Genomic DNA, 72089 nt, shown 5'->3' with positions numbered 1-72089 from the left:
ATTGAATTATTCATCAAATTATTCAGCTCAATTCCCTTTTGAAAATATATTTTGGAAAATTCAGGAGCAACAACACAGCATACAAGGAAAGTGAGACCGAGAATCCAAGTCATCCTTGGACTGATGCTCCCTTATCCTGCTCTATAAGAGAACAGAGAGTTCAAGACCAGGTTTCACTGAAGGGTCCAAGAAAGCTTTCCTTGACTTCAACATATGAAACTCTGCCTTTATTGAGGACAGATTTGATTTACTGATATCCCTCAAGAACTACAAAGCAATGAACAAATTTGTTTTTAAACAAGATGTTCACAGTTCTTCACAAGGATTGACTCAGTGACCAATGCAGCTACCATTGTTTTTACTTATTCCAGGAGCAGCTTCCACAGCTAGAAAAACAAGAAAAAAAAAAAAAAAAAAAATCTTTGAGTCTCTGCTTTTATTCTCACAGAAGGGCAGCAAAAGCAAGTATGCAATTGCTTTCCAACTAAATGCTAATAGGTCAAAGGTAAAACAGCAAAAATAGTTCTCTGGAAAATTGGTTTGAATGCCTATAGTGATTTTTGCTCCCAGGAATAATTTTGTCGCCATGCCATGCTTCATTAGGTTGTGTGGAGGCTTCCTGTCAGCGACAGTAATACCGACATAGAGATGGCTCCAGGAGGGAAGCTAAAGGTCTGAACATACAGAGCACTAACAATTCGGGGCGGAGAGGGGGGGGGGAAGGAAAACAGATAGTTTCTTCACCCAAGAGGTGGTTATACTGCAGGACTCCATCATAGGATGTTACAACTATAAAGAGTTGGTTTCAAAAGGGCACTGGACAAATTCGTACAAAACAATTAAACCTGAAGATTATTAAAGATAGATTTTGGTACAAACAGAAATAAAACCCCTCCAGAAGTCCCTGAAATTTACTGGATGCTGGTAAAGTACTTAAGGACATTATCAAGGTTACCCTGCCCTTCCCCTGCTCCCTGGCTTTCTGGGGCTGCCTGCTCTTCCTGGGCCAAACAGACTTTAGGCCTCAGGGAGCGCAGCCTTCCTCACGATCCCATGCTCTTCCTCCCTGGACTGGTCCTCCAGCCAGATGGCAATGCACTGGGAAGGCTGCTCTGATACAGCAACAGCATGATGGGAATAAAACAAGTCACTAAGGGAGCCATAAAATCACATTTTAGTTATTACACCATAACTTCTCCTAGCAGACCAGTCCTACAACAGATCAAACTTCACTGACATAAAGCTTTGTTTCCCAGAAAACCCCAAATGACAACTCTCACAACATATTTTTCCAAGTCATACTGCCAGGAGCCCCTAGATAAATAACGTCCCAAGTCATTTGCGGCACAGTCATCTTCCCACAGCTATTTGTCCCAAGAATGGACTTGAAATATCCACAGAGCTATTCAGTGCTTTGGCAGCACGTTACAAATATTTATTGATTTAGCCTTCCAACAGACTCAAGTGTTCAGCCTGTTATCTAGCATGAAGGTACATATCCCCCTCTTAAGTCCTGCCAGAAAAGTAAAGGATTTCTGCCAAACTAGTTTATTGCTATTCTCTTTCCCCCATGGCTATCAATACCACAGAGACCTGTACATCAGCCTTCTGCATAGGGACTGATTTTACCCTCCCGTCTGCTACAAATGTGGTGAGCGTGGCTGGTGCCTTCCTGATGGACCTGCTTTTCCCCCAGGGTAGCACTAAGAACAGAGCACCCTCTTCACTCTAATCCAACTAAGTATTTATAACCAATATTCTTCCTGCAGACTGCATACATACATATTTTTATGTGACAGAAGCAACCATTACAGGGAGAGGTACAATTCAGCAATGCCACCAGATGATTTCCCAGATAATTCATCTTATTAACTCCAGCTTTGTTTGTGCCACGCATCCCAATAACAGGAGACCATGAGAGCTAGCTTCATAAACACCCTCTGTAGTTGATAAAAACCAGACTTAAGAAGAGATCTCAATGGCGGTACCTCTTTCTCTATTTAAAAACAGGTCCAAGATGAACAGATAGCAGGAAAATTTCCTTTGAAATTATTACATATTCACTGTTTTGGTTTCACAAGCTCACTGTTATTGCACCCTGGCAGACATTCTCTGCACAGTGCATGCTTATAAAGCTATCATCTAAATCTGATGGTTCACATTCCCTGGCGTTTTGTCCATGTATGTTTAACATAATGCTTATCAGCTGTAAGTGCCATAGGGAGAGGATTTTTAAATTATTCCAAACAGCCCGTAACTAAATTGGCCAAATAAATTGCTATCATTTTAGGTTCAATTCATGACACACATCATTTTGGTGCTGTTATGCACAAAAAGGCCCTGAAGATGCTTTGTTTGCTGTCCACTCATTAAGCAAAAGAATCATGAGCCAATTGTTACTGTATTTATTTCACCTTACAAAGGATTACCAACCACTGATGCACTATTGAACAGAGAACTGAAATCTCTTTAAAGCTCAATTTCCCTGTCTTTTTTTAAATTTCAGTTTTATTAATATGCCTTCTTTTTGTCTTTGAAATAATTGGTGATTGCTCAATCACAAACATACCTTTCATGGTTTAAAAAGCCCACAAGTCTCGTTATGCTAACTCTCTCGTCCCGCATCTATGAAGAGCGGCCCAGCAGGTATTCGTTAAACCTCTCCTTTGAAGTACTATTGTTTTGATGTCATGGACATTTCTTCTAACCTGACCTTATGAAAGAGGTGATACACTTTTCACACTCTAATTTACACATAATTTAGAGACGAGGTAAAGCAAGGAAATGAGAAATTATGCTTCTATAAATTTGAAAAAACATGGGTTTAGATTGTTGTCCCACCTGTGACACCAGTTCCCTGCTGCTTCTGCTTGCTCACAGTGCTCTGGGGACCCTGGAGCTCAGCCTCCATGCAGAGAAAACCCAATGTCTGCACACGCTCTAAGGGAACCTTATTTTATCTACACAGAGACACTGGCCCAGAGCAACAGGCAGGCACAGACAGCGCACAACTAACCCGTGTGCTGCTGCCTGGCCCTGGAAATCTACTTTGCTTTAATTGGGAGAAAATACTTCTCCACTCCCCTCCATCGCTCCTTTGCCACAGCCTCCCTCTAAACAAGCAGCTAACAAGCAGCTAGAGGGACTAACGACATCTTCCAGACTCACAGGGTTGGGTGCAGAAGCAAACATCAATAGTTGATGAGGCATGAGATTCTGTCTGTATTTGAAAATGAGTAACAAAGTGATAGTGTTTCAGCAAACCTCTGCCACCCAGCAATTATTTCCAAAATATCCTTGAGATCTAAATGCTTTAGGCTGACTATCAGTTACTAATTTTTACTTTAACTAATTCTATAGGAAAAAAGCCTTAAGAGGAACATAAAATTTGCTGCAAGAAAATTATAGTCTCTTACATTAGAATGGATTGCTCTTCTTACAACTAGTTTATATACTTTCTTCTCTTGCTTCAGTCAGCCTTCAGAGAACAAAGTTTAAGCTTTAGAGTACTCATTTGCAATAACAAGTGATCTAAAAAAAGAAAAAATGCATAAATGCACTTGTTTCAAAAGCACTGGAAACCCAACAAATAACAAATAGCTTGAAATAAATATTGCTCTGTAACACTGGACTCCTCGTGATATAGAGGATAAGGAAAAACAATTCTGTGCAGAGCTATAGGGAACTTTGGTATTTTTTATGATAAGCATCTAGGTTTCAATGGGCAAATGAGTCAACTGAAGAACCAGAACCTTCCTTTCCAGAACAGAAAACTAGGGATTGGTATTGGAGACTAAATAAAAATTATATTGCTCAGACACCATGTAGAGTCATTCATTTCACCTTTGTTGTTAGTGACTTTCTATATCACTGAAGAGACATTCAGAGAGAATATGGCTTCAGCCTTAAAAAAAACCAAACCAAACCACACAGTGCCCCAGCAACAAGCAGATTATACAGCTCATTGTACAGGTGCAAATGAAGCCACCACTAAAGATATGTGCAGAGGATTCAATTCTCCTTTTGACCTTAGCTCTTACACGTCAATTGCCTGCCTTGTTTCAAATAGTTGTTCCTCAGCCAGTGAAAAACACCTGCTGTTTCCGTAGATGTTTATCTTTCTGACACCAAAAAGGAGCTCTGCTCCAACAGCTCTTTCAGAGAATATAAGGATTTAGGATGCTGCAGACACCCATTTTCTTGGGCAGCCAGAGCTTATTCCCTTTCCAGAGCCAAGTGCAGATATACCCCCAGAAGGACAGGATAAACCAGGCCCAGCAAAGCCTGCAGAACACTGGCAAAACCCTTATTTCCCTGTCTGTGCAATTCAGGTCATCATAAAATACCATAGAAATTCTGGAATCAAAAATGCAAAAGGCTCCAGGGAGACCTTATTGTCCATGGACATTTTGTGGACCTTTGTGGACGTTTTACAGACATTTTGCAAGGGTGTTCCATAGACTCAGGGAATAATATCTGTGTATTATATCAAAGGATGGGAAGGGGGGTTGTGGTTAATGAGGATGTATTGGACAGTGTGGGAGCTGAGCATGACATTTCCCAGAGAAGCTGTGGATGCCCCATCCCTGGAAGTGTTCCAGGTCAGGTTGGACAGGGCTTTGAGCAACCTGATCTAGTAACAGATGTCCCTGCCACCCATGGCAGGGGGGTTGGACTGGATGATCTTTAGAGGTCCTTTCCAAACCATTCTATGATTCCCTCTGTTGGCTTTGCTCAGCTCATGAAGATTCACAGCAAAACTCAGGAGCTGAGCATCCAAGTCCATCTGTTAGGACTCGAACCACATTCAGTCAAAGACCACAGAACAAGGGAGAAGCTGCTGTTTTGTAACCTAAAAGGGGAAACAACTTGCACGTTTGCAAGAAAGCACATTAAGGATTTCTGCTTACAGATTATTGTAATCTTGTAACCACAATGGCTGCAGAGCTGACATCTCTTCCCACAAAGAGCCAGACAGCTACTCACAGGGAAAAGAGTGCAATAACCAAAAATTATCAGAACAGGTATTTTTCCCTCCTGATACTGAGATCTGTCCTCCTGCCAAACTAATTCACCAAATTGACATTTGTCACTGTCCATAACTTCTGGTAATTCATCCTATGCTGTATTTTATATACCTAAAGAAGGAGGCTGAGTAGTAAATGACTGTCTTGAATGTGATCACATTTCTTTTACGCCTGCTTCCCAGAACAAGAAAACAACCCACTGCACATACTCAGGTGATAATTATAAATAATAGTACTCAACATTTAAACCACCAAGGCTCTGCAGCTAATACAGCACATATGGGATGATGGGCGTTATTTCAGGCAGACAAGCAAGATGCTGTTAGTGTGCACAATGCCCAGCAAAAAGGGCAACAGCTCCCATCGGGGCAGGGAGAAACTACTGTAATATAATTTGCAAAAGAAGATTTCATTTCACATCTGAACTCAGAACAGATATAAAAATAGGCTATTGTGTCTGGGATTGACATTTTAGATACCTCTTAGGTCAAGAAAAGTTTCCTGATCCTCTTCATTTACTCTTGCTCCCCAAGAGTCAAATCCTTCTCCCCATCCCGCAGCCTCCACTTTTTCTCCTAATTACAAAGCTGTTTTCCTCCAGTCAAGATATGTAAGTAAGTGATAGATTGTGACTTATGTAATTACAGCTCAATCTAGTTCAAACTGATGGCATCAGTTAATCACATAACTGCTGCCAACAACAACAGAGAGGAACAAAACACAGTTCTAAACAGAAAATTAAGTCAAATAAATTAAAGAACAAATAAACCTGATGGAATCACAACCTACTCGTAGGCATTTTATGAGCAAACTTCATCTCAATAAATCCAATAAATTCTGTAGTTATCCACTCAATACTGCTTCTATCCAAGTGGATGAAATTTTACAGGGAATTTTAGAGAGAAACAATAAACCGCTACATTAAAAATCAAGGCAATATTGTATCAGCTCTTCTGTGTGCATGAGAGCTATCTCTTACCCAGGTGTTAAGTGGATTAACTTATATTGCCCTATAAGGTGAAATCAAGTTTGCCTGGCTGGATTTATTTTCCATTCTATTTATGGAGAGTTTCCATTAACTCTGAAAAGCATTTAAGCTATTTAGGAAGTTAAATCTAAATGGAAAAATCTGCAAGCCTCAAAATAATGGTTTGACTACTCATACTGGTTGCAAATACTCATGTTCAAATACCTCATCTGCCTAATTTGAAATATCAATTTGAAACCAGGTACCTCTCTCCAGGTGGGTGTTGTGACCACCAGCCTAGCATTCTTGGGAAGTTCCTCTGCTTTGCTGGAGCAGCTCCATTTAGTATAGCTGATTCACTGAGACAGACATAACCTCTGTCTTCTGTGTCTATAACAAGTGCTCAGACTACTTTGTCCCATTCTCTGCCCCAATATTTAACTTTCTATCTAAGTTAGAGAGTAATGCATCAAGAGACAATCTGTTTCCAGCATCAGCTCCACTGTCTGCTTGGAGCTGGATACAAACTAGAACTGTCCAAAGATACTGACTATGATTTCAGACTGGGAACCCTCCAGCCCCCAGTTCAGTCTCTTGGAGATCCTCACGTTTGCATCATTAGTTCAACAGCTATTAATTATCTCCTCTTAAGATGAGCATACAGGAGAGTTGGTATCATGCTCAGAGTACTTACCAATACCATAATACCTAAGCAATTTAGTTACAGTAAACAAATCACTAACAGCTCATCACCTAAACAAGTCTTGTAAAAATACAAAAAAAAAAAAAAAATTCATGCTACATTAACAATCAGCCTGTTAAAGTTTTGAAATATTTCAGAGCAATTCAGCTCAGGAAGAAGACTGCAAATCCTCTTAATTAGAGCTTGTTATGTAGCTACACGCATGCAAAAACAGTCCTGCATTTCAGGAAAACACGTTGGAAGACTTTTAAGTCTTGCAAGCAGAAGCAGGAGTTAACCTCTTAGCTCCAGAACTAGAGAAAGCAGAAAAGCTTCCTCCTCTCTGCTAACAAAATTAGGAATACATTAAAAAAAAAAAAAAAATCTACCCTTACATTCAATAATCTTCCAAAGCCTTACAAGCTTCTATAGGCTTATACTAGTTATCCTCATCAGGAACACAGATGGTGCTCATTCACTCCAGTCAAGAATTAGGTTATGTTGGCCTGTGCTTTGAGAAACTGGTCAGCAAGGGCCAAACAGAACGAATGACCGAAATGGGGGAGGATGGGTAGAACCCAAATATTGTTGCACAGATTTCATACTGACATGAAATGGGTCAACATAGGAAAGGCGTAACACTGCTATCGAGGACCATCTGATTAATAAGCAAGGCAGCACAGAATTATCTCTGATTGAACACCTACTTAATGGTATGTATCTTCCCCTAGTATCTTCATCTTGCCACGCACTAAATAAATTATGAGGCCACTGCAAAGGCACTGATGAAACAGTGTGGTTTGTTTTTTTTTTCACTGATGAAACAGTGAAACCTGTGTGATGCTAACAGAAATCTTACATCAGAAAGAAACTATTCAAAGAAGAAAAACAGCTTTGGGGAAAAAGATTTTGAGACAACGGAAGTGACTTTCCCTATTACCGTCAGGAGAACATTACCATGGGAATGGAGTAATGCAATAGTAAATAACACCTGAGTGACTTAAGATGGTTAAGGGGGAAGTGAAGATTGACATATTTGACCACATAGTTCATCGGGCGCAAGAGAAAAAACACATTTAGGTAACAAGACACAAGCGTTGTGATATTGTCATATCACAGGGCGGTTCATTCTGTGTGAAAAACAAGTCAAACCAGCAGACTCAGTCACAAGATAATTATGAAGTACCACATTTACAAAAGCTGTTTTGCTCCCCTACAAAAGCAAACAAAGATAGTTGTGTGCATAAACAGTTTAATTAAGGCATTTTTAAATTTAGATATAATACTGCAGTCTTCCCCAGAAAGCCACGAGTCTGACCCAGCAAAAACAATAGAAACACAGCATATCAGTCTGGTAATTAAGGCTCCAGCTAGACACCAGCTCATCAGTTCTGCCTGTGGTCCTCACGCTTAAGATTTTTCTGTGTGTGAGGAGGTATCAGCTCCATTGCAGATAACACATATACAGCCCGTGTCTCATAAACCATTTCCCTCTAACACAGATGTGAGGTTCGTGTCAGGACTTTCTAACACCTCTAATACATTCAGCCTGTGGTGTTCTTAAGTTTTGCATTCTGACTCAAGGAAGAAAGCAGACTTTGCAATAGTATTAGGACCCACTAGAGACAGAGGTAACAGTGTTTCTAAGTGATTTCTCTGTAAATGACTTTGGGAGGTGTCTGGGCAAAAGTTACTGCCACCAAAGGTTAAGCAGCTGTAGGAAAATATCAGCACAAGAATAAGTTATAACATCCTTACCATAGCTTCAGTGAATCCAGAAGCAAGAAGGTTTAAAGCCATCAGAGGAGTGGGTTTCTGGTCCAGTGTCCCAACAGGGAGACCAGGAGCAAGAAACACAACTGATACTAAGACAAAGGCAATTAATATTGCAGCCTCTGAGAATGGGGGCCCAGAACCAACAAGCCAGGCCTTTGCTGATCTTTCCTGAAGCTTTCATCATGAAACAATGCTTTGCTTCCACAAATTCAAGGATTCACAGCCCTTCAGGGATACCAGTTAGCCTTAGGAAAAATTCATGGGGAAATGGGGGAGTGGCTTTGCTTCAGACCCCTCCCCGCTCCCAGCACAAACCTCCATCCCCTGCTGCAGCATCACCTTGTGCACGGGCACTTGCGCTAGTCTGAATCCCCCGGTTCAGGAGAGGCCTCTGCAAAGACCTGCCCAGGGAAAACAGATCGCTGAATTAGCCTTTAAAAGGGGTGAAATCAAGAATAACTTTTGTACTGAAGGCAATCCACCAGTGAAGCTAAACACAGCAGGTCCCTCACTGGTGCCCAGCTCACGCTGCTGTACTGGTCTAGGGAGCGTGGGGTTACCGAGCAATGCCCTGCATTGCTCATGGCCTCTGCTAAAATACCAGGCCCTTCTCATGAAAACCTTCTTGTTTAATACAACGCAGTTATCTCTTGATGCCATACCTCAGAAGCGAGGCTACACGGTAAGTTAGCTGTGGAGTCTGCTCTGTCCGCATGGCGTATAACCAACTATTTTCATAACAAATTGCATTAGAACACAGATCGCTTTTGTTTAGCCTCTTTGGCTTATTGCAAATCCTGTGCTGCAACAGTGGTGATTAAATAGCATTCCCAAGCACTGGTTTATTAAGCAATGTCACTAAGTTATTTATGCTAGTCAGGAGCTCCTGATAATATTGCAACCTTTATTTTTAACTTCTTTACTGCAAAGTTGTGCTGAGAAAAGCACCATCTGTCTTCTGCTTTGGTCACCCCCTTAGTATTTATCAGACACTCATTTTCATTCTGTGATTTCAAAAATGCTAAGAGAAGGGCATGCATTTTTGCCAAAGCAATGTTTACTATAAAAAAATTCCCAAACATTTGAAGAAGCTTTATGAAGACCCCAGTGTAAAGGCCTTTCATGGCAATTATTGTATTCAAAATACTATAGCCAAAAGATACTTTAAATGGACAGGTGAGTTGCTACCTGGTCTGGCAGCAGAGTTTCTAAAAGCTCAGAAAAGTCAATGAAAACATTAAAGGTTTAACCTTTGGCTATTAGTGGGGAACCCCTCTGAAAGTAAAACAGAAATTATTAATATGTACTGCTTCAGGTATATAAGGCATCAGTTTAACTAGTCAAAGACCGGTACCAGGAATTCAACCAGGACATTGGGGCTTAGGAAAGCTGGACTTAATGAAACGGGAATCCAGGCAGAAGTTAGAGGCAGCTGCACATTTCCCCCCAGTACCACCTCCCAGTGCCCAAACCTCAGCATCGCGTGGAGCCGGGTTCTTCCCAAGGCCCCTTCAGCCGCATGTCTCCCTGCCGCAGCTCCCCGGCCTGGCTACGGAAACACAGCAGCACCCTTTAGCTGTGCAGATTCTTCGCTGCCAGGTATCTTTACCTACAAAGCCCAACGAGCTCCTCCCGCCCCCAAAGAGGTGAATGATGTCCTTTCAGGCATGGCGCACACGCCAGCCTACAGGTAGAAAGCCAGGAGACTATTATCAGTCTCTTGAGTCAGTCTCAGAAGTGTCATTTGATCAGGCTGGCTCTATTTCACTCACTCCCCGGGCACTTCAGGTAGGAAATAGCTTGCCTGCCACTTCATAAAATGACAAGTTTTATCTGCAATTTTTAACAGCTTCACATAATAGAAAAAATATAATCGAGATGATTAAAAAAAGTAGCTTTAAAGGAAGTACAAACAACTCTCACCCCTGAAAAAGCTGCATGGAGCTCTTTAGCCATAACTATACCAGGAGGAAATATTACCTCTCCTGGCTTGCCTGCTGTTTATGCCTCAGGGAGAGCAGATTTTCCTGTGGTCACGATGGAAGAGAGAAAAATGAAGCTGTATGTCTGCTTACAGAAGGAAACAAGTTGGCAGCAATTAAATATATTCAGCACAAGCCATGTAACCCCTTCTGCTGCTTTGCTGGCCTCTCAGAAAGCCAAAAGGTTAAGTGGGAACAGCAACAAATTTTTCACTGCCCTAGGAGTCAGCATTTGTATCAAGACACAGCATGGAAGTAGGATTAGCCCCATTCAGGAGAATAAGGAAACAACTGCTACATGTGCACTACGCTCAGCATATATTCTCAAGGGGTTTTGTTTGTTGGTTTCTCTTAAGGTAAGCAAGCAAGGTGGTAGCTGTCTGTCTACAGAGAGGGGGAAAAAAGCCATCAATATCAATTCTTTTCCAACTCTTGCAAGGCCATACAAGCTGTTGCCAGCTGAAGTGCAGCTTGAGAAATCATCCTTCATTTACTGATCTCTTTTGGAATGCATTTACCTGACAAACGTCCCCCATTCAATTACCTCTGTGGAATCCAGACTGGGCACAAGGCAGAAGCAAACAGCTAGAGATGGTGCACCACAGGTGTTTCAAATGAAGTACAGCTCGAGGGAGACACTGAGCAGAGGGAGGAGTCGATGGCACAGAGCAGTCTGTTTTGACGAAGACTAAGATTTAACTGGCTTTTGCATAAGTCATTAGCATCACCTACATGAGCTGCAATGAAGTTCATTTCAGAGTGTTTCGACCAAAGTGGTTTACACTTCATTGTTACTGCTTTATGGTAAAAAGGGAACTGATAAGGAAAAAAGTTACCTTGGTATTTTTTTTTTATTACTTTATTTCAGAATTTTATTTTAAATTGAGAATACATTACCTAATTCTGTCAGGCTATGGAGTCCAAGGCACACAAATTAATTTTCAAGTATCATGCTGCTGATACTGCAGAGCCTGGATTTGTGAGATATGAGCAGAGTGAATACAAAATACTTCTATTACAAGCACTACGTGAAAAAGGTCTTCAAGAAGATGCTCTTCAGAATCATCAGTTTCCAACATTTGTTTCTCAAGCCATCTTGGGGCAGGAGGTGGAGAGGAATATATTAAAAATTCATTGATTTCAAGTCTTATATTTATTGTGTCTGTTGATCTAGGATTACTCCATACTATGAACTGGCTTTTTTTAACCCAAATTGTGATTTGCCATATCTGCCTACAACAAAAATTTAAACTACGCTAGCATGAAGCTATAGTCTCACAGCCAGTGAGAGATGTGTTTGCCTCCCTATTGCTGTAGAAAAAAACCTCCATCTCTTCAAAATACAAACTTAGAAACCTACATTTGCATAAATAACATAAAAATTTGCAAATGACTTTACAAAACAAGGAAGGAATAGTCCCTAATCCTCCAAAAAAAAAAAAAAAAAAAAAAGGAGAGAAGGGAGATAGTGAAGGCAACTGAGGCAGCACTGAAAAAGACCCAGTGAAGATGACTATAGAGAGAAGTTCTGCTTAATAGTTTTGAACAAGCACTCAAAAGAGTTTTTCCCTGCATAAAGCATTGAGTAGCTGGAGATTAAAGTTGGATCTGGAAATGGAGTTCATATGCAATTTTGAGGAAATGGAGAACAGTTAATTCAGTATCTACAGGTTAAATAAAAGCACCTGAGAAAAATGGTCTTTAATCACGTGACTAAAGAGGCATCAGGTGAAGGAGAAGAAAAAAAAACAAAACAAAAACAAAAACAAACCAAACCAAAACAAAAAAAAACAGAAACCAGCCTTGCAACACTTCAGAACAAGGAAGAAAAAAGCTGAAAGAACAGAAGGGGGGGGAAAGCACCAAAAAAAGATTATGTAAAAGAAAGGAAAACCAGAGAAGACCAGAGGTTCATCCCAAGATGCAAGAGATGCAACTCTACATGACTGAGGACTTTTTTCTTTTTTTCTCATGCAATGAACCAGCTAATAGGAAATTCAGACTGTCTGTTGAGAGCAGGGACACAGGATGGAGAACAGAGGATGAAAAAGATCTCCATGGTTCAATGGAATAATCCACTTCTTATCCTCCACACTGAGTTGCATCACAAGATTCTCATCAAAATTATATATTACTCTACTGGTTAGGACACAAAGACAAAAAAAGGAAGATTCCAGCAATGTTCAACAGAATCCTTTTCATCTCCAGAAAGGGCAAAGAGGCATGACAGGACAAACAGGCTGTTGTAAAAAAGTTACAGTGCCTAGTCCCTGCAGGACAGTCAAAACCATGAAGAATAGGCTCAGTTTAGCCCCAGGCTAAAGGCTATTCAGGTGGACTAATAAAATTAAGGTAAGGAAATGGAAACCAAAAGAATGGTAAGGAAATTCTGTCAATAGTATTTGACAGAATTTGAACTGGAATGTATAAGGAAAACAGGTAAAATGCAACAAGACAGAAGAAGCATAAACAGCCCTTTCTTTCTAGAGAAAGAGAACTCATTTTTTCTAAAATGTTTCCCTTATTCTAGGTTTGATCCATCATCTGCTTGACATAGTACCATGATGTATTTAGTTAAATTGGGAAGTACTACTAATTCTAAAAAGGATTAGAATATAATACCAAAAGAACTAGATGGCACTAAGAACTGGACTACTAAGAGAGGAGTGACATTCAGAAATACAGCAGAAGGTATGATTTCACACTAAGAATTTCTCCTATGAGGACTTCACCAGTTGATGACATCTGAGATGGATTTCAGAATCTCACCAGTGGTCTCACGCCCATACATTTGGATAGGCGAGGACCAGCTCAGTTCAAGTGTGCTAGCTGGGGAAGCCAGACAAAGTGATTCTTTGTAAATGCTTTGAGATTAAAATATCCTGTAATCTCCTAGACCAAAAAAAAAAAAAAAAAAAAAAGTGTTTCAACACTGAAAAATCTTGAAATAAAAAAAAAAAAAAAAAACCAAAACATTGCTAAAGGTTATTTTTCTACGCAGTATTTTATGTGAAAATTATTTCATCTTTTTAATTGATGACCCAAGTATCTTGCCCTGTGTTTGCATGCATCCACAACCAAACTATGAGCTGTGATCCCACACTGGCAGACTCATAATCCAAAGCTGTATTTTAGCCACGTGAACCTGACAGAATCAGCTTGTTTTGCACACTTCCTTTTCATGGAAGTTATCTAGAGAACGATGACCTTGAAGCCTGCAATTTATCATGTTTTCTTGCTACAAAATAATCTGATGCTGTAGCAGTTTTGTGATTTCCAAATCAGTACATTTTAACTGTCATTGCCACAATCAGCTACCCAATTTCTTTGCCCATTTTTTTTGGCAGAGCTGGATGTGTGCAGCCTTTTTAAAATAGTTTATGACGACAATGAAAAAGTTATTTAAATTTTCAGCTTGACAGTTTTGTCTCTACACAGAATCCAGACAAGGCAAACTAACTGAAGTGCCTTGAAAAAATTATATCATGAATACGCACACAATGGCACCAAAGGTGACTCATGAAAAACTTAATTGTTCCCTTCTGCAGATTTAGTTTTCACGCAGAGGGACAAATTGTGCACTTCTGGGAAAATCTGTGAGATTATCAGGTTAAAAAAAAGAAAATTATTGTCCCACTGCCCACTTTTATATGAAGAGGGATTTTTTTCCTTTTTAAGTCTTCCCCCCAAGAAAAACTACGTTCCCATAGCACAGAAATGTTCTTGGATAGAACCAAGTAACAGAAACAAGACACTCTGCATAACAGTCAGCCATTATTCCATTTCTGGTTTTTATTAGGCTCCCTACTGTACAGCAACTTACCTTACAAGCAGCAGTAAGGCCAAGGGGCAGGTCATGAAAAAATTTCTTAAACAAAGGATATTAACAGTTTGTAGCACATCATTTGTGTTCAGCAGTGTCTGATGCATCTCAGAACCGGCTGTACTGATGAAATATGCATACCGCAAGGTAAGAAGAGTTCCCAGGTAACTCCCTAAATGCTGCACCTAACATTTGCAAGCGAGGCTGCTGCTTTCTGTGGTATTTGAATGATGATACCCTTGGCCATTTGAAAATTTCAGCAGCAGTTGAGATTTTTTGAATAATCATTTTGGAGTCTAAAAGAAAGGGAATGTAATCAAGTTAATAACATACCTGATCATCGTGAGAGCACTAGCTCTGTTCTCAACTCTGACACAGCACGTGGTCCTAAAAAGGCAACTCACAACTACTCTGCAGAAGCTGCCAAAGGGAAAAGCAAAAGCTTTTGGATAGAGATGGATGCCTTCTGACCCCTTGTCATTTACTGGGCTAAAACTAGCATGTCATATTCACGAAAAAAAAAAATATTGACCCAGCAGGTCTGGGTATTAGAAGTTATTGACAATCTTCATTTGTTCATGCAGGTGCACAAAGACATTTTTGCAATTGTGATGAGATGCTGAAGAGGTTCGATACAGCATGGTACACCCAGGGCCCAGGCAGCTCGTCTCCTGCTCAGCCCTGGTTTCTTTCTAGCAGAGTAGCTCCCTGGCCAAGACCAAGATCTGGCCTCCTCTTCATCCAGCTTAAGATCTCATCCAGGCCTTAAAATCTCAAATGGCTTGTGGGAATAATAAACATGCACTAAGCATATGATTAAAGCGTTTTCCTGCCTTAGTTCCAGATGTCAGTACTGTTCATCATGTTTCTCCTCCATCTCTCCTGCGTTGAATTGCGACAGGTTTACATTCTTTTCACAGTTGCTGCATCTTGCAAACTTACTCAAATTTATTTCCCGTTTAGATTTCAGACCAAGACCAAAGTTTAAAGGAAATCTTTTAAGCAGATGTATCATGAAAAGCAAAAGAAACCTTAAATGCAAAACTTGAAAGTCAGCTTATAAAGATTTCAAAGACTCAGTTACTTTCATTATAGGAAAATTAAACTCCATTTATTCTTGGATGCAACATAAGAGCGAAAACAAAAATTAGGAAAATGGAGAAAAATTTCATAAAGAGAAGACTGATTACCCTAATTTGGAAGAAGGTAACTGTATCTCCACACTTTAGAGGAAAGTTAGTCATCTGGTCCGTGGTGCTAATCTCCAGTCATCTCTAAATCTTCATGTCACCAGAGGGAAGGAAGGAAGCGAGCCACTGGCACACACTTCTCTTCCTAACACCAAGCTCTGCCCACGCTGTCATCACACAGCCCTGAAGCGTTCAATCTGCCACCATGGCATCTGCCTACCTGCCCCATGCCAGATTTTGAGAGAATAAGGCTGAGCAAGTTACGTGAGCTAATGCAAAGAGATGAACAGTAAAAACAGTGCTCAGTAGCAAAAGCTAAAGCTAATTATAACTTGTCGGACAAAACCCAGATGCAGTAGAAAGTTTTATGAATTAGTTGAAATTCAACAAAAGCTTTTGACCAAATTTCCCGATTTCAAAGGTTAAAAACTCCAGAACAGTTCTGCCCTATTTTCTCTCTTGGGGCCCTGGATCCAAGGCCTTCCAGCACCTACAGGTACAGGCCTGCCAGATGGAGAACCTACACTGGAAACCAGTCTGCAGCTCCCTGCTATGCCAAGATTCCCCAGAACCTCTAGGACACAGCGAGCACCCCGACTCCTGCAGAAATCTCATCTCTGGCAACTTCACAGTACAAATGACTGGCTGCGCAGAAAGGTCCTCCATAACACACCCCCACACCCAAGTTCCCAAGCTTCTTACTGTACAATTGTTGGCATGAACTCCCTGAGACCACAACCCTTGAGCCACCCGAATGTTACCATCAGGGGCTGGAAATCGCATGGCTGTCAGGTTTCACAGGCACAACGGTATCAATACTGCACACTGATACAAGTGAAACGTCATAATCATTTCTTTAAATACCTTCTGTCTCCAACAGATATCTAACTAAATGGAGGAGAATGCCAGATATCATGTAGCTTGGAAACAGACCACATAATGAAGAATTAAACTACGCACAGAGTAATACTAACAAAGCAAGAGAGAATTTATTTGTATAATACATGAACACAATATTTAGATGTTTCTGGACAACCGCTGTAAGCAATTTTGTTTCATGTTATGAATAGCTTGGTTATTTCTAGCACCCAAAAAGCAGGAGGGGTTGCCATTGGTAGCATTCATTGTCTTTACTCATACAACTCAACCCCGAATCCCCTTACTGAGCAGCGCTTCAGTGTTCCCTTCAGTCAAGGAAACAACACAAACTTCTGCTTTTGAAGATGGGGGTATATTCCTTCCCCGTTAATGCTCTGTCATCGTTCTTGTGCCCTACATTACAGCTGTAACCACAGGACCAACTTTTTACAGCATCTTCAAGATAAGTCTTAGGCTATGCTTACTTCAGCAAGAAGTGTGACACGAGAATTTGACTTGTGGAGCAAGACATTTGGTGTTAAGAATCCAGCTTTTACTCTGCATGCATTCCAAAGGGCAGTCCTTCAAACAAAACTTACCTGGTTGGGTGGACTGAACGCTTGCCAAGTAGCCAAGACACCCAGGATGTACGTCCTGCAGTTTAGCTTTATCAGAGAAGAACCCCATTCATGCACTGATATCATCAAACTGAAGCGTGAAAAGCAGGGAAGACTCAGAGACTTATTTCAAGAGCATTCAACTGAACCAAGATAAAAATGGCAGTGTAGGTGCACCCTTATTCTCCCACCAGCTTCCCACACCACCACCTCATCACTGTGGGAACATGCAGTGCTGAGATAAGATCCATTCAGATAACCCCCACTGCAACTAAAGTCAGTTTAATTCTTTTCAGGCTTCAGCATCTATCCTTATGATACTAACCTCAATATTGGCCTGGTTTTGGCTGGGATAGAGTTAATTTTCTTCCTAGTAGTTGGTATAGTGCTGTGCTTTGGATTTAGTATGAGAATAACGTTGATAACACACTGATGTTTTAGTTGTTGCTGAGTAGTGCTTACACCAGTCAAGGACTTTTCAGCTTCCCATGCTCTGCCCAGTGCACAAGAAGCTGGGAGGGGGCACCGCCAGGACAGCTGACCCAGACTGGCCAAGGGGCTATGCCATACCGTATGTCATCATGCCCAGTATATAAACTGGGAGGAGTTGGCTGGGGGGCAGTGATGGCTGCGGGTGGTGAGCAATTGCATTGTGCATCACTTGTTTTGTATATTTTTATCATTATTTTCTCTTCATCTGCTGTCCCATTAAACTGTCTTTATCTCAAACCATGAATTTTACTTTTCCCCCCCCCCCGATTCTCTCTACCATCCCACTGAGGGGGGGAGTGAGCAAAGAGCTGTGTGGTGTTTAGTTGTCTGCCGGGTTAAACCGCAATAGATATCAAAGCCTATGCCTCCTATATGCAGAAGCAAGCAATAGTCATTAATCTACACAGTCCAATTTTAATTTAGCAGGCCAAGAAATCAAACTATCATCCCCTAAATGTCTTCCCTCTCCATTGCAACAGTGGTCAAATTTTAGTTCTATATGATGAAAATCCAGAATAGGTAAGAAAAGTTTTCCCAATTTGCTTTTTTACTTGATGACAGAGTACTCTAAGCTTCCTGAGAGATTTGCACCACACAAGACTACCGATGAGATTAAGTGATGTTCTCTCATCTTTTTTTCTTTCTAAAAAATGAATCACAAGAAAATTAACTGCTTAGTGTTGCAAGTGCCCAGAGCCAAGCTCCTATATATGCAACAAGACTGTTTTCACATGCCAATCCAATATCATCTTCGATTTATTGATGCTTACGTCTTTTTTACTATCAGGAGCTACAAAACACAGAAAAGATTGATAGCCAAATTACTTGGCTTAATATAAAGGAAATACAATAGATTTTAGAATTACACCAGAACCCTAACATTTACAAGTATTTTCAATAACAAAAACACTCCATGAAATTCCAAGTTCATCAGTTCATTTGTTATTAAAAAAAAAAAAACAACCTGATCTCTGATCTACAGCCTTAACACTGGTGTTATACAGCTTGACTAATCTTAAGTGTATCAGTTTTCACTACAAGAGTGTTCATTTTCTTTTCCTCTTCTCATGTCCAGATTTTTTTAATGTAGCCTCTAACAAGAGAGAAGTACCCCACCCCAAAAAAACCCATACATTTGCTTTTAACAAGTTTAAAACTTTAAAAACTTTGAAGTTTTTAAAACTTTAGACTTTGTTTAAAACAAGTTTAAACACTGTTTTGAGACTTGGTACTTATTTTAGTACATTTCTCAGGCTATTGCATTTCCTACTGAACACCAAGTCAAAGCTTTATTAATTTGTCTGGAGACATATAGGGACTACTTGCTTTTCTTGCAAAGTGACAACACTGATAACCCACTAAAAGAAGAGAACAATGTTTCTAGGCTAATTATAACATGGAATGAATATACTTTAATAACATTCTTTATTTTGAGAATAAATACATAAAACAAACGCAATATATTAGCCACATTTCCTCATATACATTCAGAATATAACATGAAGCTAATAGGCATAATCATCAGAACTAGTTGAACAAACAAATTTTTACTAAGCAAACAACACTAGAGGAAAGCTGGAAAGTTTATGCGCTAGTAGCAGGCAAAGAACATGTGATTTCAGTGTTTCCTTGATATTAAAGACAAACATACTGTAGTTATGAGCATGAACTGACAGAAGTGTTTAGCTCCGTGCGGTGGCCGTTTGAGGTTGTTCTGACTGCAACTGCTTTCCAAGGTATTCCCTGAAATACAACAAAAAATTAGACTGAGAAACATTCTGGAGAGTAGGGATTAGGATAGTGGTGGGAAGTATGAAGTAGAGAAAGAAGAAAAAGCTTTAAGTTTAGAATTATTCCTTCAAATAATGTCTACTGTCAATAGTCAACTGGAGCTACTATGAGACTACCTAAGCTTTAGGTATCCATCATCTATCCCTCTGAAAATAAGGTACGAACCAAACATCAACAAAATTGTCTGGAAAAAGAAAAAGCCCAGTAGTACTATTTAGAAGTCCTGGCAACTGCTACAGAACACCCACAAAGCCCACAGATTTTGCTTGTTGAACATACATATTAGAAGCTGTGGCAAAGTATTTAAAAGGATCTCATCCCATAACCAAGCTGCATGAGCACAAGTAATACCAATGGCCGTACTGGCGATTTAACCCATAGGCTAGCAAAATAGACACTGACTGAAGAACTATATGTTCAAGTTAGAAGAAAGAAAAGACATTCAAGCTGTATACCAACACTTTCTTTGAAGTGTTTTCCTCACCTGTACTTTGAAGTGCATTAAGTCACTTATTTTATACCTGTCCTCTCAACACTGGAAAACACACCCCTCAAATTCTTAGCATTTGCCTAGAGCAACAATATCTAAATTCTATGGAAAAATACTGCACAATTCTTCTGAATGTTCCCATCTTTCACTGTCTCCTGTGAAAGCAGCTCAACACTTCACAGAACCACAAAGAAGCTGAAAGAGGTCTTTAGTAGTATCTGGGTTGTTGCTTGTTACAGAAAATAAACTTCAATAATTGGAGCACTGCATCAGCTGAAAGAGAGGTTTCAGGACCTGTGAAACATAGGCGTTCTTTTTCCATTGCTGATCGTACACTTAGCACCACAGTTTTTCTCACTACACAGGTATTTCAACCTACACAGGTTAAACATTAGAAGCAGCTCAGAGAAATGATGTTCAGAATAAAGCCTTTTAAAAAAAAAACTAACTCCAGAATATGCACTTTTGCTTTATTTAAAAAAAAGAAAAAAGATCAGTTCTCATTGCACATTTCAAAAGCTAGTTTCCAGTTTAGTGTCCTGATGAACAGCAATTCCTTATGCATTACAATTCCTATCATACAATGAAGTTTAGCATCACAACTGTACCACCCAACAGCATTTTTCTCAGTTTCAGCGTTAAGTATCTAGAAAAGCAAAATTCCTATAAAGTATAAACGTTAACTTCAAACTCCACTAGCAAAGAAAATAACACATAATTTGTACGCTGAGCCATACGTTATGATTTAGCACCTTCCTTCACAGCTTTATCAGGTGTTGCTGCAGGATCACAGTATTTTAATGCTTGGGCTGCGCTCAATAGATACGACTCTTGATCATAATAGGTAGGTTACCACCCTCAAAGTAGAGAGTCCTGATGGCAAAGGAGGAAATGAGCTGCTCTCTTGTGGTTTTGCAGGACTCAAAATTGTACCACCAAAACAAACAGAATTTGACAGCCATCCAAAAACACAGCCAGCAACTACGGAAGGGCTTCCAAACTCACCAAACCTCCTTCTGCTCCCCCAGTGGTTTGTTTTTTTTTTTTTTTGTTTTGTTTTTTTTTGTTTTTTTTCCCTCCTTTGTTTTATGCCTACATGCATGTACTGAATCTAATATTTCTTCTCTGACATCCAGCCTCAAAAGCAACTGACACTTGCTACATAAGTGGCTCTGCTCACAGCATCACAAGCCTGAAAAATTATTTATTCTTAAAGCACACATGAACCATTTTGAATGTGAAATTCCTGTGCAATTACTTAGAAGTAGGAAAATCAATCAAGCTAACAATCCGTAACAGTACAACTATTGCATGGCTTACACTGGTTCAGATGCACTGTTAAGGCTTGCTAAAATCCAACCATAGTGCAGTGTATTCAGCAAAAATCTCTGAGAAGACAGAGCAGTAGAATATTTTGTAGGTACTTATGCCTTAACAGACACATTCAACTTCTAAGGCCATACAGTAGATAGTACAGTACCTTCCCTACAAAACCTTTTATTTCAGTCATTCAGTTGCAGGGGTGAGGTTTAAGTGCAGGGACAAGGAAAAGCTCTTATCCCGTTTCCCCATACAGAATGAGTATCTGCACTTACTGCTCTACATTGCCAGGCTCCAAACCCAGGTGAAAACCCCATACTGTTCCTACTCCATCACTTCTTTAGCCACCAACAAGGAGAGCAGATTGATAAGTTATTCTGCCAGGCCTTTGGTCACTTCTCCCTCCCATCTTCCACTAAAACTCAAACTACCGAGATTAGCTAGAGTATGCCCTTGTTCTCCCTCTGTTAAAATACATACTAAAAGGACAAGAAGATTCAACTATATTTTCTACATATTTGTATTTCATCACATCAGGAGGCTAAGTACCACTGTAAGCTTCAGTCTCATACATAAATTGGACATAGGTGTCCATCACTATGCTATTACAAATCAAGTGTTTAAGATTTTTTTTTATGTATCTTGCACTCATACTTAGTTAAATCTCAAGAGAAAAACTGGGATTTTAGAATTACTGTTTACCCTGCAAAATTAAAATTACCTTTAAGAATGCAAGCATTCAACACATTGCACTATAAGAGCATGTACGATGAAAGAAGAATAGATCTAGTCACCAAGATAACAAATCACTTCACAAAATATTCAAAATAGCATCTGACAGATTAGAGATGCAGGCTACAATGGAAAGTAATGAGACTTGATTTTTAAAATTACAAGCTATAAACCCATGAATTGGGCCACTTCTCCCTGTTTTAAACTTATTTTGTTAGTCCTTCCTTCATAACCACAGAAAAAGACCACGTTTACATCGTGGCTGGTATTTTGCAAGCACACCAAGTTTCTAAGACGGTTAAACTCAGAAGCAAAAGTATACAACATACGAGTGTGGCCACTACTGGCACAGATTGATGCATGCCTGATCAGCTCATATTATCGACTAAGACAAAAAATAACCTGCTAACATTTCACACAGCTGACCTTTGGGGCCTACATACCCATTGTCTTTCAATACGCAATCTTACAAGCAATATCGTTTTTCCCTTTTAACCAGGCCAAGCAGATCTGCAGGGTGTCACTCAATATGTGTTCTACAAGATGTACAAAATTCAAGTACAAAGTTGTGAAAAAAGAGCAAAATACTGTCCTGGCCAATAACAAATTCAGTCACCCATTCCTTCCACTAGAAAGCTGCCTTTTACCTTGTGTAGGCATTGTATTATTGTATATAATAATTCAAAAGCCAGTTAGAAGTAATAAACATTTTCTCAATACAAATACACCAGCTGTCCAGCCATTACATAAGGCTTGTTCTTCTTTTAAATCATTTAAGGGGATGAAGGGAAATTAAATTCTATGTACCAGTAGTCCAGTAATATTAAGCACGTTTATATCATAGAATCATAGAATCGTTAAGGTTGGAAAAGACCCTTAAGATCATCGAGTCCAACCGTTAACCTAGCACTGCCAAGTCCATCACTATACCATGTCCTCAAGCACCACATCTATCCGTTCTTTAAATACCTCCAGGGATGGAGACTCAACCTCTTCCCTGGGCAGCCTGTTCCAATGCTTGACCACCCTTTCGGTGAAGAAGTTGTTCCTAATATCTAACCTAAACTTCCCCTGGTGCAGCTTGAGGCCATTTCCTCTCATCCTATCACTTGTTACTAGGGAGAAGAGACCGACCCCCACCTCGCTACAACCTCCTTTCAGGTAGTTGTAGAGAGCAATAAGGTCGCCCCTCAGCCTCCTCTTCTCCAGACTAAACAACCCCAGCTCCCTCAGCCACCCCTTGTAAGACTTGTGCTCTAGACCCTTCACCAACTTCGTTGCCCTTCTCTGGACACGCTTCAGCACCTCAATGTCCTTCTTGTAGGGAGGGGCCCAAAACTGAACACAGTACTCGAGGTGCGGCCTCACCAGTGCCGAGTACAGGGGCACTATCACCTCCCTGGTCCTGCTGGCCACAGTATTCCTGATACAAGCCAGGATGCCATTGGCCCTCTTGGCCACCTGAGCACACTGCTGGCTCATGTTCAGGCGGCTGTCAACCAACACCCCCAGGTCCTTTTCCGCCAGACAGCTCTCCAGCCACTCCTCCCCAAGCCTGTAGCGTTGCATGGGGTTGTTGTGACCCAAGTGCAGGACTCGGCACTGAGCCTTGTTGAATCTCATGCAGTTGGCCCTGGATCAACGATCCAGCCTGTCCAGGTCCCTCTGCAGGGCCTTCCTACCCTCCAGCAGATTGACACTTCCACCCAACCTGGTGTCATCTGCAAACTTACTGAGGGTGCACTCAATCCCCTCATCCAGATCATCAATGAAGATATTGAACAGGACCAGCCCCAGTACTGAGCCCTGAGGAACACCACTCGTGATCGACCGCCAACTGGATATATATAATGGTTTATTCCTTAACTGCTTTCTAGAAAGGGAAGAAAAGTTACCATATGCTTAATAGTGCTCCCTCAAGTCAATAAGCACCTGGAAAAGTCTGTGCTCTCCCACATAGACAGACTAACAATTCAGCACACCATTCTGGTATACTCCCCATGCTGGGATTGTAGAAGTGAACTCCGTGGATATTTTTAAGGTACCTTGCAACAGTTCCTAGTAGCACTAACTTGGATTCAGCACTAGAAAACCATGCAACACAGAACAAGCAGGCAATTCGTCCTCCAGCGTTAATAATCAAGATGTAAAGTACCTTGGAAGTTCAAATTTGCAAGTTCAGCTCTTTGGAAAAAAAAAGTTCCACTTTGACTGTTTTCCTTCCACTGGAATAGAAAGGCCTTTATAAAGGTCAGTTTTAGCCCCCTTCTGACTCCCTTCTACATAAAGCCATCCTTATTACAAAGCAGACAAAGCTGGTCCAGATGAGCTTCCATTTGCAGTTAACTGCATTCAAATGCGAAACAACTGATTCGGTATAAATTTAGAAGAGCACAAAACATTATCTCTGCACTGCAGAATATCATCAAAACATGCAAGTGTGGTACATCCCTTTGTAGTTACTCTCTAAAGTCATCCATTTCTCAACTAAAGGTCAGATCAACGAAACCTGCAATGCCCCATTCTCTCACTTCCTTGGTCGTTCAGAGGTCTGACGGTGAGACATAAGTCATTTCCATCTGCAAATTAATCTTTTCATTCATATTAGAATAACTAAGTGAGATTCCTTCCACCCTAGCAATTTCCTCTTTTACAGGCCTAATCTTTAAACACACGTTTTCTGAGGTATCCAAAGTGCTTTTTCCAACAAAAGGAAACTTAGAGGTGAATACATGAATTTGTTGCATCTCAAATCCTTATTCCAATTTGTTGCTTCATTCAGTTTAATTTAATTGGGTTTGTTGGCATATGAGAGACACTGACACCCTCAAGCTAATATATACTTAAGTGTTATTGTAATTGCAACAAATGCTTAAAGGTCATTTAGGTAAAGGCACAAGGAACTGATCCAACACACAAGCCAGCAAATTCAGCAAGTCTGGAATAAGGAGGTAATTGCAAACTGGCACAAGACCCTACTTGAAAATTTTATACTGATTTTCAGATTGAGCAAAGGACCATTGTCAACAACAATCTATGACAGACGGGAAGTTTTAAGGCACATACAATAGATTTCCAGAGGTCATGTGCTAAAAGGAACAAGCCTTGCAGTTTAAGAACTACTACGCTTACTGTTATACTCCAAATTCCAGTGCAGTTAGATTTACCTGTCCTTTAAGGAAAACTGAAAATTCTGCTTTTTGGCAGACAAGGGAAGAAAAGAAGGATGACATTTTTGTATTCTCTCTTTTCTAACAACATTTATCTTAGATCTTGCTTAAATCCGATTTATTAAAGAACTATGCTATCCAAAAAATACTTGACAGTCTTGAACATCTGTAATTTCTAGCTTGTTTTAGCAGACTGAGGTTCTTAAGAGGTAGAATGCTTCCCTTTGACAAAGAAAGATATAAAAATATTGATTTTATTTTTCTCTATCTAATCATAAACCGAGAGTCCCATGCTTTTGAAAGTGAAAATGAAAAGCTAGTTCTAAAGAAATTCTTCCCCTTATGAAGGAGTACAGAAGTGTAATAAAGCTACAATAAAAAGTCTGCCATACAACTCAAAAGACATTGCCAACATACACCGTCACAAACAAATCATAAAGATACAACAAATAGTTAAACAAGTTCAAAGGACAGGCAGCAGATGGAATAGTTTGAACAGACAGAACAGATTTGCCATCTTTACGTTGCATTTCTACTACGGGTCTAATAATCTGGATTTGTTGAGAGAGACAAACCAGTTTTAGCCATTTATCGTGGCTTCACAAATAGGTATTCAAGTTACACAACTAATGTATTCCCAGCTCTAAGCAGGCTAAACTGTCCCTTGAAAGCATTGGTCTTGCTAAGTGTTTCACTGCTGCCAAAACAGCTCCACAGATGTGACAATCCCTGGAACCTTCTGAGCAGCAGACATGAAGTGGCAACACCAGGACAAGGTTGCAACCATCTCTCAAGTCCCCATCTAATCCAGTGGGGGACAAAGTGGCACAGCCACCCTTGAACCCATTCCAGCTGTGTATGCCTGCCTTTTTCTCATGGGGCACTCATCCAGGCATTCTGGCAAGACAGGTTTTTTTGTTCATTTAACTCTCAAGTGAATTGTTTTCTGCTAATAAGCTCCCTTGAACCTGGTTACTGCGGTGTCACGTTAACACCAGTAGTGTCCGGGAGAAAGGCAGGTGGAGCTGGAGAGGGGCCATCACAGATGCATTTGCCTTGGCACGGAGCCACAGCCATGGAAGTCAGTAAAGAAAATAAAGAAACCAGGCTCAAATCAAACCTGGAGCTATGTTAATATTTGATTCCTGAAATATAATATTAACATGTCATACTGCTGGATCAGAAATTATACCACTGCATATTTTCATATATTATTTTAAATATCAAATATATACTAGATATATATTTTTTTTAAATATAAAATATATATTTTATACATTACATGCACTGCTCTTCAGAGAAGTAAATAGAAATAGTACAGCTATGAAAGTAGTAAACTAAAAACCAAAAAGAGACATCTTCCTAGAGAGCTGGGCTGGGAATACTGCCTAAGCTGGAGTGCTACCACACAGGAAAACTGCAGTCCCCTTCTGTCACTTGTTTGCTGAATACAATTTTCCTCCTTGACTCAGTGAGTTAATGCAATACGAAGTATTTCAAGAAGAAAAAAAAAAGAGGTGTTAAAGATTATAAAATATTTGTCTCTTATACCTTCAGCACTACTTATGGTCTGCATTGGTAAGCCAGCACAAACAAACAACAAAAACAAAGAAGAAACAAATGAACACAACAGAATCAAAGCTACTTTGACCAAACAGTTTGGGCCTCCGCCACATCATCAAATTGAAGTTTTTATAAATTATTTTCAGTGGAACCATGGTGATTTTCGTCATGTATCTCCTTGACCTATACATGTGGCCTTGGATGTCAAGAGAGAGGAAATATTGCAAAAATCTCTGCAATCCTCAATATTTAGTCTAACAGATTCCACTTAATGCAAACAGGTAGAACAAAAGCAAACTGTTAAGATTATCAGCACCTAGGACATTTTTTCACCTTAATAATTCACAGTAAAGAGACATTCAGCATCCTGATGTGCACACTAAAACTAAACAGCCTAAATGGCTGAGCAGAGGGATTATAAATATTATGTGAAAGTTTTTTGGTTGTTTTTTTGTTTTTCAAATGGAGCCTGTCTTCAGCTGAATGCAATAATAATCTGTAGATTGTCTATTAATATCTCCAGATTACTGAAAACATTATTCATAGCATAGTTTATAGACCTCCTTATGATGTGAAATGCAAAATTAATGTGTGTCTTCAGACTGAGACACTGCAAGAACCTCCTTTTCACTCAGCAGTTACACTTTAGAGAGGATTTGTCCATTTTTTGGAAGAGTAATTCTAGACTTCCAGTTTACAGCTTTACATACAAGCTATAAAGAAAGAGCAGATCAATGAGCTCCTATTACAAGGCTATTACTCAAACATTTTATTAGATTTTAAAAGAAAAACTTATGAAATTCAATTCAATATATGCCTTTCTATTAGGGAGACAAGGTGTAAGTCATTTTTCACTTATAAGATGCACTATGAGCTAACACACAGAGCCATTCTGTGAATTAAAAAGAATGACCTTGACTAAACCATGCAACTTGGTTTGAAAGTGGTTTTATACTTAATCAGAAGATTTAGTTGCCATAATGAACAGTAAGAAAATGCTTTCAACACTTAAGAGCTTTTTTTTTTTTTTTTTTTACTTCAATTATTCAACTCTTGTTATCTCAACCCACAAGTTTTCTCCCTTTTGCCCTTCCGATTCTCTCCCCCATCCCACTGGGGTGGGGGAGTGAGTGAGCAGCTGTGTGGTGCTTAGCTGCTAGCTGGAGTTTAAACCATGACAACATGTAAGTACTGCCAGTTTAGAACTTAATGATTTGATTCTTTTAAAGTCTGCATCATTAAAAACATTGCTCCAACCAGCATTAGGTTTCCCAAAACCAGTTCCTAATACTAAAACGGTCAAGTTGGGCATTGCCTCTGAACACCAGCAACAACAAGGAATAAGGAGATGATGTTTCTCATACATAGTTAAAGCACAAATTAAACAGGACACACAAAAAAATCTGAATCATCATTGCCATGCCGAACTCCCCCATCTGCCAATAACGGGTTTTTACCATGGGGTGCCGCGACTAATAAATACGGTTAGTTCAAGTGAGATTAAAACACAGGATAAATTACCATTTAGAGACATTAAGTCACGCTAAAAAGATACCTTCACTCTCTGCTTTATCAAGTGCATCATCATTTAACATGCAAATGTAACTGGAGTATTTCAGCTGAACTTACCTCATCTGAAAAGAGGACAGCGGTTACTGCTTTTGCCAACCTAGTTTCACCATTACACAGAATGCCTGACAGTCTGACTTCCCCCCAATTTATCCCTGACTTAAAAACCCCTAAGGAAAAGCCAGTTGAGCAGCCTGTAATGAACTATTCAAATTACTTAGGAGTTAATTGTCTCCAAGTTGAGTTATTAGCAGTCTAACGATACAGCTGTGTTTTAAGCAGAATGCCACTTCAGCTGCCCCATGACACTTCCTTGGTTCAGGTACCAGAAGTTTTCCTTACTCTGCTGCTTCAGGCACAGCACTTACACCAAGCCTCAACCTGGCAGAGCAAGCCCTTATTTTCTCATCCTTCTCTCGGTTAGCCTCCAGATCTAGGAAGAGCCTGACTACCTCTGTCATGCACATTTCACAGATAGTAATGCAGAGTTGTTCCATGTCAACTAAATTCAAGGAAAAAACCAATTGCTTTTAGTGAAATAACTGGAATTCCAAAACACATGGAAGCAAGGGGAAAATTTATTATTGTTTCTCCAGCTCTGAAGAGCAAGGTATGCAAAACCTTTAAGTTGCCAAGTAATCCATCTTATGACAAAGCAAATTTAAATAAGTAGACACTTGAACTGCACTGTACAGTAGCCAGGGGACTCGACTCTCTCTTCTCCCCACACAAGCTATGAAAGAGAAGAGCTCTTGACACATATCAAAAACCAGATCTATACAAAGACAGATCTAGCTTCCCACATACAAACAACGTGTCGTTTCCTTAGCTCAAGCTATCCTATGTCCATTCCAGGGAGAACACTACTTTGGCAAATACGAGCCAAGGACAATATGTTCCAGAGGCTTATTCCAATAAGAATTAAACAAGAACTTATTCCCTACAATGATGACAATATGAATCTAAAAATGGCACTAACTTAAACAGATCCTTTTTATTGACACCTTTGAAGATCCGAAACTAGATGTAATTGCAATCTTTCTCTCAGTCTCAAGCCTAAACATTCACAAACTGTGAAAAGCAGGCACAGAAATGTTCATGCCATTAAAAAAAAAAAAAAAAAAGACAAATCTGGAAGACCAGATATGATATTTTTAAAATTAGTATGCTTAAGTTGAAAAGAAGAAAAAGATAGGTTAGGCGTTCAGGCATTGTGCTGGAGAAAGACCAGTGTTATATTTTTATTACCAGATTTTCAAGACATCAGAACACACATGAAATAAGACCTGTCCCCCCCCTGCAGAAGGTAAATTCAGTAACTAAGCCTTCTACACCGTAATCTCCATTTAGCTATAGCTGGTTTATAATACTCTGAATGCTTCAAATATATCAGAACAGCATAGTGTGAAAAGAAGCATATGACCAAACTGAGAAGCAGGGTGGAGCACAATATACAATACTGCCCCAAAATTAGGTTGCACATGACCACACATTTAGTCTCCATCTCCACACACTCAGAAATTCAATGTTATTTACCAAAGTACTCCTTACAGGTGGAGAATGTTAACTCTGCATTTGTCACAGTAAGTTATTTAAATGTGTGTTTCTCTGCTATAGGAGGTTCCCACAGTATGAGAGAGGGAGGAAGCAGGATAAAATTAATATTATAACACACATGAGAGTTAAAACCCATATTCTTCAGAAGAAAAGCGGGAAAACTAGCTTTGTTTTACAGAATATACACTGTAGGGAGAGGTGACAGGAGCTTTTTGTCAGCCTTGCTAGCCTGTCTTCTACAGCAAGTACATGACTTAACCTGTCAGAATGTGCTTGATAAACCTTGTTCCCCTACCACTTTCACACTGTTAGCATCATCACTACTCATCCTTTTAAAAAGATCGCATTGTGTCAGAAGCAAAAAAACTGACAGAAGTTATAGATACTTCCAAGCACCAAGCTTTTCAGAAACAAAAGGTTGTTTAAGTTCAAAATTAAATTAGTTGTTTGTATCTCAACATCTATGTTCCAACGTACTCGGATGTACTGTTGCATTTCATCTTTCTCTAAGGCAACGCCAAATTGGAAATATGAGCTTTGGTGAAATCATCATTAATGATCAGATTAAGAATTCCTAATTAGTATTTTTAACTCTCCATGCTTCATGCTTAGCATGCCTAATTAGTTTGGCAAGTTATACAAAGTGGTTACATGAACACTGAAGTTTTTCAGAACTTCAGCCCTTCGATGCTTCACTATAAAGGTCCTGTACTCTGTTGGAAAGGCAGCATCCCACCAGCAAGTTCTGTGGCAGAACATGCCAGGACTTCAGGGTTTTTGGAGCTTTATTAGAGAACTAGTCAAAGAACTAGTCAACAAACAATGAAAGAAAAACCTCACTTCAAATGATGTTCTCAGCAGTTGATGAAAGAGATACCAGTGAGTTATCTCCAACTTCATCTAACCAACCAGCCCATAAGCTTCTGCTACTCCAGGAGCTCAAGAAAAATTGCACTTGCACCCCTTAAAATGGCAACAGAAAAATAACAGTGTAGAGTGGGGAAAAGGACTAGAGTAAAGAACAACAATGCAAAAGAATGGTCAGGCATACGCTTTGCAAAGCGACTGCCAATTAAGTACTTGAAGCATCAACTCTTACAACTACCTCAAGCTACCGATTCCTTCAGCTGAGATTAAGTAAACTTGCTAAAAAACCTACACACATCCTTAACGTTTCGAAGACTATAGCTTTGCAAGCCTAAATTACAGCTCATATTAAATATTAAGCAGTTCAAGTAAGTTAAAATATATTGTTCAAGTGAATTACTTATGTGACATTCAGTCACGCAAGGTCAAGATACTCAATTCAACTGCAACAAAAATATACAGAAAAACTATCTAAGATCTTACACATCAGCATCCTATTGCTCTATCATTTAAGAACTGCAGTCTTACCACATTAAAATGTTATTCCCCCCTTAAAAGAATCTACTGTCTTGAATCCTCTCTCCACGGACTAATATTTCTTACTGTTAGTAGTATGTTAAATAATCTTCACATACCAGTTGTGAACCATCAGCTTCTGCACAGCCAGTAGCGCATTGTAACGAACTTGTTGGTCTTCATGATGCATGTGGTTCATTACCAGCTGTTTACCACCAAGCTGTTCAATCACTCTGAAAGAGAGGAGGGGAGCAGTTTTTTTGACATTATTTCAGCTTCTAGGTAGCTATCCTATCCAACCACTTCATGTTCAAGGCATTAAGAGGTTAAGTATAAGTCACAAAATATTTATTTTATTAAAAGGATTTGTTTCCTAACATATACATCTTATTTGACATGTTACAAACGCAGATCTCTCATACTACCTACTGAATTTTTTTTAAGAATTCACAACATCAGAAAGCGTTTGTACTGGACTCCTCTGTTTGCTACCCACTACCTACTTCCATAAATTTTGAAATAAACAACTATCAAGGAAGGAGCCCTTTTCAGAGAGGGTTATTTACTTTACCCAGCTTGCTAAAGAACTCAATATTGGCTTGAGAGGGTTGGCAGGGTACAGCACTATTGATTATTATTTAGGAGGAGGTAGTGCCCTCCCCTCCATAAATTGATGATAACCAGGTCACTCCGTTTTTCATAAGCATAAAGCCCCAATCCAGTCCAGCACTGCCTAACCCAGAAAAAAATGCTTGTAATCACACCAACACCTATTGAAACCAGCCACTTGGTACTCCTCATACTGCTTTTTGCCATTCAAACTGTTCTAGAGCCACAGCTATTCTTGCACAAGACACAGAACTAGCTGCGAAGTCACTATTTCCAGAAAAACAGTATGCTTGAGCTGCATCTTTCACTACAAAATTCACCATAGTAGTCAGCCATTGCTTTTTAATAGCTATACCAAATCCCACACGAAATACTGATGAAACCTAGTATCACATGTCATGAATATATCATTTCTTAAAAAAAAACCTGAAAGGCAACACACTTAAAACCTGAAAAAAGTATCACCATCCAGATGACTCTCTACATGCAGCATTTTGGTCTGTCATAACAAAGAAAGTTTGAAGAGAATTTGCAAGGAATATATAAACTGATTACTCACTGACTTGCATATGTTTTTTTTACATCAGTTCTCTCACAGGTCACTGAGTAGTTAAACACAATATCCTGCGAAAAGGCCATCATTTGCATTACTCTTAACCTGACACTATCCTGCCATTCTAAGCTTGCATTAGCCGTCTGCTTTTATTACTGTTCTTTTCATGGCCAAATTAATGCATTACTGATGCACAACACAACATGTTTTTGTAAACTGCAGAACAGTATAAAGACATAGCGTGGAGATGAAAAAGAGAATTTCCCATTTTGCTTATATTATATAACTCAGTCAAAACCATCCTGGATACCACAAGGATTATTATTTCTCCATAGTATTAAAGCATATAAGGATGCTTCATACAACAGGAATGCATTCAGAAATTGTTTTAAGCTAGAAAATCCTCGCCAAGAATTCAAGAAGTTATTAGCAATGTAACAGATTCAAAAAAACCTTTATGTCTCCCTTAAGCTGCCTCACATTTTTAATCATGAGTTACATATAAAACCACTGCACACAAAGACAAGACTATGAAACACAAACAGGAATTTTTTTCCTCATTACAGGACTGACTTAAACACTGAATTTTCAGGAATTGAAAGGAGGTAAGAAAAGCATTAAAGTCAAAACCTTCCTTATGCTAGGAGCATGTAAGAAACAAAAATAAAAAGTTTAAATCCTATAATCACAGATGGAAGTAGAGTATTTCAGATGACAGTACATCACTGAAATTATGGCTGAGAATATGAAGAGTCAAAGAACAGCATTACCGTTCTAGCATACCACTGCCTTCTGGTACAAATCACTTCCCAGCTATGTGTTTTAGACCAAGAGGTAAGCAAATGTGAAGAAGGTTCACAGTGAATCCCATTCCTTCAAGTTCCAAACCTGCTCAAAACACTACTTTTATTTCTTTTCCCTCTCCTCAACTTCTGCTGACTTTACAGCAGTAATAGAGCCCAATGGAGCACTTATGGTACGTGTATGTCTTCTGCAGGGACCGTTCCCCATAACAACAGTGCACTAAGCCAAAACGGTAGCAATTCCAACAAGTTTGCATGCTGAAGAGTCAGATTTTAACATGACCCATTTAAAGGAAGAAAGAGGAAACACAAGAGGAAGACAAATGAGAATGGTTTAGACTGTTATAGCAGAAAATATTAATATGAAGTACACACAACATATCTAAAAGCAGACCAAGGTGAAAAAGGGAATGCAATTAAGCTGTTTCTGAATCATGGGAATGGCTGTAGGTGTCAATCTCTTGTGCATGCAAAACATAAAACCCATGTTCACGGTATTCAGGTGAGTGAAAGTGTTGATCTCACATAGCCGTAACCCTTGGGCCACATGGAAGTTGTACTGGAAGCTGATGTTTAGCCTGCATTTATTTTCAGTGACTGAAAACAGCAATGCCGTACTTTATTTCTGCTGTTACATTGTCAGAAAATGCACGTCGGTGAGCCTCATTAGAAACCCACTGTGCTATTGCCTTGAGAACTTGGTCCACAATGTGCAATTTTAAAGGTAAGTTAAAATTATTTAAGCTGACAACGTTAGACAACAGCCAAGCAAAAGTGTAGCATTTAGTTTAACAAACATCATCTTTTGTCAAAGAGAAAGGTTAGCCAGCACTGTTATTCCAGGGTCTCTGCTGTGCGTGGCAGGTAAACTCAAGAAGTTTTAGGTTCTAATTCGCCTCTGCTGAAGGATGATCCAGTTAAGAGTTGAGGACAAACACTTAAAGGAAACAAAAGTATTTAAGACATTTGAACTCTCTTATTCTTCTAAACCAATGAATAGCATCCGTTCCCAAAGTGAGTCATGCAATCAGAGTGTGAAATGCCAACCAGGCGTAGGAGCAGTAAACGATTATATATCAAAAAACATCATGGTAAGAAATGGACTATTACGTGGGAACTGACACACAGTCCTTAAGTATTTTAAGCTTTTAGACCTAAAATTGCTGAAGTCATACTTAGTAAGAATACACCGGATTACAAAGGAAATTCTTTAAAAGAGACTGAGGCATTTTAGTTTGCCCATCAGAACAGAAAGCTAAATAAGCCAAGTCCCTAAGCCAAAAGCAGATAAAGTATGAGAAGTTGATATGAGAATGTGGGTTAGAATAGTATCTAGGACACTTCTTATTTGCCGATGATGGTCATCATCAACCTCCTTTTGAAGGTTAACACATTTCTGAATAGGTTTAACAGCCTGGAAGCTGAGCTGGGGTCCCACATTTTCCCAGCTACAGACAAAGAGATACAGGTCCTGCTTATCCACTCCTCCAACTTCATAGCTTTGGTCCAGCAACTGCATGGCCATACTAGCCCAAGCATTATGCCACATTTGGGTAGATGTGTGCAAGCTGTTTAAAGATTATGGAATATGCCTATTAAAAGGGTTTCAGACAAAGGGCAGCTCAAAGCAGGAGCAACCAGTATTAGTCCTTCAGCTTTGCCACTTGCAGGCAGCAGTGTGAGTTTCCACCTTATTGGAGATTATCTTGCCTCCCCTCTGATACCAGTTATCATAAATCTCTTTTGGAGGACACAGGAGCTAATTAGCAAATACACAGCACTGCTCAGTACAAGTGGTACAAACTGAACACCTCTGACTTTTCTTAGTGGACCAAGAAAACAGCTAATTTGTACCAATGATCTAAAAATATCTTCAGTTCAAGTTGCTTACAAGACTACAAAGGCTGTGAGTCTTTCTAGAGAGAACAAATCTTTCTAGCACATACATGGCATGAAGTTTTCTATCTGTTGTCCGTGAATCTACTACTGTCAAGACAGCAGTCTGCACAAGAAGTGTTCATGAAATTCCCAACAAGCCTAGAAGACCATTCTCATCTTCCCCATTAAACCCTATGCAGAAACAGATCACTTCTTTGCTACAAAAATTAAGTCACATGTCCCTTTGGGTGACTGATGAGCATGATTCCTGCAAAAATCAAAGGCCCCTTTCTACTTCAGTGGTCTCTTTACCTTAGAGATGCAATTATTCAGCAAACATCTTTGCTCACAGGTTTTTGAAACAAAACAAAGCAAGAAAATACAGCAATAACTGTCTGTATATTTTGACAGGAATTCAGGTTTACAATAAACATTAACACTTTCACCAAAACGTGTATGTGTGTAGCTAAAAGAAAACATGCTAAAATAGAAGTGATAACTGAATCTGTGCTGACATCACTGAAATGACAACAGCAATTGTTTGTGAGAAAAATCTTGTCTCGGTAGTCTTAAGTCACAAAATAGACTTAATCATTGTTGAAATAGACCATCCACTAAGACTGTAAGTCCAACAGTCATAATAGAGGGTAAAAATGACATGTTGATTAAATTCTTGGTAGCTCTTCTAATCTCTTCTGGCACATGTCTTCTGCTTCAGTCTAAAAACTTATTCAAGACTTCTTTAGACATAGGTTCCCTTCACTGTTAAGAGACACTGAAATATATTAAGTCAAAGATCTAGTTTGTATTTTCTCATCTGATCTAGTTGCGTTTTCTCACCATCCCAGTGAATTAAACTTAAGCATAACCTGCAGTCCCTAGGTAGCATATTTTAATACAAATAAGCAAAAAAGCCACAGGCAAAGTATATACTCTAGCTACTCTCCTGAGTAAGAACATTGGCATTTTTCTTACCGTTTCCCACGGGGATAGTGTCGTACATATTCTCCCACATCATGAGCAGCTACAGCCAGCACTTGTGGATCATCAGAAACCTCCAGAAGTTTTGTCAGGATTCTAGGAAAGGATTTGAAACAATCAAGTCCCAGGTTTGGGGTTTTGTTTTGGGTTTTCTTTGTTGTTGTTTTTTTAAATCACTGGTAACTTAAAATAACAAAGCTTGTACCCATAAAAATGCTTTACAAGTCACCCAAACAGCAAAGCTAGAATAGAACTTTTCCCAAACATGCAGTTGCACTTAAAACAATGGAGATTCTGCCCTAATTAACAGAATTATTGAAATCATTCACTAGAGTGAGTTTAGTGAGCCACATCTACAAATACCTGTAACCAAGGTGTACAAAATATCTCCTTTTTTTATACATTGGCTTCAAGACCAACAGTTTTGAGTTCAAGATAAGCCATACTAACCAAACGTATAAATATTTATAGACTGAGACAGGGTGGGACACAAGCACAAAGCCTACACAAGGCCAACAGATGCTGCTGCTTCTGTTATACAATAGACCCCAGTCATGCTTGCATGCTGTTCCCAGCTCCTGCACTCGGGATTCTGCACTATGGATTCAGAAAGTGATAAGGCCACATTGCTCGTGACACAGCAAGGGGGGTATGACAAGCCTGCTATCCATCAGCCTTTCCCCAACTCCATTCCTCCCCTCACAACAGTGGCCTTGCTCAATGCAGGATATAAGGACAAAAAGGGCAGAATTTTATGCAGAACACTGTCATACAGTCACTTAAAAATTAAAAGGCATCCTAGCGGTTGAGAACAAAGCAGCACACAGAGTTCTTTGTTCTATGCAACTGTGAACTTCTCTCAGTTCAATACCATCAACTTTATCTCAAAAACATCACTTGTTCAGTTAACTGTTGTGGTCTAAAAAGCAGTTCTGTCCTAACTCAAAGACTGAGATGATGAAAGTTATACCTTGTAATTGACTCCGATTTCATATATTAGTTATTCTGTTAGCATGAACAGAAATACAGAGCTGTAAGAACTAGAAAACAGTTTCTGCACTCTTAATATTGTCTGCATTTTTTAATTAACTAGTTTAATCAGTTTTAGTGGAAAACAGTTACTGTTCTCTAGCCAGTAATGAGGAGGGGGAAAAAAATGACACAGATATGAAGGTTCGGCACTAATAATAAGTTTAAAAGGTTAAACATACAGATCACTGGAAAATTAGAGATTCACCTGCGCTTAGTGAGATGACAAACATGTTTCAGGCCAGAAAGTGAGAGATGAAGCACTTCTCATTTTAAAAGAACTCCTAATTTGGACAAGAAGTAGGAGCAGAAACTTGAACCGTAACACTAATCAGAAGACACTAAAGATCCATACTATATTGTTGAACAAAATACAAGTCCAGCATCACTTGCTTAAGAAGTCAATAATGGTGGAAGGCAGAAAAAAGTAAGTTTAACAGTAAGCTTAAGTATATTAGAGTTACAAAACAAGTAAACTGGCAGATAATGGAAAATAAAATGATGTGGCTTGAAGCAAAGAAAGGATTGTCTGTCAAATGCCTTACAACACAAAAGAAGTTCTGAGGTGCAAGAATCTCCCCACCACATTGGGGGGTGGGGTGTTGGTTTTTTGTGGGGTTCTTTGGTTTGTTTTTTGGGGGGGGCGTGGGTTAAAGGAACTATTGTAGATCACTGTCTCTGTGTCAGCACAAGCACAATAAATTTATCTAGCAGTCCCAGAATCAGGAGAGATGAATATAGCAAGAAATTGCAATTGCTACAGCAAATACTAAGCCTCAACATCAGCTTCATGTTGCAGTTGGCAGCATCTAAAATTTTTAAGTCTATAAGTCTACATATTTAGCAATATGCGCTCAGGGAGGAATTTATCAGACTTGTTCTGAAGAGGATTCAGGGCAGACTAAAATGCACGTAAAGCTCAGGATCAGCTTGCTCTTGCCATGCCTTCTAACATCTCACATGCTCCACTCAACCTCCTTATTTCTGTTAGGTCTGGCACTTATTAGCAAATACTGAACAGGAAAAACACAACATATTATCAGTTAATGACAATGCAGTTAAACAGCTAAGAGCTCCTGCAAGCTCATTAAGGCCTAGACATCTTCCGAGTACATACTTTCAGAAGCCAGCAAGTAAGTCCTTGGCTCCAAAAGGAAAAATGAGCTTCAGCTTCACTTCATCTAACAATCTACGTACACCAAACACAGTCCCAAGACAAAACAGACAGATTGCAACGTAATGCAGCAAGTCAGATTTTCCATGGCACAACTTTCAACCCCCAAGTATTCAAGACAGGAGTTCATTACTCAGATCAACAACAACGCAAAACTAAGACCAAGGTATGGTAAAAACATTTTTAATTAGATCAATTAGTGCAGCTGTTTTTTCAAGTGAAAGCATGAAAAGAGTCAACAGCACAAATTTGCATGCAAGTTAAGCTACAGATATTCCCTCTGTCATCATCATCAATATATTTTGACAAGTAAAGGCAAATAAACAATTCTGCTTTTGAACAAAACATGAGTAAGCACCATAAATTCTAAAAATAGCTTTAATTCTAGACATTACTTTGTGTTGAAATGCAAAACCTGTATTAGATACAGGTTCAGTTAAACACAGAAAATATTAAAGAATTATGTGATTCAAGACTTGAAAACTTACTTGAGTAGTTCATAATTCTTCTCATTTAGTCTTACAGCATTCTCCCGCCAAAACTTCTCAGACTTGTGTACAGGACTCCACTCCAGTCTTCCTGACTTGAGCTCAGAACTGTACTCATCGAAGGAGCTGCAACACAAAAGACCTAAATGACATATTGGCTAGGCTTCTACGAACAGAGTTTGAACCTCATGCCTAAGCCTGTCCCTAGCAAGACAAAGCTGGAGCACAACTTGCTATGACACATTTGCAAGTCAGAAGAGAATGAGAACTATTCCCTGTCTCAGAGTTCAACACTTTAAAAATAAGGAAAGGCATGAAAGGCAAGAGAAAAATTTGTTTTCAAACATATCCCTCCATCCACCCCAAAACAAAAGAGGAAAAACCCAAGCCATGCAACCACAGCATCTGGGAAGTTAATTGGCTCTTTTGCCTGTTTTCTAGGTTTTAACTTCCCCAACCAAGGATCCCAGTCCTTGCCTTCCATGAGGTTAAACCTTTGATGTGAACTACAACGTGCAGTTCCATTTATGCACAAGAGTAAGAACTAGGTAAACACTAGCAAAAACTTGAGTTAATCTGGACAGCAGAATGTATTCAAATCAGGTAGTCTTCAGCTTAGACTGGAACTTCTGTAAGATCCCTCTGAGGTCCTTTAACAAAGATCACGTATCCAAAAGTGAAGTTTTCTATTCAGCCTATAAATACTCACTTAGAATAGGAAACTTTTATATACAACCAGCATCTCTCTACGCACTACTTTATCAACTAGTATTTAAGTATCATAATTCTGTATATTATTTAGCCTTAAAAAGAAAAAGAGTTTTACCAATGTTTGCATAATTGCATTTTTTTAAAGTTCACACTGCAAAACATACCTAAGGTCCTGCACGCTCTCACCAAGCTTGTCCAGTAGAAATTTGATATCTTCACTTATGTCTTCATCATCATATTTCTGCTGATCCAAATTCTCTAGCTGCTTTAAAACTTTACACTGAATCATGGCAAGAGCATATTCTTGGCGAGTTTCCCTCTCAGTAGACTTCTCTAACAAATTCTAGGGAGGTAAAAATTTATTTGTTTGTTTTGAGAACAGACTACTTTGAAACAAAGTGGTATTTTTAAGAAATTCTTATTGGCACTTTTTGATTTATTAAGTGACAGAATCGACCACTTCCCAAAATAATTTCTCCAAAGAAGTACGGTATGAGTCTACCACACAGTGGCTGCTTTACGCCTACGTTTAGTAGCATAAATTGCCTAGGACTAACCTTACTACACAGGAAGAGTATTCATACCTGTCACCACAGCAGACAAAGAGGAACTTAAAAAAAAAAAAAGAAGGCTCTGTCTTGCAAGGTAGATGTAATGCAACCGTATGTGCTGAAAAGCACCACCACCACTGCATTCAAGTTTAGGTCACTTAGACCTTTTTCTTCCTAGGTGGTATGCTACCTTCAGTACTAGAAAGTATTAATTCACATGCTTTGATCACTTTCCACATCAAATCAGGCTGACTACAAAGACTATTCAAAGAAAAAGGACAGGCTTATATCCCAAATCCCAGAGTCTCTGCTATAAACAGCTATTTTTATCTGGGATTATCATTTTAGCTTTCTGTGCAGGACAGCTTTAAAAAAAAAAATAAAAAAAAAACAACCTGAAGTCATCTTTCCAACTCAAGAGTTACCACCTGGATTAGATCAGCTTTTTTTGAATTTGGGAATATTCTAACTAGACATTTTTATTCAAACAGAAGCTTGTTGGCAAGAATGGAATTGCAAGCACAGAATGTAATAGCCAAGTTCCAATGTCATTTATTCATTACATTTCTACTCAATTTAATCAGCTTCAAATTATGTTTTTCAATCAGAGCTAGCCACCTGCACTTTTTGATAAAGCTGAAAACATGAATTCCATATAAAAGACAAAGTCCTTAACAAACAGAACATGTGTTCATATAAATAAGCCTTAACATCTACCAGAAATAAGCACTGAAACCATACAGAACGAATTTGACTGCATCACTCTCATTCATGTCACAGAACCATTACACTTAAGGTTTCTAAGATATCAGACATCATATTAGTTAGTAAGGCCAAACACTGCAAATAAATGTTAAAACTTGTATACTGAAAATAAAGTCATATTACTGCTTTTAATGGCCACATACAATTAGCTTTAGTGTCCAAAAAAAAAAACACCCCTGTTTCTATTTCAGTAAAAGAACTGTGAAGTAAAGGGTAATTTACAGAAAGTAATGCTAAATTACTTAGAGTGAAAAGTGCTAATGAGAGCAAGAGAACAAATAATGAATCTTAAAAGACAAAATTCAACAAGTTCAAGGAACAGGTAGATAAAGTTTCCAAAGAACTCCTAGTTAAGAGAATTATAGGCAGATGTGGAAGCTACTCCAAATATTATTAGCTGTCTCATACCATAGTGAGATATTCAAGCTTTTTATAGTGGAATTGAAAGGATATGTTAGGAAAGTACAAACAGGAACAAATTACTAAATAGAATGGATCAGTAAACTACTCCGTGATAAAAAAAAAACCCTTAAGGTACAAAAATTAGTTACAGGTAGGAAACAGACATAAAAGTATGAAAAATGAGGAGAAAAAAAAAAACCAAACATTTTAATAGGTAAAGAGAGAAAGTAATTGATTCAAAGTAGACAGAAGTACCCAATACCTGTTGCTTTACATAAAAAAGTTACGTTACAATTACTTACTTTAGGCAATTAACTTGCCAAAGAGGTGACACAGGTCAAATTAGGAGAAACCAAGCAGTAGAGAAGACGTATGCAAGTTGTCAAGACTCATGGCATACCTTCAGTAATGCACAATGAGCTAAAGAAGGGTAATCACTAGTGCCTGTGTTAACATGGTTTTTTTTACTCAACCTTATTTTAAGATGACATTGAAGAGCAGACATCTACTACTTGTAATAGCATGTCTATTACCTGTAGCAAAACTCAGCTCACAAAAAAAAAAAAAAAGAATTAAGCTTTCAATCCAATTTACTGATATGGTCCAGCAGAAACAGTTGTGCATCAGCAACATTCGAGACCTACTCGTTTGAGAGAGAAGCGCAGCACAATTGCAGTCAACAGACACTTACCCGAAATGCTGCAAGGATGATTCTAGTTACTTTCTCTTTGACAGATTCCTGCAGAATATCTGACAGCACTGGAACGATATTATACCGACGGAGATATTCACACATTTGAGGGCTAAATGCCAGCAGCCACACACAGAAAATCATCTGATACTGGAGCTGGAAGCCACATTTGTTGCTCAAGACCCCCATGATACTGAAAAATTAACATAGTACATATTTAATTTTTAAATAATGACTGCATAGATTGCATTGCTCCACCCTGAAACATTAAAAGAAATGGTTAACAGGAACTTATTGGAAAGAGCTGCTGAGGATGAGCATACAACACACGCTTCACAGTATCCTACACCAGTATTTATCATTGTACAAGCAGCTTGTTCAGAAAGCCATCTTTTAAAGATATAGTTATTTCCTCCTTAGCCTTACAGCCATAAAGCACCTGTTCCCATGCGAACTGATGTGGTACTGTATCCATCTTCAGTTTCACCAAGACTCTTTTTCTACTGGCATGTTTAGAGCATAATTTGTCATTCTAGGAGAAACAGAGAAACGCATAGCTACTCTTTGGAGTTAAGAAAGAGAAGGAGTAAACAGACAGAACAATATCTACATAAATTGAACTTGTTTCCTTAACTCTATTTCTCCACAGGAGTGTCTGAAACTAGCTGAAGTAGTCATTATTTAACAAGTGAGTTCAGAGAAAACAGCTTATAGATACAACACACCACAGACATACAAAGCACTGCTAGAGAATAATATCACAAGATCTCCAAGAAGAAATCATGCAGCACCTTTGTTCAGCTGAAGTTTTGAAAATTTAATATGCAATTTACAGGTCCATTCCAAAAAAGCTAACCCAATTTAAAAAAAAAAAAAAAAACACCAACTAGTTTCAACATCATTGCTATCAAAATTAAGACAAATTTAAACTTGTTGAAACACAGGCTTATTGTAATGCTTTAACAGTTTATTAAAAAGCTTCCTTGGAGCAAAAGTTTGTTTCAATAGCATCACCTTGACACACGTAAACATCTTTTGAACTTTCACTTCACCGGCAACTTTGACTTTTCTCCATTTCAGAGTACCAGGGTACTTTTTCTTAAAGTGCAAATTGTATAGCCACAATCCCCAATAGAGGCACGCACAGCAGAAGAATTATTTACAGACAAGCATTTTTTAAATAAGATGAGTGACAACATCCTAGCCTCATGCAGAGCTATTTATGAAGAGAATCTGGATAAAAGAATGACCTACTTGAAGCCATATGTGGAAAAAAAAATTTGAGCTTAGCTCTAGAGCATGTTTCTCCTTTCCCTAATATTTTTCAGACTGAACAACTCCAAACTGAAAGACAAGGAAGATTAGCAGAAACTCATTTTGTTAGTCCTTGTTCTATTAAATTAAAAAAAAAAAAAAAAAAAAGAGCATCTTCAGCTGAAGACAAATGGCTGTATTCCCCTTCAGATATTTATTTAAGCAGTTTTTCATGAAGAGTAAAGTAGCATTAACAGCTCAACATTGGTACCTATATCTGCAAGTTTCATTTGTCTATTTGACTCTATTAATGTTTGAAAACAAATAGGGTTTGTACTCAAACAGAGCAGCTGTCTTTTGCAAGAGAGTTCTACTCCGAAAGAGGTCACTGGGGAACATGCTATTGTAAGTGCAAGTATATGCATATAAATTGAAATAAATGCTTACCAATTTACTCCATCTGCTTCTACCCACGCAAAGCGATATTCATTGACCCTAAGCATCAGCTGCAGACATCCAGCAACACATTGTACATACTGGGAACTCTGGTGAAAAGAAGAAAACATCATTTCTTACAAGAAGAGTTCGGTAGTAAGTGCTGAAGTTCAGTTTTCCAAACTAGGCTTTACTGGCATACTTCAACACACATTTCTTCAGTGACAATTCCAAATCAAACAGGCTCACTCTTACAATGCTTTACATTCCCCTATTTAAAAAAAACAAACTCACAAGAAAAGGTGGGAAGCAAAATATAAATGAAGAGTTTTGAATAGGAAAGAAGTGTTATGCAAGTGATACCATTTTACATCACCATAACAGATTTTTATATCCCATTTGAACATGCCTTCTTTCAGTATCAGAATGAAGGCTGTCTTCTGTTTGATTATACTGCCAGAGCCCTTTCATCCACAGAATCAACTGTTATTGCATTGAGCAAACTTTGGGAAATAAATCAGCAAACTGGTTACCAAGCTTGAAGAAGTTTGCTAGAGGTCATTGTAGAAAAAGGAATCTTGAACTCAAGTTCTTCCCACTCCCATTCTCCACCTCAAAACAGCAGTGGTGTCATTACAATTGTGTATTTTCCTACGCGTGTGCCACACAGGAAGTACAATGCTTATCATAATGAGATGTATATTTATACAAAAAAATACCATTATAAAAACAAGTATGCAAAATCATCCTCAAAGTTTAGCTTTGCATTTTAATTTTTTCTTCTTTTCATTAAAAGCTTAACACAATATACTGTGCTAAGAAAAGAATAATAAGACTAAAATTTTCCCATCAGGAAAACGCTGAGAGATGCATCACTGAATTCTATTTTCATTCAGACTCTTATATGAATGGTCAAAACCAGAATCATTAAACAGCTTTTCACCTCTAAAAGCCTGTATTTTCTATGCAGTAACACATAAGATGGGCTACAGTTCAAAAATGGGTTTTGGTCAGCCCATTGTCCCTCCCACTACAGCAACAGAAAGATCCCAAGGTACAACAAAAGTGGCATTTTTTTCTCTCTTCTTGCTCAACTTCTGGCATTATCTTCACTAATACTCACATATGCTACTAATAAAATGTTGGGGTTTTTTTTTCCTATAAGCCTTTTTCTTCACTAAGTGTCTTGAAAGTTTTATGGTAAATCACGCACATAATACAAAGTCAAACCTTTCAAACATTTAATGGAGTGAATAAGTTAGCCAATCCCATACAAAGAGGAAAGAGAAGAGACAACAAACAGAATTTAAAATAAAGATGAATTCATTCTGGGTCTCTCACCAGTGATTAAGACCTTTATGTAAAAAACTGAATCTGAACATCTAGGCCCAAATCATCATACAGAACATTTATTTCCCTGGGTCGGTATTCACTCTCACACACCATGCAAATAAAACAGCTATAAACACACAGACAGCCCTCCTGCCCCCAAATAACAGATTAACTTAACTGTATCACCAACCTGTGTACTACTGAACTTGAAGTCTTTTTTTTTAAAGAGTCTGTCATAAAAGCATTCTCTTCCAACACTATTATAATGGAAATGTTGTAACAGATACCAGCCCTCATTTCCTGTGTAAAATGTTACAACTGCATCTTCAATTTACTCTGAAATAAATTAGTCAGGACCTGCTTGGAAATCCTGCACAAGCTAGATCTGAAATCAAAACACTAATGAAGTGAAGACAATACTTACCCAACTTAATTATCCTAGAACATATTTGCACTATCAGTTCTGCTGCTTTGAGACCCTGCAGTAGTATGGTACATCCATGCAGTGCTACACTACAATAAATACAGGTTTCTAAGCCAGTTAGAAGAGCTCACAGCTCCGTAACAAGCAGTGTTGTGTGCTGTAGAACCATTTACTGGTTTAAGGCTCTAGGACACAGGGCTGTCAACCTAACAAAACCTAACAGTATGGCACACAGAACTGCACATGACATACTGAAATACTTCAACTTCTACGCTCAGGCCTTAATTTTACTCCCTATCCATGGTCATGCATAACAGTCTTTCATCTTTTTTATTTTAAACCCTGGTCAGGTGGTAATTTAAGAGGCTTTTATCTACAGGAAGCTAATGCTTTAAAGCGATGGTACATTTAGAAGAGAAACAAATTCCAGGTTCATATTTACATCTTCTGAAAAACTGTGAACACTTTCAGGTTGCAAAAGGAACAAAAGACCAAGCTGAATCCTACTCCACATTCAAAAGCTATGATAAACTGCCTCATTGTGCCACAACAAAATAGAAAATCCAGTTACGATGATCACTTGCGTTTGCTATACTGCTGCAGTTCATCTCAAGCTCAACAGCCATTATAGCTACATGAAATTCAGTATAACTACTGATGAGAAAAGGACAATCCATTTTCCCCTGAATTCAGGCTATTCACATATGAAAAGCTTACAGGTTTGAAAGCACTCTTGTAATTTCATGCTACAGAGGTTTGAGGGACAATGTTAGCTTCAATATCTGATATGCCTTTTCTAAGTTCTGCACATTACAAGAGCCAAAAGCTTCTTAGTCTCAGGTTACTTCTACAAGTCAGACAGTTCAGTGCTAAACAGATAGTGTTGTTCAAATATTAAATTAATTGCATATCATTTTTTAAAGTTTTAACAAAGAGGATGCTAGATACATCTACATTTTTAACAACCCAAACCAACTTGTAAAATACATACTTCCACTGCCAGCATTTTCTGTAAAACCAGTGTTTTAAAAATACTTTTGTTTCTTGGCGCCATCACCTGGCACTCTGTTGTTGTACAGTTCTGATCCCAAATACTTTCTGTTACTGACACCAGAACAGCTCTCTGCACCTTTATCTAAGGAATGGGTATCACCTGCCCAAAATTGCAAATTGACAGATTTCAAAGATATACTCACATCACTTGTGGAGACTGCTCCTGTTTCCACAGAACCCCCTGTACCACGTAGTTTCTAGCAAAAAAAATATAAAAAAGTTTAAAAATCAGAGCTGTCCTTCACCCTTGCAGAACAGTTGTTACCAAGTTTCTTTCGATTCTCCCATCACTTTAGTCATAAAAAGAAGAGATTAACAATCTAGTGGACACTTTTTCTGCTCAATATATTATGATAATATATTGTATTTGTTTCCCCACACACACCACCACATCTAGAAGAATATGCCTGGAGCTGATCCTGGTGTATGGAGATTTATTTTTTCTCTCTCTCTTTTTTTTTTTTTTTTTTTTTTAATTTAAGTGTGGATTTACTCAAGACTTTTATCCATCTTTATCTTCGAATATGAAAACCATTCTCTTGAATCCTTCTAAAAGAAATTCCAACTTCAAGATTCTCACTCAAGAGTAAAAATAAAACTCATTTTTAATAAGCCCAGCCTGGAAAACTATGAAAAAATACACCCTTATTAAAGCTACTGAATGTTTCTCTGCTCTCCAGAATCCACTTCTGCTTCAACAGAATGACAAATCACTGGGTTTTGATAAGGATTGAAGGGAAAATTCTCCAAAAATGAACACAAAGGAGAACAATTAATCTTTGAAGGAGAAGCCAGCAGTAAGCAGTTCATACTGAGCTAATGGCATACAAATACTGTCCAAATAAGTCAGGATTTACTTAGTTTCAAGTGACAGGACTAAAAATAAAAGCTTTGTACTACAGTAAACTGGAAGAAAGTTTTGATATTCACTTCCTGCTGCCATGTAATTTTTCTTCCTAGCAAAAAGCTCTGAGAAACAAACAAGACAGGGAGACAAAACACCCTTATAATATGCTCTCTCAGTGTCCAGAAGAAAATAAACATCTACCAACAGAAAAGGCAAAAAAGCCTTATTTTTTTATTTTTAATTTAAATTTCAAGGACTGAAGTAGAAAATATAAAATAAACTAAAAAATATGTGTTTCAAGAAAAGATATTTAGCTTTAAAAATAAAATTTTATTTTTAAAAAAAGAAAACAAAAAACCCACCTCCTGTTTGCACATCTATCCATTCATGTTCTTGAAAAAAAGTTTCCAAAGTCACTGTAACGTTTAAACAGAAGTAGCTTTTTACCTGTGAACTGAGCTGAGTTTTAATCCAGTTGAAATAGTAATTCAAGTCACTGCCTTCCATAAGTTCCCTCCCCCATGCAGCCAGTTTGGCAATAATTCTTGCTGCCTGAAAGAGAAAGCAATAAACAGATTTTTCAAATGCAGCAATTTCAGGATTCACTGAAAAGTCATATAAGCTCTGGAAACGAAGTTTAGGTAAGAGATGGCCCCTTACAGAAATCTACCTGTTTTCCATATAGGGGACTCAAAGTGCCTAGTAATTACGTTTCCTCAGCTTTCTGCTGCTTCTACTTCCTAGTAACTGGTATATTTTCAGTGTTATCAGACACCTGTCTCTGATGAAGTTCACAGGGCACCAACAAAGAACTCAGAAAGGGGGGGAGCTATCAATGGGCTACTGCTGTAGGACACTATTACAGTCAGAAATCCATCAACAGTAAGACACTTAATGGTCTAACACATACATGAGCAGGCTTACTTTAAGCAACTACGGCATATGCCAAAACAAATGATTGCAAAGTATTAAAGTTTCCTGTACTTTAACTGGTGCAAGTCATCTTCAAGAAGGATGAAGTTTCAAGCCCAGAAGAGTAGAAAACCAAAAGGGAAGGTAGAATTCAAGAATGAGGTTAAGGAGTAAAAATGTAGTCAGGTTACAAATTTTCCTTATGCCTATGGCACAAGAATATATATAACAACACAGAGAACAGAGAGAACAAGTATTTTCATCTGTCTATGTAGATAAAATGATGTGGCAGCAAAAGTCTTCCAGTGTGCATGGGGCGGGGGGGGATGGACACGACACAACAAAAACAACACAAAACTTTGTTTGGAAAACATTCATGTGCTTTAAAAAAATATATGCAAAGAGGCACAATAAGAGAGTAAACTTTGTGTTTGAAAGTGGATTCACATTACATGAGGTTCTCTGTGACTTGTAAAGTTATTTGTATATTTTTGCAGTACCTAAAGAAAACAATATCTGAATAACATATCTGTGAGCAGAGAAACACTGAGCATAGGAATTTCTATATTATACATTTGAAAGCCACCATTCTAGGGAGACTGATTAGTTTCCACTGCAAGGGTCTAAAAATTACACTTTACCTGCACAACTGAGAAGTCAATAGTGTCCGAGTTTGCTCAGACTGCAGTTTTGCAAGATGAGTCTTCAGCAGCAATACAAAAACCCCAAACCAAAAAACCACCACCAACCAAAAAAACCAAGTCTCCTCCTTCAGCTGCACCAAGTAACCTGATTCCACAGCCATGCATTGAATCAGTCAGATTAAAAAAAAAAATCATGCCTGACATTTTTCTTGAAAACAGGCCAGCTCACTGTTCAAGTCACCACACAGCCCCAAACACAGTTGCACTGGCCACACCTAAGGGCAAACAGCATGACTTGCCTGGAATTCCTTGCGCCAGTACTGCCACCACAGCACAACGCAGGCCAGGTATGTGGTTTTGTAGTTTGAGCCACCGACTTGACTCTACCATACCATGCCAGCATAAACATGTGCAGCGAAGAACAATTCACATACCCATGCAGTTTTCTCCCTCTTCAAGCCATATTACAAAGTTTTATTGGTTGAAACTATGGTCTCCATTAGGAATTTACAGTAATACAACCATATTTTTCCCCCACAAGGAAAAAAAAAACCACTGAGATGAAATGGCCAGTTCTCACAACAGATGACAGAAGAATATTAAGAATCCCAGAAAAGTTACTCCATATATACCAGCAACACCCAGTGGCTCAAAGCACGGTAGATACCATACAATGCATGTGGTTGCAGTGGGCTTGGCTGGGATGGACTTAGTTTTCTTCATAGCAGCCCATATGATGCTGTGGTTTAGACTGGTGACCAAAAGAGTGTTGACAACATACCAGTGTTTTAGTTGTTGCTGAGCAGTGCTTGCACAATATCAAGGACTTCTCTGTTTCTCACTCTACACTTCCAGTGAGTAGGCTGGAAGGGGACACAGCCAGGACAGCTGACCAAAGAGATATACTGGCTGGCCTCAGTCTGCTGGTGTTGCGTGATTGCTTTTGCATCACTTTTTTGTTGGATTTGTTTTGGGTTCCACCTCCCCTCCTGTTTTTCCCCCTTCACTGATTAAATTGTCTTTATCTTGATCCACAAGTTTTCTTGCTTCTGCCCTCCCGATTCTCTCCCCAGTCGCGCTGTGGGGGACTGTGCAAGTAACTGGGTGGGAGCTTTCCTGTCAGCTGGGGTCAACCCACCACACCAGCAGACATTATTTCTTCCCCAGTATGCTTACAAACCATTTTAAGCAGATTTCAAGCGGCATTATAGTAACTTGAGCATATGAGAGAACAAGGTACATCAAGGTAAAGGTGTTTCCATTTCACAGGATGAGAACTTAAATTCTAATATTTGTACAGCATGAGGAACATTGACTGACAGTTGTGACAAAAGATATTTTTCTAGCTATGTCTCACTGTGCTTAATTCCCAAATCCTTGCTTTTCTGAGCTTTTAAAACCTGCTCTAATCTCCCAGAAAAAATAATGTCAATAAACAATGTAACTTTTCTTTCTAAAACGTGGTCAAGCGAAGCTTGTATTAAGAATGACTCATCTAGACTGCAAGAGGAAACCTTCCAGTCCAGGCAGTAGTTTAGCTTCAAACTCCAGAATCTCCTAAAGAAAAATAAAAACAGCATTTTTCTCTACCATCTTCAGAGACAGGTTCATTTAAAACTTACCATATGCACAGTGAAAAGATCTTGTCGATTCAACATCGGCAGAAAATAGGACCATGCAGTGTTTTTACCACGTTTTGCATAATCAAAGAAGATACAAACACGCTGATGATTTTCCTGTAAAAATTGGGAGAGGGGAAAAAATAAGAGACTTGTAAAAGCATTCATCATAAGGCAGTTATTTGCTCCTCGTTATGTTGGCATACATTATCACAGTGTATCCTGGCTTGTAACAGCCCATGGAAATTTTTCAATTTGGCAGTTACTTGTGGATACAGTTCATTTCAGCACTCCAATATTAAGGTCAGATATTTGAGGCAGGGAGAAAAACTTTGAAACCCTAGTTATATCTCAGTACTCCAACACTGCTTGAGTAAAAATGGATGTATCCTTTTGATCAAGCAAGCAGAATGAGAGAAGTGAGAGACTAGCTAAATACTGTCATTTTCCAGAGGAACACTACTCTTCATCCAATCAATTATGCTTGAATAAGGTCCATACAAAGTTTTCCACGTATTGCTACTCTCACACAAAAGCCTGTTGTTCAGCTTGGCTGCATGTGTTACAAGGGAAACTTCGGAGACGTACGCTAGTCCTGCCTCTCCATTCCTCTCAATGGGAAGCGAGCTCTTCTCTCCCAGATGAAGCTGCAACTGGTTCAGCTGTTATCTCAGGCAACCTGCACACCTAGGAGAGGACACAGCCACCAGAATTCTGTTCTCCAGTGCTTCTAGACTGAACCACGAGAGACCACAAGTACCTGAACCCGGGCACCGTGCACAGTTTCTTCAAGCATTTCACCTAATAACTACCATGAAAAGCAGCTATTATGGTTCTCCCTAAAGCAGACCAGAGAAGAGGTCATGCAAACCTGAAGGAGAGAGAGGAGCTCTGCTATTTCCTAATAGCCTAGAATATAGACAGTCTTCCAGAAAACCAAATACCTGGATTCTTGCTTTTCCCCAGTATTTCCATATACTTTCTAGCCTAGTGGATACTAAGCTTTCACTCTAAAGAGTGTCTCCTCATTGAAGTCAAGCTATTGCAACGAAGTATACAACTCCTATCAAGAAAGGCAATACTGTTTGAAACACTGTAATTGGGAAACTTGCATGAGAACAGTATCTCAGTCTCCATCACCCAGTTAATTTAATTTTCAAACTCCCCTAGCTGAAGGCCTTTCCTCCACCAATTCAGCACCCTATTATTAACTCTATGGACCAAGAATTAGCGAGGCAAGCCTGCTCATTGGAATACAATCCATTAAGCACAAGATGACCTGAATGTATCCATGATCCAAACACTGGCATCTTACTAAGCATCAGAGTTGCAAACAACCCTTCATTGAAAGTATCAAAGTTACTGTACCACATGGGCTGCAAATTGCTGTCCTGGTCACTGACTGGGGAAGGTCAGGTGTCACTAGTTACCCAACAGTCATAACCCTTACAGTGATTAATGTTCTATATGGCATGTGTCACAAAGCACTCAAAAATAATCTCAAAATTTGTTGTTCAACCTATGAATTAAAAAAAAAAAAAAAAAAACAGTAAGATCTCAGGAACACAGTGCCTTGGTGGAGAGCCTCCACTCCGTCAGGGGTAGCTTGATGAGAAATGGCAGTTCGATCAAATAAATCACTGTTAGCATCTACACTTGTGCTACACAGAGTCTAGCTAAAAAGATCAAAAATAACTAGATCAATGAGTTCAGTTTACAACATAACTAAAGAGGAGACAGACAGGTCTGGAAGCAGAAAAGCTGAAATAACTTCAACATGCTGTCAATCAGAAGACTAGTCTGGTTCACTGTTAAGGCGCAGGGTAAAGAGAGGAAGGAAGGAGTACAGAACTGCCTACGGCCCTGAAATATGTAGTGCTGCACCTTCCTAGGCAGCTACTGACTACACCGATAAAATGGAAATCCTGAAGCTCTCACATCAACAGTTGAATAATTTAGCACCTGTCATTTCCGAAGAAGCATAATGAAGCTCACTTGGGTGGTACTGCTACCTGCACCAAATACAGTGCACGTTCTTAAAGGTTTCACAAGTAACAGCCTGTGCAGTGTGACGGGGTCACTAATCCGGAGAAATTGTTCCAAGTATTTATCGTATAAATAGAATAAGAAATGTTTCCTCAGAGATTCCAGTATGCTAACACTCCAGAAATAAGCAGCATGGTGATATTCTTATAAGGCAATCACCACATTAATTTTGCTTCTGGCAGCCTCCAAAGGAAATCTTTCTTAGAACAACGTTCAAACCCGCACATAGAACTGCTGGAACAATCCTAGACACCCAGGTAGGCTTCTGGTGTGCTCAAAACACACATGATTTTTACAACCTCAGAAGAAAAGCATAGAAAGATAATAGAAGAACCACAGACAGTCATTATCAACAAAGACAAAAGCTGGATACTGTTACCTACAATAGTTTCTAGAAGTTTCAGCTATCAAAGGTAGCTTTCGAATACTATTTGTTTGTGTCATGAAACTGCCGTGAACATCCTTGCTCAAAACAATTTTACTGAAAGAGTCAGTGGCACCATGACAGGCCATGTCCTTGAAGAATTTCTCGCTTAAGATCTTTGCATGTACTGAATTAAGACTACTTGGGTAAAGACAGGAGACTTCATGTCCACTATCGTGGATTCTTCTTTCCATGCAGTTTGCAGAGACCCTGCACTAAACTCATAGTCACAGACTCAATGGCCAATATGCTGCTTTCTGACAAGAATCTTATGTAAGGCCATAAGGCATCACTGACAGCATGTTCTACCATCTGAACGTGACCAAAAGAAAATAGAAGTCCTGTTTCAGCCTTGCCTAGTGGAGGCATGGAAGGTTAGGAAGCCCTGGGATGATGCCGTGCAGACGCCTGTACACAAGCCCTCTTTGCCAGCAGCAAGACATCCCTGAATAATGAAGTCACACACAGCATTGCAAAAGCCAGTGCAGCCTTTCAGACACTGGAGCAGAATTTCTAAAGTGAAGAAGGCATCCAATGTCAAACAAAAGCAAATATATACTGTGCACCAACATCTCTATTCTCCTGTACCACTACAAAGCCTGGACAATTTAAAAGTCATTATGTTTAACATGAATAATTCCACATATGCCACTTCTGTGGCAGGGTAAGGCCCTGAATACAGAAATGTCAGTGCATGACCGTAAAGTCAAGAAAACATGTTCATCTAGACACATACGACAGAACCAATATGGCAAATAAGAGATTACTCAAAACTACTTTCTGTGACCACCTAGAACTAATGCAATTGTTCAAGAGTGGGCCAGTGAAAGCCTTTACCTGTGGGGTATTAATTCCACAGCACAGGAGATTATAGCGGCTATCGCATATCGCAGCTATAGGCTATGTGCTAATGTCAAAGCACATAAGCAAAACAAGACCTACTAACACTCATAAAAAGTTCCAAAGAAGGGCAAATGAAAAGATTATTCCTGTGTCCACTGACATGTTTCACACAGAAAACCAGACCCATTCCTCACAAAAGTAGCCATAATAAATAGAGTTCTCGCACACTAAGATAAAGTTTGTCATCAAATGCATAAATCAAAACCAGGTACTCCTAACTCAGTGTCCTAATCAACAAACGACACTGAGGGTCCCTTTTGTCTTCTCTGCTTCTTGATGTTTGTGTCACACTTGAGAAAAAGTAAGTCTGAAGAAAAGAGGGTCAGAATGACAAATCTGCAGATGGGCACGAAGATGGCCATGATTAGGGTCTAGAGCACAAGCCTTATGAGGAGCACCTGAGGGAGCTGGGGTTGTTTAGCCTGCAGAAAAGGAGGCTCAGGGGAGAGCTTATTGCTCTCTACAACTACCTGAAAGGAGGTTGTAGCGAGGTGGGGGTCGGTCTCTTCTCTCAAGTAACAAGTGACAGGACTAGAGGAAATGGCCTCAGATTGCACCAGGGGAAGTTTAGATTGGATATTAGGAAAAACTTCTTCCCTGAAAGGGTAGTCAGGAACTGGAACAGGCTGCCCAGGGAAGTGGTTGAGTCCCCATCCCTGGAGGTATTTAAAAGACAGGTAAATGGTGGTGCTTGAGGACATGGTTTAGTGGTAGACTTGGCAGTGCTACATTAAAGGCCTTGATAACCTTAAACATCTTTTCCAACCTAAACAATTCTATGATTCTATGAATAAACTGCCACCACCACCACCAGCTATTATTCTAGCAGTCAGGGCACTGACTCAGGGCTCTAATGTGCAGACAGGCACCTGAAAGAACACAATAATCCCCATGTTATATGTATTGTGGAGAGGTTCACACTTTTCAACTTGCCTGTTGACAATACTGAATACTCAGAGCTGGAATTAGAACTCACATGGTTCACCTCCTATGGCAATTCCCTAAACCATTAAGTTACCCCCTAGACACATTTCACTGTAACCTTGTATTAAATATAACATAAAACAGCAAAAGAGAAACTGTCAAACAGCCAGATGTTCTATGTGAATATCAGGAGAAAACCTTGCACAACACAATCCATCTTGTGACATCACTCCAACCACTTTCTCGTAGTCTACCAGAGAGCAAAGAAATGCAAAAGCAGGATTACCTGATTGAATAAAGTCTCCTCTTGATTTGCCCAGGTCAGCACAGCAGTCCTGACACCAAATTTAATAGCCTACTCTTACAAATCACTGTATCCCTTAGCTACACAGAGCTACATGTTTCATTGAATCAGAAGTTCCTGTTTTATAATTAAACCATGGAGAATTTCAGAACATATTGTCCTAAACAGTCTAACTTATGTTGGAAACCTGAAGCTGCAGAAACTACACCTTCTTGGTGAGTGTGGCCAAATTAACACCTTCGTAGGAAAAGCTTCAACAACTTCAAGTTAGAAGTCATATCCTATCTACACAACAGGAAAGGGCTGAGGTCACAAACCATCCCTTAACATCCAAGTTTTGCATCAAACATGGTTGAGAGCCAACAGACAAGCATAGAGGTATGTGTTATTTCCAGAATATGAACATTTATATACAAGACTAAGTTACCCATACAACTTTAGTCCTAACATTTAGCTTCTGAAGACAAGGTCTGATAATTTAAAAGAATATTTTTAATACAGTATGACAAAGACCTGAAGAGACCTGAATTAGGTAAAGAAAACATTCAAGCATGCATTTAAAGACTTAAAAATAAGACAGGTTATTGACCTACTTGCAGCATGTCATCAACCATAGTCAGAATGTACTGAACCGTCTGTTCCTTGGAGATATGAGTCATCAAGTTTATAAATGTTTTAGCACACTAGAAAAATAAGAGACATTAAAATTAATATTAGCAATTATCGTCATTCCTTTTGATAATATAAAACAGGACCTTATTAATTCACAGTTAAGTCTTACATAAGCATTGAGCATCCCAACATCTTATTCAATTGCAATAAGAGATTAATACATTTGACATTATATTACAAAGAAAATTTTCTGTCACATTGATCGTTACCTTTTACAAATTGTTTTATGGCTTTCAAATGAAATAACAAGTACTCACTACTGAAAGTCAGCAAGCTGCTTTGTTGAAAGTCTGATTAGAAAAATCTCCATCAGCACCTTTTTTTATGGCAGTGAGGAGAAGAATCAAGTAAATTGACAAAATGGCAACAAAACTTAGACACAGTATAAGAAAGTTTCAGCAACTTGAATGGAGGGGGGGAAGACAGGTCACTCTTACCTGTTCACTTCCTATACCTTGTAGACAAATCTTTTTTCATATTTGAGCTGTTTTCTGCCTCCTGAACAACTCAACTCTACAGTTTCAGGAACAGATATAATAGGCTGGAAAAGTCACAACACTACTTTTCACACTTCCTCCTTCCCCTTCACCACATTCAACTAAAACTGAAAGAAAAATGGAACTCCGAACTGCTATACTGTTATTATATAGTGGCATATAATGTTGACCATATATGCTTTTGTCACTACGCAAATTATGGTCTATTACATAGTAGTCACACAATACAACTGGGGGAGTGGGAGGGGGGTGGAACAGAACAGCCTAAAATTAAAGTAGAAAAACAGGCTGGAAAGTTTTGTGTCTTGAGTGCGTCTCCTACTCTTCATCCTGCCTCACCCAATCTGCTTGATGTCTGACGTTGTCTGGTAGAACCTCAGGCTTCAGGGCTGAGATTCTACTGCTTGAAACATCATTAAAGTGCCTTTGGGCATCTTGCCCAGACTCCACAAGCCAAGGGGCATGGGTCACCTAGCAATCGCATATCAGCTCTGTCCAATGCAGATGCCTCATATCTTACAGTGCCTAAAATGACACCTGTGTTTAAATAACGGAAACCACCTTAGTAGTCAGTGGGCTCTATTACTGGAACTACATCATAATTGTTCAGCTAGCTAAGCAGAAATCTCACTGGCAGTAGCTCTCATCAATAAACTACAAGGAAAAAAAGCTCAAAAAAAAGTGACTCAAGTACAAGTGTGCATGATTAAGTAAACTGGGATGAGGAAAGACTTGAGCTAGCTTGTCCCACAACAGAGTCAAAGTCAGATGACATTTAATAATTATTTAATAGGTTTTTAAAAGAATGTCCAACCTATACCTAGAAAAAAAAAAAGAATCATAATAGCAAGTTTTATATTTCTTCCATAACATCTTAACTGTATACAGCCAACAATAAAATAAGATTTAGTATGAAAATTTCCTTCCATCCTCCTCCCCAAAAGTTAGATTATTAAAAGAAAGGAAAGTTACTTGATTGCCTTCTGTTTGCAACAACTCCTGTTTTTCTTCTGGATTTCTTTTCTGTTCAAATCTTTGAATAAATTCACAGTCTTCACCTGAAATCATCTGCCCTCTGAAAAGCAAGATATGAAACCATAAGGAACACAAACAGTTTACATGGCAAGACTTGGGTAGCAGGTGGGCTGCAGGGGCAGCTTCTATGAGAAGACAGCAGGAGCGGTCCCCATGTTGGACAGAACCAGTTCCAGCCAGCTCCAGGACAGACCTGCCACTGGCCAAAGCTGAGCCACTCAACGACAGTGGTAGCACCTCTGTGATGACATATTTAAGAAGGGGTAAAAACTGCTGTGCAACAGCAGCCAGGAGAGAGGAGTGAGAATATGTGAGAGAAACAACCCTGCAGCCCCCAAGGTCAGTGAAGAAGGAGGGGGAGGAGGTGCTCCAGGCACTGGAGCAGAGATTCCCCTGCAGCCTGTGGTGAAGGCCATGGTGAGGCAGGCTGTCCCCCTGCAGCCCATGGAGGTCCCCGATGGAACAGATATCCACCTGCAGCCCATGGAGGTCCCCGATGGAACAGATATCCACCTGCAGCCCATGGAGGACCCCATGTCGGAGCAGGTAGGCATGCCTTGAAGGAAGCTGCAGCCCATGGAAAGCCCTGCAGGCTCCTGGCAGGAGCTGTGACCCCGTGGGGAGGAGCCCAAACTGGAGCAGGTTTTCTTGCAGAACCTGTGACCTCATGGGCGGACCTATACTGGAGCAGCCCATTCCTGAAGGACTGTATCCCATGGGAAAGGACCCGTGCTGGTGCAGTTCATGAAGGACTGTAACCTGTGGGCAGAACCCCGCGCTGGAGCAGGGGAAGAGCATGAGAAGGAAGGAGTAGCAGAAAAAGTGTTATGAACTGACCACAACCCCTGCACCGCTCAGGGTGAGGATATAGAGAAGTCAGGAGTGAAGCTGAGCCTGGGAAGAAGGGAGGGGTGGGGGGAAGGTGGTTTTTAGATTTGTTCTTATTTATCACTATCTTACTCTGTTTAATTGGCAATACATTAATTTAGTTTCCCCAAGTAGAGTCTGTTTTGCCCATGATGGTAATTGGTGAGTGATTTCCTTGTTGTATTTCTTTCCCTGTCCTTTTGATGCAGGAGGAGTAATACAGCAGCCTGCAGGGTGACTGGCAGCCAGCCAAGGTCAACCCACTAAACAAACCTTACTTTCTTCAACCTGATATCTCAACAGTATCGTTTTACCAATCCTATATCCCACAGTAGAATGTAAAGAGTTCCTTTCTGAAAAAGGTCTCATGTACGAAGAATTTAGAACTAATGACAGAATAATCTCTCTAAAGCCTTCCCTATGCATCGTCTCTGCTCAACAGCATTCTCTAAATAATTCTTAAACTTCCACAGGCCGAACACAACAGTCAGTGGAAATAGTTGTAAGAACTGAAATACACACAGTTAGCACATTATGCCAAAATTATAATACATAACATGAATTATAGTCTAATCCAACCTGAAATAAGTGCTGAAAAATAAAAAGAATTGTTATTTTAAGTTTGCCATAAGCACTGAAGAGAATTTTAAGGAGTACAGAGAACTTGGTTCCTAATGTATTTTTAGCTTTCACCAATTACACTATTTCAGCTTTTCCTGGTAGTTTAAAAACTTACATGCATGGAAGCTCATCCAAACACACAGCAATGGGGCTCGATATAGTAAACTGCTGTGGACACCTATAAGCTACCAGATCTCTACCTGATCTTCTCTTTAACTTAATATTCAAGGGGTTACTGCCATCATCAGTGCTATTTCAGAAAGCTGTTGACTCAGCTGAAGAGCTGGCAAAATGTTGGGTTTTTGTTACAATACAAAACTTACCATCACAACAATACCATCACAACTTACCATCACAAATAACAAACTTGTCAAAATAGTACAGTCAGGTACTCCTCAGGTAAGAAAACTAATTTTAAATCAAGTAGTCCTGAAAATACCCAAGACTTTAATAGGTGACTACCGTTACTAGTTAACACCAGGAGTGCTTCAGGAAAGAAGAAAATTGTGCATGTCACCATCAATATAAAAGTCACAGGGGATGAAAGTATTAGACATTGCTCTGTTTCAGTTATTTCCAAGACTCATCTCCTCTTACATTTCCACTGAGTCAAATGCCTCTTCCACTTTGCAAAGCTGTGTAGCACAGATTCTTTTAATCCATCTTTTCCACGTCCCGGGTCAGTTTCCAGATGTTCCATGACTAGAGGTTCCATTAAAATCCTTGTAAACTTACAGGAAATGTTTGGTTGTTTTTTTTTAATTGGCTCACCTGGATTCTTCAAACACAGAAACATAAATAAGACCCACAATGTGTTCTTGTCTTCCCTCTTACTTAAATGGTTATGTCTTGAGAATGGCCTCATCACAGAGCCATCTTTTACCTATTTACTTTTCAAGCAAAGAACACAAGTAGTCCAGTACCATATGCACCATACCTATATTCTAGCTGCTTTGTAAGAAATACCCTCATATGCACTGAGTAAAGGCACTAAGACTTACTAGATGTAAGATTCATAAAGCCAGTGGTAGTCTTCAACTAGTTTCTATTAAAATTTACCTAATTATAGACAAAAAAGTAATTAGCCAACGATGACCATGCTGCCACCACATGCCTTTTAGATTAACTTGTGTTCTTTCTTGCCTATTAAGGATGAATTTGAGCAGTTGTTGAAAGATAAGGACAATTCATTCCCCACAAATACCGGACTTAATGACCCGTAACTAGAAGCCTCTCATGTTTCAATCAATGCTGGCCAAGACAGGGACTCAGGATGATATTGATATAAAGTAACCAGATGAGCTGCTTGTTTATAAGAGTATTGCCATTTAGGACGGACTTCAAAGATGACATAAGGTGAACCCTTAGTTTTTAGCTTTAATGCTTGAAAAAGCCTCAGCCCAGGAAGAGAGATGCTTCTTTATAGCCAGGCTATTAGAAGTGGTTTGCCAACTGTCAAGGAAAAAAGCTTTCAAGCTTTTGCTTTGATCCTACATTAGACCACAGGAAAAAAAGAAAGAAAAAAAAAGAAAAAAAAAAAGGTATGGGGATCGATGTTGCCTTGAGAGGAAAAGAAGTTAGGGTTTACTCTTTATTACTTTGTAAGTGCCATTCAAAGAGACACTTTCCAACCCATACAAAACAGTTCAAGGGATTTGACAGCTTTGTAAACAAGTTGTTAATATTTTATCAGGGATCTCATACATCTCATTAATAGTTTCAGTAATTTCAAATGTATTAATTTCCATTCATCTCATTTTAAAATTGAAATAACTGATTATATAGTAAACCTTAGCAACCACTGAAGAAAAAAAAAAAAACACACATGAAAAATGAAGAGCAGCCTCAGACAGCTGGTACCAGCTACCATGATGCTATTATCACATTTTTCTCATCCTCTCTTTGAAGAGACAGGAATTTCCCAGCACCTTTAAGCAAACAATGCAAGTAACCAAAGCTTCCCTCCATCCCTCTTCCTAACAGCCACTTAATTTCTTATTTGCCAGTATGTGTCTATACAATCTTAAGTCAACAAATAAAAGTCACTTTGATTGCTCTTCAGCTGTCTGGGTATATCAGGTTTAGACCAGGAGTCCTGTAACCACGTTTTAAAGCTCTGTGCCGGAGACTCTAAGGCTGCCTTTGAGAGCACTAGCTACAGGAGAGTAAACTGAAGCTGTGTAAGATTTAGAAAGTATAAATTTGTAAGACCACCATTTTTAAAATCTCTTGGTCTCTCAAGATGATTCAGAAACTTGTGATTTGTTCTTTTTATTATGCATTTCCTCCAGCAGCTCTTGTTCCTTTTTTTGTTTGATTTAACAGAAGTCTTTCTGGAGGTTAGAGTTTTTTGGGTTTGTTTTTTAATCTTGGTGGGTTTTGTTGTGTTTTTTTTTAAAAAAAAAAAAAAAAAAAACAACCACAACTTTTGACTACATCTGCAGCAAATACGAAGCCATCATGTTAAGGCATAATTTCTGTTATCCAGTTATTTACAATACTTTGCATGTGCCTAAAGGACATTCATTTGATGCAACTGCTCAACAGTTTTAACATTACAAAATTAAAAGAGCAAAACAGGCTGAAGGTACTCTATAAGACTGGACCAAACTTAAAAAAAAAAATATAAAAAAAACCACACACACACTACAAGTTAGGAAATTTCTATCTTTCTTCTAAAATAAGATTTCCTTTAAAGTCCAAGATATTTAACCCACTTTAGAAAGTTCCCACACCCCCAGGAAACTAAAACAGATATTTCAACATCAGAATACACAAACATATATGTAAGTACTTGAAGACACATGGGAAGCCAAGTACAAATTAGCCATCAGGTATCTCACTTGACTAAATATGAAGTATTGTCAAATGCTGTATACCTAGAAAACCTAGAGTGCAGTAAGATGCAAGTTAAACTCTGAAACGAGTTCACTTTCCCACAGAACTCATTTACTACCCTTAGAAAGCAAAACCAAACTTGCTTCAAGCAAGCTAACACACCCTCCAAAGGCATGCTGAGCCCTCAGGCAAATGCTGAAAGCAACCACACAGTACACAACAGCAAATCTGTATTTTCAACTAGGAGAGGGCATTGACACTTCTAAACTGCTACAAGTCTCAAGATCCAAAGGCAAGAAAGTCTGTACAGAACTAATAGCCTCAATCACATTTCGTTTCCAGAAGGTAGGTAGACATACACATCACCTTCCACTGTTCCAAGTTTTGCTACTGTCTTCTCCCTCAGACACAGACCCTAGCTGGAATTCAACACAAAGAAAGTGTAAATTTTAGCATTAAAAAAACCCAACCTTTTTCCACGGCCTAATTTTGAAGTGAGCAGTGAACACAGTGGCAAACTGATAATATGTACAGTTGTCATACCTAAATATTTCACTTTTGTGCCAACAATATACACAAAAAACATCAAAAGTCAGCAGTTGTGTGTTAGCATAGTTTGACATTTAGTTTACAGTTATAACCTTCAGAGATGGAATAAACAATATGCCAGTTAATCTTTACCTTGGACTGACTCTACAAGAGAAGTCAGGCTAATAGAGTCTAACCGATTATTAGTAAGCCATTTTACTTTTGCACTGAAGAACAGAGAGAGCAGAAAAGAACTTCAGAATGCCTTCGTGTGTGACCCAGACTCCAATGCTGTTGCAACTGACACAATCTTTAAAGCATCTTTATACACATACAACTGTCACAGCCAGATTTAAAAAAACAAAACAAAACCAAAACACCTTCATCAGAATTTCTTGTGAAGTTCTTTGACTCCAACTACATAAATACTATCTATAGTTTAAGGAACATTTATTATGTCATGCCTGAGTTGATGTGAAAACATCTGAAGACCTGAAGTACACCTCCATATATTTACGTGCAAGCTTACCACAATAAATGCACAGACTGCCAGAACAGGACCTCAAAAGAAAGCAAGAGAAGTGTCCTTCAAAATCACCAGCACCCCATCTTCCTTCTACTCTACAGACCAGAACAAACCACTCTGACCTGCCTCTAACAGATGCATCAGAAGCAAACAGTTTTCACTCATTAAGAATGTCCTTCGTTCCAGAAATGAGTCAATATAGCTGCACTAACAACAAAAGGATTTCAACAAATCCTCAAAGACACCATCACGTCCAAACCTGCCCATTGTAAAAAGGACATGTCCAAAAACAGGTATAATTTTATTTCCTCTTTAGAAGCACCAAAAGTTCTGCTGATATTTTCCAGTAACTAATGACAAGCAAACTCCTCAGCCGTGGAACTACAGTTATCTTCACAATGCTCCACAGTTTCTCTGTCACCACTTAAGTTCATCCTTGAAGCTACCTTAGCCAGACAGCCAGGCTGTTATCAATAAATACTAAGACATAAAGATTACGTTTATTTCAGAGCAATAATAAAACAGGACACACCGTCATTGACAGACAGAGGGCACCAGGCATTGAACAGTCTCACAACAGGATCACAAACACTACGAGGATGCACTACAGTAGCCTCCAAAACCTGGCTAACCCATCGAAGAGAGGCAATAACTAGTACATTCTTCTTTCACGGATTCCAGCACAAAACAAAGTCAAATCCTACATCTAGAATCTGAAAAAGAACCATCAACCCTGCCTCCTGGTCAAAAGAAGTTACACAGAAATTTGCTGACAGATAAATAAACAAAACTCCCCTATCCTTATTCAGCACCAGAGAACCCCAAGAATGAAGGCAAATTATAAATGGTAGACCACATAAAGTACAGTCAAGCAATTAATACTACATACGTATTCAAAATACAACTCCTTGCCAAACAGAACCATCCCCTATACTAACAAAAGCAACGGATGAATCTCACCAGCCTTATAGTCTGAACCACTAGAGACACAGCGAAAAAGACTATCCCATATTCACTTAGATTGACAGTGAACAATTGTACTCCCACTTTCATCCCAAATAACTGCAAACTAGCTGTTCACTTGCCACTAGGACAGCACAGGAACCGCTGCCCAGGCTTCCCCAGGACATGCTTCCTATCAGATAAAGCAAAAGCCATTTAGATAGTTTAACAAATACTTGGTAGCTGCCACTGTCAAGTTACACCAACATCGTTCTTTCGCCTGCAAAGCCACTGTAATGTCACACTGTAAACTGAACAAGGAACTGATACATCCGAAAAAAAAGCCTAGAAAAAGGAAGTTTCCTCAGCAGATCAGTTCCTTAATCCAGTTTACCATGCAGACATACAATCACAAAGAGAAAAAGTAACACAACTGAATGAATGGAATAGGCAAGACTGAGCTACATAGCAGAGGGCAAGGTAGTTATTAATGAGATTCTACCACGTTAGCATTTCTCAGCTTGCATGTGTACAGTTTTGCAACCTTATTTTAATATATAGCATATACTTATGTATCACAGCTATCTGAAAAAACCTATCTTTTGCAAAGCGGTGTAACGTTGATAATCACAAAGCATCATCAGCATGGCTTGTCCCTCTAGAATCATCAAGATTTCTGCTACTTCAGTTACAAAGCAACGAACATTCATGTGATTTGCTATTATACATGGACCCTCAAGAGATAATACTAATTTACATTTTGCCCATATTCTTCATAGGTACCTGTCATGAGGAATGCAGGCATGCAAGAATCCTGCATTTCACTTCAGAGTACAGAGGACTAGTAAAAGTCTTGTTTCTTCTCTCTGTTCCCTACCTCAAGCACAAACCTATTTTCCTTAGCTTGTCCTTATATGCTCTCTGGACAATATTTCTCTTGCTACTCCCAGTACTATTATATACCTTCCAAAGTAAACTCTGAGCTTATCTGAAATGGCAGCACAGCTCTCCACACATTGAAGTATTTGTTTCAGCCTACTCCCCGATTTACTTTTTTCCAATTGCTCTCCAGCACTATTCTTCCTCTGGTTGAGGTACAGCTTATTTTCCTGGACTACCAGTCCAGTTTTGCTAGTACAATTTGTATTCACACATAAGGCTCTTCAGCAATAGAGATAACATACCTACATATAAGACAGCTCTTACTGTAGACTTTTCTTACATCATTACTCACACAATAAGGATAAAATTGAGAATGGTGTTTGAATGAGGAGGAAAAAAAATGGACAGTTTTACCACGCATTTGTGCAAACTTACATTATTTGTTATTACAGCATTCAGTTCACAGAAGTAGAGTTCCCTTTCTTGTAATAAGTCATAAGCAAATTTTCCCCAACCATTTCCATTTAATGTAGACTTTTTCCAACTATTTTCAAGGGACCAAGACAGAATGTTCCTCACTGTAACCTCATGTTCCAATGTAACTGAAAATCCCAAAGAGTCCAACACTTAAGAGGGGAGGGGAAAAAAAAAAAAAAAAGAAAAAAATTGTGGAAAGTTTTTACTTACTGGAGATACGACTGCCAGTTTACTTTGTTTGCCCGAACTTCAGCAGCTTTAGCAGCAATGATGTTTGTTGGGACAGCAGCATCTACAGCACCTCGGATATCCATCTTAGCTGACAACTAAAACGTACCTAGAAATGCAAGTCAGATTTGAGACCTCTTATTAAAGTATTAAAAAGCAGAGTATCTGTCCAATATTTTATAGGAAAAAAAAGAAAACCTGTGTTCAGGTGTCCCATTCCCTAAAACTGCACTTAGTACTTTCTGAGAAATCAAAGTTTTATACAGCATCTAAAATGTAACTTCCCTGAAACAAATAAAAATAAGCCATACCTACACACTAAAGCATAACCAATCACAAGCTTGCTAAAATCAAAGATATATACCATTACTAAATAACTCCCAGTCTCGTAAATTTTCAAGCAATCAAATTCAGTTATGTGACTAAAGACTACTTTTCTGCAATGCCCAAGTAGCCCTACAGATAACAGAAGCTGCCTTCCTTCCAAATCAGGACTGACGATAAAGTTTAAAATTCAGTGCACACTTCCCCCCCCCACCATATATTAGGACTGATTATGTTCAGGTATTTGTCTAAGAGTATCTAGACATTAGAAACACATGAACTACAACTTCAGAAAAGAAACACAAGTTATATAAATTAAAAACCATGTTCCATGGACTAACAAGAAAACTCAAAACATCACTGTCCAGAAAGCAAACTGAAAAATAAATACAAACAGAAGCTTTTCATCAGGACACGCTACATTACCATTGACAGTGACCTTCACCACTTCTCCTTTCTCCTGCCGTTGTGGTTTAATCTCCACCTGACTTTGATGCCAAAACAAGACGTGTGTTTGCAGAGGCTTAAGACCCAGATGGAGCAGGAACTCCTTACAACCTAAACTGCATCAGGCCTCTCCACACAGCCTGCTTCTGGACTTTTCTGGCTCCCTTTACAGAAGCACTCAAGAACAAACCGGCACACTCTGCCCCATCCCTAACAAATATACCTCGTTTGTATGACTGAAAGTATGATTCTAACAAAAGCAAGAAAAGAGGAACTACCCTGCACAAACGGAGCAGCAGAACTGTCCTCCCTTTGAAACTATTTCTGTGAGCAGATACCCACAAAGACGGCACCATTTACGATGTCCTTCAACGACCACCGAACGTTTCCGAGCTCTGACGTGACCCACACAGAGCCATTCAAACAATCCTCGAGCCGCAGAGGAGGGCAGGGTCGGTAACGGCGGTTTCAGGAGTACGCAAGCTATATGGATAAGTCGAAGAAGCCAAGAGGCGCCTGGGGCAGAGGGGGAGGAAGGCACTTGGCCCTGAGGGGCCCGGGAGAGCCCAAACCCTCGGGGAAGCCGCGGCGCCAGCCGGAGCCCTTCGCACCGTCCCCGGGCCCGCCAGAGCCGCCGTGACAGACCGTACGGCGGCACGCCACCACCCCGGGGACCCTCCACCCGCCCGCCCGCCCCCATGGCGGGCAGGGCCCGGGACAGCTCTCACTCACCCCAGGGGCACGCCGGCAGGCGAGGGCCGTAGGAGGGAGCAGGCTGCTGCGGCCGCCCCTCGGCAGGCCCGGGCAGGCCGCGCACCCGAAGGCCCCCGCCGCTGCGCTCCGCCGCCCTCCGCAGCGGCCCCGCAGCGACTGCCGTCATGTGACGCCGCTCACCTGACCGCGACGGCGGCCTCCGAGGGACAGCTCACCCCCGGCGCGCCCCGACCCCGCCGAGCGCAGCGCAGCGCGGTGGGCGGGGCGGGGCTGGCGCACGGCCCCACCCGGCGACCGTTAAAGCGGGCGAGCATTAGGTCGGGCACCCGCGCACCCCTAGAGTAGACGTTTGTATACACGCACGCATATACATATGTATAGGATTTTATATGGGGATCTAATCCCGTAGCGAGAGGACCGATGGCAGGGTGCAGCGCGTCGGTGCCCACCCGTGCTGTCTGCTGACAGGAGCGGCTCGCTGTTTCCACGGAGAGAAGAGGGGCTGCCCGGGAAGGGCTGAGGGGCTCCGGGAAGGGCTGAGGGGCCCCCCTCGGTGCTGTCCCTCAGGGCAAGCCCCTGCGGCCCCCCCGGGGAGCCCCTGCGGTTCTGCCCTGCGCCCCGCCAGGGCGGGGAGCAGCCATGCTCGGGAGGGAGCCCCCGGGGAAATGGCGGGCAATGCCCCCGGTGCTGAAATCACAGAAGCATAGAATCATAGCATGGTTTGTGTTGGAAGGGACCTTAAAGATCATCTGGTTCCAACCCTCCTGCCATGGTCAGGGACACCTTCCACTAGACCACGTTGCTCAAAGCCCCATCCAGCCTGGCCTTGAACACTTCCAGGGATGGGGCATCCACAGCTTCTCTGGACAACCTGTTCCAGTGCCTCACTCACCATCATAGTGAAGAAATGCCTCCCTGGGCTCTGCATTTTTTTCCAGTAACCAGCATTTTCTTGCTTTCTGCCTCTCATGCTGTAATGGGGTGAGTTTGCTCTTTTTCTTTTGCTGGAAAGGGGGCAGGTGTTCTGGGCCCCAGCTTCTGGCAGGGCGGCCTGACTGCCTGTGCCACCTTGTGCTGCGCGGGGTCCCGCAGCCTGCCGTCTCACATCTCTCCCTCGCCGCGGGAGCTGCACCAGCTTGTGCGCTGGGGGCACACCGTTTCGTCCTTCCCAAGTCGTATCTCAGTGGGAGACACACCCTGCACAAGTTCTTCCTTTTTTATAAAAATGGCCTGTATATGTTGGGCTTTGTCTCTATAAGCAAAAGGAACAGGAAACTTTTCAGAGTAAAAGCCCAAGCGTTTCAGAAAACACAGGCTTAAATGTCCATGTTTCCGAGAAAAAACTTACGTCTTCCGTTGCTGAGTGAAGTTTTCCAGTCATACTGTGATGAAGTGCATAGACATACCACTCCTAGTCAGAAAGGATCCTGAAGGGTACTTCTGCTAACATAAGGAGGAAAGGCACAGAAAAGAGAAATAGGTCAGAGAGTTTTGTGTGTGAGCAGACCAAGACAGCCAATGCAGAGCTGGCCTAGAGGTGTCTACAGTTAACTTTTCATTTTGCCAGGGTCTCTGTATTTTCCATTTAGAGGATACACTGTTCTTTAAATTGTACCTCGCCAGTACCTCTAGTAGTGTTTTTTTAAACTCAAGGAGGGTTTTCATTACTGTGCCACCGATTAATTATACTTCCTCCATAAGAACTTTTCCTTTAAAAAGGATCTTTCTACATACCACAGTAAAACTGTTGATTTCTTGATAACATGACCACTGAGCTTAAATCCCAGGCAAAGTCCAAATAACAGCATTTGCATTTCTTTATGCTTTAGCAGAAGAAAGCTCTCTAGGCCGTGTGCACACTCTGTGTCATCTAGTCTGTAATAAACGCATCCATTAATGTGATTCTGTGGATTACCCAGCACATGGGGCTTTGAGGTTTTATCTAACAAACAGGTTTGTGTTCTTGCAGGTTGCTTACATATAGTGATAAGAAACGCTTGCACAGCTCCTGATCTTTAGGATAGAAATCTCCACACAATCTTGAATAAAAATCTGTTACTTTGAAAGTTTATTTGAATCTGATTTTTATTTCAGGGCCGAGAGACAGAATTCAGCCTTATTTTAACGAGTTCCTCTTTTCTGAGTGTTTGTAACTTCCGTCCCGGGGCATTCTGCATTTCCTGCCTCTGCTCTGCCTTTTTGTGGCGTGCCTCACTCGCCGCTCTTGTTTTGAGTCCAGCATCAGGCACATGGAATAAACATATTCACCTTTTCCACAGCCGTTTCAAACCACATCACCAATGATGATACATATGACTCTACTCAATTTATAAAGAAACCAAAGCACAAAGGGCTTGCAAGATAATCTGAACAAGGGTTGAAGCTTTTTAAATGGGATTTGCGGAACGAAGGCATCAAAGGCCTGTACAGTGGTCCCACAAACTACCATGCAGCCCTTATCTAAGCTGGAGGCACGTCAGGCTTGCCTTCCGTCAAACCCTCAGTTGTCCACAACGATGCTTCTGCCCAAACCCTGAACTGTCCCAGCGCTGAAAACACTGACGACTTAGTGCCTTCTCTTACCTCAGCCAGGCAGGGTATTCTTCCACTGCCACCCTTCCACGCTCAGCCCAATAGTTGTCCTCAGAGTTTAAGTAAACCCATGGAAACTGCATCAGCACCTCTGAACGTGCAGTTCCAGCTGCCAGGTTTAAGACACAAATAGTTTTGCTCCCCATCATGTGCCCCTGCGTTCAGCAGGGTAATGGCCCGAATACTCGCTTCGGCATGCAAAGCCATTTCTTCTGCTGGGGATCATCTATTTCAAGTAAATCATCCAGAACGCTGGGTTGCAGTTTACTTTGCACAGCGTATTTCTCCCACCCCTTTAGCACACTTCTGGCTTAACCCAGGTACCAGTACCTGAGTGCTCCAGCTGAACCCAAATACAAGTATACACAGGATTGTGGTTCTCTCACTTCTAGTCCCTGCTTCCAGTATTGTTCCAGTACTTTATAGTAAGCAGAGAAAAATAAATTCATGGTTTCAATCTGGTGCCCAATATGATCTCTTATTTGGAGCATGCATTGGATCCTCTGTGGTCCTTTTCTTTCAGAGCAGACTATTGTTTTGCCTAATTGCGCCACCTGCAAGAGTCTAGCACCATCCATTCAGTCTGGCTAAAAGAAGACGGATTGTTATTTGCAGTCAAAATTTTGATACTACAGCAAGACGGTCATTTTTCTATAGAAAAGAACTTTGAAAAGCTGTGATTTGGCATGTTGACTTCATCATACATGGCAGACTCTGGCTTTACTATTCATTTCACAGGCAGTTAGGGGCTACAGTGAAAAATATTTTCCTGTAACTTTTCTGTAGCTTGGAGTGAGGCATAATGGCTGAAAGTATGCATCTACTGAATTAGCAGAAAGAGAAAGGCAAAGAGAGGAGAAATAATTGTAATAGTAATTACATTTTTTTTTTTTAAGAGGAGTCCAGGGGGCATTTAACGAACTACCAAACAGCAAACATGACATCTATGCAGGCAAGTTAATAGAGTCTCTAGCGGAGGAATCAAATTAGTGAGCACGATGTGCCATATTAGAGAATACAAACAATATATTGTTCCTGAATATACCTGTATAATAATATATTTAATTTACATATTCTTCTACTCCATGTAAGGGAATACATGCAAAACCTTAACAAAAAGTCACTACAGCTCCGTAAGGGACAGTCATGTCTCACACCTCTGCAGGAGTTGTTCGTGTGTGTGGACAAGGTTGGAACAGGTAGACTCCATCCACTTGGATTTATTTCCAAGAGCCATTCAGTGAGATGCATCTGCAGGTGCTCTTAAAAAAAAAAAAAAAAACAACTCCTGGGTTAAAAGGAAAGGTCTGTGCATTGATTCGTAACTCGAATGAGATATATACAACAGCGGGTAGGAAGGAATGGTCAGCTTTCACAGTGCAGAAGGGTCTTCAACAGAGTGCAAAAAGCATCTGGCTGGGGTCTGCGCTGTTCACCACACTCAGAAATGTTTGAAAAAGGAGGTAAATAGCGTAGTGAAAACTTTGCGGATGAAAGTGTTACTCCTTTGACAAGCGCACAGTTAAACTGTGAACCACCTTGCCAGGGGATGAGGGGTATGCTACAGATTTACACGCGCTCTTATCCCCTGTCTGTCAAACACTTGGACACATCTGACAATTTGCACTCAGTGTGAGTCCCGTGAGGCACTCTCTATGTTAAGGAACTTCATTGCATTGCAAGGGTAGGCTTTGAGAAAGAAAAACTTTATACAGTTGTTACAGGAGCCTGTCTCACGTGTGCGTGAGAAAAAAAAAAAACCTGTCTCGCCTCTCTCTCTCATCACTATGAGAGCAAGAGGCGATCCTCAGCAACCAGTACAAACCCATCCTGTGTCATCAGCTTCAGAGAGCACCTCATGATGCCTTATTCATTCTGGTTGATTCTTTGAACTGGATCTTGCTAAAGGTTATGATTGGAAAAGTGCTATGCTCCTGCTTTTTGGTAAGCATCTATCCTTTAGGATTCAGGTGCTGCAAAAAAATTCTCATTTAGCTAATTTTGGTCATGTCAGTGCTTTTCCATTAACTCCTGGCAGCGCAGCTTCCCTTGAAGTTGCTATATTTAGATGACTTTATTGATGTGTGAAACACAGAGAAAAATGAAAAGCAAATCAGCATGCAGGAATAAAAGTCATCAATTGCCTGGATCACAAAGAATAAAAATGTTCAATAGTTTAATACTAGAAAAATGAATGCAGATGAGTCATCCTCACAGTAAGACTACAGACAGCTGGATCATGAGAGTATTTTTCTGTTCTCCTTTCCTTCTTGTAATAAGAACAACGTATCATTGTCTCTCGTATATTCTGCAAATTACAGAAGTGTTTTGCACACCTGCCATTTAACCTTTCAGCATTCTGTAGATCACCTGGCTGTCTCCTGCATGACTGTACAAGTTTTTAACATGCATAGAAGAAATAGCTTGGAAAGTTTATCCAAGCAAAACATACTTAGAAGGTCAGGAAAAGTGAACACACTTCTCTAATTTGCAAAATATTGTTGACAAATAAAAAATCAAAAATGGCAAAATTTGTAAAGGAGGACATTTTCAAAGTGGTACCTATACACTAGAAAAGCACAGAGACTAGCCTCACCTTTAAGAGCTACCATTCCTAAAATGAGTACTTTGTTTTACCCTAAGGTTATTCATCCAAGGATTCAGATCAGATCTTCTGAGTGCTCAAGTTTCTACTTTTCGAAGGCTTAAAACCCATCTTCCCAGGGTAATGTCGAAAGGAGCAGCATGTACATTGCATGACAAGGGATGGATGCGAGCCATAGGCGTGGGCTTCTTAGCATGACTTCTTTCAGCATGAAGCCCCCATGGGTGCATTGCAAGAGCAGGACATGTTTCTTCTAGCACAGAACTAAGCGCCGGGTGCACTTGGTCTGCAGACCCTAAATTAAACCTGTTATTTTTTGGGAAAGGGGGATTCTATAGCAGGAGAGAGGCAGCAGCAGAGAAGAAGAAATAACTATGATTCACGTCTGCTTGTGGGCTGCAAGAGGGGAAACATTAGAGGGAATCTAGCTGGTTTTGTAATGTATGAAACTTGAAGCCTTTTTGAGCATTAGTGGCTAAGTCCATACAACACTAATGTAAAGTAGGAGGATCTTTGTTTTCTAGATAAAAGCAATACGAAGAAACGAGC

At 39.8% G+C, this 72089-nt stretch overlaps 1 protein-coding gene across 5 annotated transcripts; it reads right to left on the bottom strand.

Annotated features, from left to right (window-relative positions):
* Positions 1-18803: 18803 nt before the first annotated feature.
* ATP6V1H (ATPase H+ transporting V1 subunit H) lies at positions 18804-66543 on the bottom strand. Of its 5 annotated transcripts, none has more exons than XM_082327097.1 (14): positions 66524-66543; positions 64841-64967; positions 56887-56989; positions 55339-55428; positions 50148-50261; positions 47417-47521; positions 46266-46319; positions 43326-43423; positions 41625-41817; positions 39380-39558; positions 38505-38630; positions 35808-35909; positions 31109-31222; positions 18804-19157 (listed from the first exon to the last, which is right to left on the bottom strand). In XM_082327097.1, the coding sequence occupies exons 2-14, from the start codon at positions 64942-64944 to the stop codon at positions 19097-19099; spliced, it is 1443 nt and encodes a 480-aa protein (XP_082183223.1). In that variant the 5' UTR covers positions 64945-64967; positions 66524-66543; the 3' UTR covers positions 18804-19096. The 5 variants fall into 5 exon arrangements, with proteins under 5 accessions (XP_082183223.1, XP_082183221.1, XP_082183222.1 ...); XM_082327095.1 differs by lacking the exon at positions 66524-66543 and adding an exon at positions 66362-66510; XM_082327096.1 differs by lacking the exon at positions 66524-66543 and adding an exon at positions 65908-66253.
* Positions 66544-72089: the final 5546 nt, after the last annotated feature.

The sequence above is a fragment of the Platalea leucorodia genome, assembly GCF_965183815.1.
Source record: "Platalea leucorodia genome assembly, chromosome: 1".
NCBI lineage: Eukaryota > Metazoa > Chordata > Aves > Pelecaniformes > Threskiornithidae > Platalea > Platalea leucorodia.
This window is presented reverse-complemented; position numbering and strand designations above follow the sequence as displayed.

Bases quoted from the DNA above. Each gene is read 5' to 3' on its own strand.
- ATP6V1H (XM_082327097.1), bottom strand. From the start codon at position 64,944: ATGGATATCCGAGGTGCTGTAGATGCTGCTGTCCCAACAAACATCATT. The intron at 41,818-43,325 runs GTAAGCATTTAT...TTAATTTTTCAG, and splicing joins GAAGCAGATGGAGTAAATTG to TATCATGGGGGTCTTGAGCA. The intron at 31,223-35,807 runs GTAAGAAAAATG...CCTCTCTTTCAG, and splicing joins CACTATCCCCGTGGGAAACG to AGTGATTGAACAGCTTGGTG.